Source organism: Leptinotarsa decemlineata, unplaced genomic scaffold, assembly GCF_025532065.1.
Source record: "Leptinotarsa decemlineata unplaced genomic scaffold, Ldec_3_MD MMD2_tig00026361_RagTag_RagTag, whole genome shotgun sequence".
In the NCBI taxonomy this organism is placed as follows: Eukaryota; Metazoa; Arthropoda; class Insecta; order Coleoptera; family Chrysomelidae; genus Leptinotarsa; species Leptinotarsa decemlineata.
The window spans coordinates 7,494,003-7,566,091 of NW_027412704.1; the positions used below are offsets into that span (position 1 = coordinate 7,494,003).

The 72,089-nt window shown below is 33.9% G+C and overlaps 1 protein-coding gene across 1 annotated transcript; it reads right to left on the reverse strand.

Annotated features, from left to right (window-relative positions):
• Nucleotides 1-14,641: 14,641 nt before the first annotated feature.
• Ftz (fushi tarazu) lies at nucleotides 14,642-21,215 on the reverse strand. Its single transcript, XM_023162691.2, has 2 exons — nucleotides 20,612-21,215; nucleotides 14,642-15,876 (listed from the first exon to the last, which is right to left on the reverse strand). The coding sequence occupies exons 1-2, from the start codon at nucleotides 21,084-21,086 to the stop codon at nucleotides 15,440-15,442; spliced, it is 912 nt and encodes a 303-aa protein (XP_023018459.2). The 5' UTR covers nucleotides 21,087-21,215; the 3' UTR covers nucleotides 14,642-15,439.
• Nucleotides 21,216-72,089: the final 50,874 nt, after the last annotated feature.

Consider the following 72,089-nt stretch of genomic DNA (forward strand, 5'->3'; position numbering starts at 1 on the left):
GCCGTTGAGTATGTCGGTGTACCATGTAAGTGAAATTTCACCTGTTTCATATATTATATTGTGTAACAATCCTGTGAATGATATCTGATTCAATTTCATAATTAATGTTTTGTAGTACAATCTGAACACGAAAAACTGTTTTTGTATAATATAATGTTCAAATCAAAGTTTCCGAAAGTAATTTTTGTTTCATGTTTTTCAATGTTTATATGAAAGTAGTTTTTTATGAAGATGGAGGAGTAGAAAGCTCAAAATTGTCTTCCCCAAAAATGATCAATTTTCACCAAGGAAGAAGTAATAATTTGTTTGGATTCCATGAGGTTTTATCAGAAAATATATCAATGAATTTCCTTCTGACCGAATCGAATATCGAAAGCAAGAAAATCATAAATTCAGTTCAAGTGTAATTGAACCTGAACTAAAATGCAATTGATTCACCATTTCTATATTAGAAGAATATGCTATTCTTGAGTTCATTTCTGAAGTCAAATTGATATAACACTTTTTCTTTCAGAGTTTCTCCAATCTCGATGTATTTCCATATATTTTGTCAAATCAATGATAAATCAAAATATGCAGTTACACAATTGGCCAATAAAATGTTCCAGTGTCGAAAATAAAGTTATTATAGCCCAATGAGCCTCGGCCTTCATGGGGATTCCACGAAAATAATTTATTTCGAGGAGCATTCCAAAAACTGATTTCTAATCACCCATCTGCTCAATGAAATCATAAACTGGAAACCGAAAGTGAGATAAATATTCCGCAAAATCCATTAGGAAGCTCCCATGATAAATTGACCAGTGGACATTACAAACCATTACGATAGCTCGATGATGATGATTGAACTATGGATTCACCTCACCCTCGGAATACTAACATCATCAGGCTATTGGAGATCTGGTTCTTATCTGCGGAGGGTACTTGACGTCCTGTAACAAAAAACAGAAAACGCTTCATACATAATGATTATGTTTTGCTGTGGGTAATATTTGGAAGTTAATTTTGTGAAGCTGCAAGACATATGATTTGATTAATTTTGTACATCGGTGAATATTCCGGTTGACAACGAAAGCGAAATGAGGCTGAATTTTCATGGTTGCTGTTGACAAAAAAATCGCTCAGACCATCGATTTTCATGTTGAAAGAGAAACTTTTTGAGCATTTTTCAACCGTAGCTTTAGAAGAATTGAGTTTTTCCACGCTACCTGTCCAGTTAAGATTTATATCGATAAGAAACCACAGTTATTGAAAAATATATACTGAGGGTTACATGAGTACGTTAAAATATTCAAGTGACGTATTCGTGAGACAATTTCAAGAAAAAAAGTCTATATGAACTTGTGTCTGAAAATACTTTGTTTCGGAGATACGAGGTGTTGAAATTGAAATTTTTTGTTCGCTCTTTGAAAATAACTCTTGCAAAAAATAAGTTATTTGCTCGAAATTTGGTACCCGGGATTTTTTTGACGTGGGAAATCATAATTTCGTATTCATTTTCTTGTAACATCTAGAAGGCATTATTTATTTCAAATTGCTCTAGCTTTTTTGACAGTAAACTTTGATACTTTTCATGAAAAAACCTAATTTTCACACCTTTTCCAAGTAAAAAACTTACACCTCCTCAACAACGCTGGAGAGGATCCTTTTCGAAATATTTACAATTTTCTATATCGATGCATATTACTTTATAGCCAAATTTGATTTCAATAATTTTTGTCGCTCTCCGCTTGCAAATTAAGTTAATTGAATCGCGTAGGCTATGAAAGTTTGTTTATAAAAATAGAAGTTCGCTGTCACATTTTTAACTATTTATTTATTTATTTGTATCCAAACAGACCAAAGGTCTAATTACATGGATAATTAATATAAAATAATCTTCACATTTCAATAATTATAAATCATGAGAGTCAGTTGTGTATCTACACAAAAACTTTGAGGTTGAATAGCAATGAACTATATATACTCTGTTATTGAATATAGTTGGGCAATAAAATCGATAATGGTAATATATGTAAATTACCTTATCAATAGAAAATCATATTCGTGCACAGATGAAAATACTAAATATAATAAATTTGTATGCGTATCAAACAGATGTTGTCAAGAAAAAATCTAATATTGCTCTACGAAATACTCCCTGAGGTAGAGTCCAATCTAAATCTACTAGCACACTACATGTATTGGCCAGTCGTAGCATGGTCACGAGAGGAGATCTGTACGTTGTAACTACCAACGGAATATTGAATGGATAAGTTCTCCGAGTTCTACGGGAAAGGACATTGAATCTCAGTAATGATAGGATTTCTGGTGCATTTATCCTGTTGTTTATCACATTATACAAAAAATACATCATGGTGAGGGATCTCCTAGTTTCCAAAGAGAGAGCTTTGAAGTCATGTCTAAGTTGATTGGATCTGATAATTTCATAGTCAGCTCTAATACGGTACTGTTTATAATATAGATACCTGAGCAATTTATTTTGTATTTTCTCCACTGCATTGATTGTGGACCGATATTCACCTGACCATATTATACTTGCAAATTCCAATTTAGGTCTTACAAGTGAGTAGTATAATAATTTTATAGTATTGTTATTCGTAAAGTTCCGAGTTTGTCTAATAATGAATCCCAACAGTCGATTTGACGATTTAACAATATTTTGAATATGTTTGGCAAACGATAAAGTACTGTTGTAAGTTACCCCAAGATCTCTAACCTCAGAACATCTGTGGAGGACTTCCTCATCCATCATATAATCAAAATTAACAGGATCCTTCTAACGAGTTATTGTGATGGTGCTACATTTGTTAATATTAAATTTCAATTTATTTGCGATGCTCCACTCATAAATACTGTCGATGTCCCTTTGCAGATTAACACAATCCCTAAATGTTTGAATCTGTTTATATATTTTCAGATCATCGGCAAAAAGCAAACATTCAGAAAATTTCAAAATGGAAGGGAGATCATTTATGAATAGAACAAATAATAGTGGTCCAAGGTTAGATCCTTGAGGAACACCAGAGCTAGCATGAAATTTACCTGATGTGTTACCGTTGTGTTTAACACAGAAGTATCTATTTTGTAAATAACTTTTTAATAATTTCAATAAATTCTCAGAAAATCCAATTTTATTTAATTTATATAACAAAACATCATGGTCAACTTTATCAAACGCTTTTCTGAAATCCGTGAATACAGTATCGAGTTGACTCTTTAATTGACAAATTCACAGTTCGGAGTTTATAAAATGATTTTTGGTACCATGCCCGACTTTACGAATGCTGAAATGGCTGATATGATTTTTGCATAGGGCTTGGCTGACGGAAATTCAAGCGAGGCCAGACGTATCTATCAGGAAAGGTGTCCCTAACGCGTGAATCCTTGTGCAGCGACATTTGCGAATCTTTTCCGGCGACTTTCCGAATCTGGAAGCTTTGAAACAAATTCTACAGTAGGACGGCCATGGACTATAAAAACTGTAGAATTGGAGGAGGTGGTTCTCGAAGAAATTAGTGAACATCCAGAGACAAGTACAAGAACAATTAGTCAAACTTTAAATATGAGTCACATGACAGTTTACAAAATTTAAAAGGAACAGCAATTATATCCTTATCATATCCAGCGTGTCCAGGCACTTACGCTACGTAATTTCCAACCAAGTATCGAATTTGCTCAATGGCTTCAAAGAAAAGTCGAACAACATCCGCAAATTTTATCGAAAATCTTCTTCACAGATGAGGCTAATTTTTCAAGAAATTGTATCATGAACTTCCATAACAACCACATCTGGGCGGAAGATAACCCACATGCGATAACGCAAACTCATTTCCAAGACAGATTCTCTTTTAATGTAGGGGTAGGCATAATTGTGGATTATTTAATTGGGCCCTATTTTCTCCCCTTACGTTTGAATGGAGATGCTTACCTACAATTTTTGAAACACGAGCTTCCCCAACTTATGGAAGATATTCCCATTGGGCTCCGAAATCACTCTTGGTTTATGTACGATGGAGCTCCTGCTCATTTTAGTGTGATAGTAAGAAATTTTTTAGACGTAGCATATCCCCAACGATGGATAGGAAGAGGAGGCACTGAGCATGGGCCCCCGAGGTCACCGGTCCTCAATTTCGTTGATTTTTTCTTTTGACGACACCTAAAATCACTAGTTTATGCTAGCCCCATCGAAAACAAGCAAATGTTGAGGGATCGCATCATAGCTTGCTGTGAAACGATAAGAAACACTCCGGGCATTTTTCAACAGGTGCGGAATTCTTTGATGAGGAGAGCAGAAGCTTGTATTACTGTTGGGGGTTGTTACTTTGAACAGTTGTCGTGATAGTTGTTTCGTTCAATTTTTATATGTTTATTTTCCTAATAAAAACATACTACTCCTCCGAATTGTTTTTTGTACAAAATCCAAAATGTAGCATTTTCTAATTGAATAATAAAACCTGACATTTTTTTTTTAATTTGGATTGAATAAGCAATTCGATAATGCTCCGTTTAGAAGAAGTCTGTACGGGTATACTGCATACGGGTATATTGCAAAAAACTTATGACAAAAATCAAATGTTTTGAAAAATTTCAACAATCTGTATTTCTAAAACGAATCATTCTTCGTTAAACATTTTATAGAAAAAAGTTGTTTATTTTGACGAGATCCACCACATACTTAGTTTTTGAAATATTCTCAGCAACTTTACTTAGCGCCCTAGGAGCTAAGTAATATGGATCGATATAGAAAATTGTAAGTATTTCGAAAACGATCACCTTCAGCGTTGTTGAGGAAGTGTACCTTTTTTACTTGGAAAAGGTGTGGGAATTAGATTTTTTCATGAAAAATACCAAAAGTTCACTGTCAAAAAAGTAAGGGCAATTTGAAATGAATAATGACAGCGTACGCAGCGCCCTCTAGATGTTACATGAAAATCAATACAAAATTATGATTTCTCACGTCAAAAAAACCCCGGGTACCGAATTTCGTGCTAATAACTTATTTTTTGCAAGAGTTATTTTCAAAAAGCCAACGAAAAAGTTCAATTTGAACACCCCGTATCTCCGAAACGAAGCATTCTCGGACACACGTTCATATAGACTTTTTTTATCAAATTGTCTCAGGAATACGTCACCTGAAAAATTTTAACGTACTTATGTTACACCCTGTATACAAAAGGAGTTAGTATGTTGAATATACATGGTGGCATTATCTTTTTACATTTCCCTCACATCTTTCATGTCACACTATTTTGTTATCACTGAGATTTAGGTACCTTTAATACTATCATAAAAATTCAATTTCAATATTAAAGAATTCATTGATCACATAACAAACTTTTGTTTTTGATTAACAATAGTTCACTCTATAAGGAGCTCTAATATAGTCTTTGCCCTATTCTAGGTTCAGTTACATACTTCTCTCTGTTTCTCTGAAGTGATGATAGATTGGGTTAGGTCCAAAGTGAGTGGGTTTTTTCGCCCCTCCCTTTGTGTACCACCGCAACCCGCAAGAGTTTATTGTGGCTCACACCTATTCACACTCGACCAAATGAACCTGTTCGTCTGAAAGTTTTGGGAATTTGAAAGTTATGTTATGCTTGAAGAAGCTATTGTATAGCGAAACACGTGTCGCAGTTTTTGTAAAACCCTTATAGTGAAAATCATAAAATAAAGTCTATAAACTCTAGTTTATTAAATTAAGTGTTGGAAATGGCCTCCTTCGGCTTCAATACAACCGTCTAGCCGCCGCATCATTGAATTTCGCACTCTTCTGAAAATAATAATCAAAAGTTGCCTTGAAAAACGATTGCAGCATTTCATAAACAACTTGACAGTTGTTGTCAACTTTATAAGCTTTCAATTCATAATTGTTATAAAAAGTGTGTTTAGTGGTTATTTTTCGAACCATTTTTGTAAAACATTAATTAACACCCTGTATATCCTGAGAATCTAAACTGATTTATACCCCTGAATCATTTTATATGAGGCATATTTGTCATATTTTATGAAGAAGTAGATTTCATTCATTTCAAATTATTATTATATAATTTCTTAAGGCTAAAATTCATAAGAATTAAGTGTAGAAGCAGATTCCTACATTCTTTAAATAATCATTCAATTAATCATATTTTTGTACATTCCTTTCTATTATTCCGGTAGATGTTATGATTTAATCAGATGTCTGAAGAGACTAAAATTGAAACAGCTCATCTTTGATTTATAGAGCGCAGAAGCCTTGGCGATAAATGGAGCTATATAAAGTACAAATGAACTGAATTGAATATATTCCAGACATATAAGCTCATAAATTGTTTTGTTGAGCCTCAAACAATGAAGAAATTATATGTAATATCCTATTTTGTGTTATTACACCTAAAAACTGTTAATTATGAATGGGTCGACCAGTTACCCAATGAAAATGAATAACACTATTCATGAAAATATTTATAGAAGTTTCATAAAAATCATAAAAATTTGTGAAACTACCGAAAAACATATCTAGTATATGATATGTTTTTAATAGAATATATCCTTGAAACACTGAAACACTATTTGTTCTCACAATGGAAATATAACGATTTTCGAAAATGTATTCAAACGAATCATAACATTGAAGTCAATTCCGCTATTTATGTTCCAAATATAATAAATAAATCTTAGTATCTTACCTTAATCCATCTCCAAAAACAAGTCAGCACGCTTCACAACAGTTTAGAATGATAATATAATATTCTTCCATTCGAAATAACTCACAAAATCTAACAACATATTCTCCGTGATCATGTTACATCGGCCATCTTAAACACGCATATTGCGCATGCTCGAGCTTTCAAAGCTTTCTAACAGCTGCAGTCATAGATGCTGACCCAAGCCAACTCTCACTTTGTGGAGGGTTGGAGGAATAAAAGAGATAGCGGCCATGTAGATCTATTCACAAAGTTGGCAGTTTTTTGATGGCAGGGTAACTACTAAATGTTGTGGCGGTTTGTGTGGAATCTACTGTACTATGACGTTTTTAAAGAATAATTTTACGTAGAAAATGTTCATGGTAATATCAATATCAATAGGAAATGAAAAATTTATGAAATAATTAATTGCAAAGATAATAATAATCATCATTTTCTCTGAGGCCTAAAGATTCATTCGTTTAGGCTGATTTCAATATTAGCTCACTTCAATTATTTTTTCTTCCATGCCATGCTATTTTCTCTACTTGAATAAAGGTGGCTTGGAAAGATGGAATATTTATTATATTAGTATCTGAAATATAGATTAATTCTGTGGAATATTTTGAATAACTTTTATATTTTGAAAAGAAATCGTTCAGGATATTTATTCATGGCATGAAATTTTCTGGAATGAGTTCATTATTCATTTTAATTCATTGTTAATAATTCAATATACTGGGTGAACATCCTTCAAATTATGATGCCGTCACCGGTCTAGAAGTTATACTTTACTGTAAATGTTACAGAATAATACATGATGAATCGTCGTGATGAAAATGTTCTACCTAAATGAAGTTTATCGTCGTTATTTAACTATTGGATACACTACCAAAACCGATGGATAGAAAATTCACAGTGGATGTATTGATAATTACCCTTCCCGAGTACTTTTCTTCCATTTAGTGGCATAGCGGGCATTATGTTCTACATTTCGTTGTCTGATTCGGTCTTTTAGGTCACATATATTGCCAGCTATATTGGTATAAACTTGATATTTGGCTAACGGGTTAAAATCAGGTGATCCAGCGGGATATATTATTCTTTCATTCCTATCAATCGGTTTGTTATTCGATTCATATAGCTTTTCAAAATTGTTCAAAATATATCAACATTTCTCATTTTTGCAACCAGTTATTCAAAGCGTTTCTATTTATTACTACTTACGAAAAAATCATTCATTTTGTTACAAATTTCGAACAACCAGAACAACTGAACATATACATCAACTAAAAATATAGGCAGTATCATTCGTTTTTCAGATTTTTGAGTATCACTACATAGTATAAAATAAAACCGCTTCCCGCTGTCTTTCCGTATGTATACGTAGATCTTTAAAATTACGCAACTAATATTGGTGCGAATTTTTTAGTAGATATAGTGATTCAAGAGAAAGGATATATGTGCATAATATTGTAGAGAAACAACTACAATTTTGGAAGTTTCTAATTTGAAGTTGTAAATAAACTCCTACAAACAAAAAATATACTACAGTATTGTATACCTTAAAAAGGTCTACAAAAAGTTCGCGATGGTATATGTTCATCTCGTAGGGATAACACACAATAACCATTTTAATCCTTGAGAAATAATGCCTTAATTACGAAGCGATTTCAAGCAATGCAGCATCGATACTTATCCAATTAAACACCCTTAATACATCGTGCCTTTTACAGCATTTAATTCAAATGGATAATTCCGAAGATATTACAGATTTGAAATGCAGGGACATAGTGGTTGCGGCGGTACCGGTTGGGGGGCAAGCGTTGCATGTCTAAAAATAGCGCGTCAAAGACCGCTCTTTGCCCAATAGCACTTTGGCAGGGATCGCACGCGTTTATGTATATTTAGTATTAGCATTGCACCCATGCGTAGCCGAGGCGAGTCGCTAGTGAAATTATATAATTTATTTTCTGATACCTCATCTATGGAAGACGGCAAAGTGACCATCGGTATAATGAAGATAGTTTACAACGAAAAACATTCACAAATTCCATAATTTCGTCAAAAAAAAATATTGAAAAATATTGCCCTACAAATTTTGAAAAAGTATTATACAAAACACCTCACTTTCCGAATTTTCTCTTCGCTCTTTTTCAAACGGTCACGCATCATTAACTGTCATTCACTATTTACAAAATCGACAGTTTTTCAGAAAAAATAAAAAATTGCATTTTTGACCAAATTTCGAAAAAAGACATTTTCATCGAGTTTTCTGGAAATTTAAACCTTTCACAATCTGAAAAAATTAAAGTTGTAATGGAACTTTTAAAAAAAGACAGCCCGATGAGTTACAGTCTAAATTCAAAGTATTTTTTTCAAAGGAAATCCGATATTCATCAGTAGCATGTCGTATTTGACAATTTCCCATTTGAAAAAATATATACGTAATCTAAAATTGCCCCGTCTTCAGTACTGAAAAAATTGAATATAAATTGTAGTTTCTCTTCCTTCGATTCCTTTTATTCTCAAACTTTCTTATCATGACAAACAACATCCATATTATGTTCATCTTGAATTTTTATTCTGTTAAAATTTAATTATTTGTACCTCCTATCATTTAAAGTAAGTAATATAGTAGAAAATATAAATCGTTCCTATATGTTGCAAAAAATTTCAGTTTTTTGTTTTTTTATTACTGTGACAAAAACAATAGCGAAGTTGAAGTAAAATAGTTTCGTGAAAATTTGTTAAAAAAAATCCCACGTTCCTATTAAGTAAAATCGAGATATACCGTGTTTTTAGCCTCAGTTTGAATTTTGTAAAGTTTGACAAATCAGTCTATGTAACATATGTGGATAGATGAAGCCACGTTTCCTTCAAATGCAACTGAGTTACCAAAATCATTGATCGGTATTCAAAGAAAATATTGGTTTTGTAACTGAATGTTCAATGTTCAAACTTAAAATGTTTTTCGCGACTAGTGAACTAATTGAGTCAATCTGTTTTTCAAATAAAAGTATTACCTTTTCGAATAGAGCACAAAAACTAGGTCAAGAAAAAGAGAGTGTTCATTTGCCATCCTATATGTTGCCGATTTTAATGGTGTCACTGAATATTATAGAAATTTATTATAAAAATGTATTCTCATGTTCTTTTTAGATAAAAGCTGAAAGCAAAAACCAAAATGTATTGATTAGAGACAAGAGTCTCTAGATATAATGCAATAAAAAAAGAGTATCAGAGAATATGAAATGCTATCCACAAGACTAACATTTCATTAATGCATTGAAACGGATTCGGCTGAATACATTTCAAAATTATGAAATATAGAAAAAACACTTATTTTCCTATATATATGTAACTCTCCTCGATACAGTTGTTATTATTCCAATCATATGAAATTATAAATAATACAGAAATAATTGTAAACGACGGATGTACGACTATTGTGTATAATAGTAATAATATAATTTCTGCAATGATAATCATTAATTATGTTTCTCCATGTAGGAGAAACAGTAGAAAAAATAATTCTGGAAAACAATTGTGATTAAACAGTTAGTTTTATAATTTGAAAACCTGCCTTGAAATCTGAAATTTGGATATTTTTGTAGTAACAGAATCCTCACATTCACAAACTTTCCCTCCTGATACATATGGAAAAAAATTCTTCAATACCCAGGGAATCGTCACATTGCTCAACCAGAGCTGATGGAATAGTCTTCAATTAAAGTATTGAAAAGCAAGAAATAGAGCCATGTAACAATACATATGAAATTTACAACCATTATCCTTCTCCAACAAAAGTACTTTCGAAAATAAAAAATTGTAACACTGGCACACCCATGACAGTTCTTGAAATTTTACTAAAAATATTAGCACCTACAGTATGTACAGGGTGGGTCAACAAGATTCCCTCAGTCCATTGCTATCAGAGAAAACAATTTTTCGAATTTCTCAATTTTTTTTCGCAGTCATATCGATAAATACCATCTTCCAAAATTATTTTCTTCCATACTGGGTCATTCAGTTTTATTGTTTTTAATGGAACATCCAGTATATAAATATGTCATTCGATTCCATGTTGCATTGCCAAGTTAATCCAGAAAAACCTATTTTGAAAAGAAAATATTTTTTTATTTCACCACCCGCATGTCTACAGCAATTGACTGGATTTTTTTAGGAGTAGTTAATCAACATCACTTTGATAATTTCAGGAATCTCAACTTTCGGAAACAATATATAGGGCGCTCGGTAAAACCGGTCATGTTTCATTCAATTTCAAACAGACATAATTCAAGTTTTTCAAATAGAACACCCTGTATTTTTTCATTTGTATGAATTCAACATTTTACTACATTTTTTATCAGGAGTATACTATACGAAAAACAGATACTTTACGAATTATACCCAGTTTCCCATTTCCTGCAACACATAATGTCAGTCTTTTTTTGAACGAATTCTCTACACGTTCCAGCATATCCTTTGGGATTTCCCTGAAAGCTCTAGTGATTCATCGTTTCATGTCTTCTATAGATGTGGGAAAAGTTTGGTAGACAATCCATTTGATATACCCCCACAAAAAATCCATTTTGGTCAGGTCAGGTGATTTGGGTGGCCACACCATTGGCCCACTCCTACCTATCAATTTTTATCGAAATGATCGTTGAGGTATTCCCGTACCTCAGTTTTAAAATGTGGTGGTGCACCGTTTTGTTGCAGCCACATTCCAAGTCTTGTTCCATATGGAACTCCGTCCAATAAATTCGAAAAGTCATGCCGAAAAAATCTCACATATTTTATTCCAGTGAGATCCCCATCCAAAAAATACGGACCGCAAACTCTTTTTCCGAGAATTCCACCCCAAACATTCAGTGACCAACGCTGTTGATGGTTCAGACAACGAATAAAATGGGGGTTTTCCGTTGCATAATAATGCATTTTATGCCGACTCACAGTTCCATTTTTATAAAAAGTCGCTTCATGAGAAATTAACACGAAATCAAAAAAAATCTTTTTCATGATTAACTTTTTCTGAACCCCATCGGAAAAATTGAACACGTTTTTTAAAATCTATTCCTCTTAACTCTTGCACCAATTGCATGTGGTAAAGATGAAATTTGCTTGCTCGTATCATTCGAGACACGGTGGTTTGAGAAAATTCTAATTCCCTGCTCAGGTCTCAGGTGCTGACATGGGGATTTTCACAAAGGTGAAGAGCAATTTGAAATGTATTTTCTTCATTTCTCACAGGGCACAGGACAGATTTATTACGTCATGATTCTAATAATTAATATCTATATTCTAATTCACACTACGAATATTGAACAAATCGATCAAATATTCGTAGGGGAAAGTAGTTATTACAAATAGAAAAAACCTAGAGATATTTTCGTAGAGTTTTGTGAGATTTTATGAGCTGAAAAAGAAACCTTAACCGCATGATCTGTCTTTCAAAATATCAAAAATTATTCATCTGCAAAATCCAATTATCTTTCTCAAGTACGGCTTTTTTCTGAATTCAAGATAATGGCGAGCAAAGGAGCTTTATACTTACCTGTATCTTTGAACATCTATTAACTTTTGTATTTACGTGTTATCGGAAGGTACAAAGTATCAACAATAGATACAATTCATAAGCTCTGAAGAAAATTTGTCAGGATTATCCATCATAAACTTGTTCGGCTGCAATGTTGACTGTCAAAATATTTCACAAATTTGCCCTCCCTCTTTGAAGCTCAGCGGGGTACGGAAGGGTTGAGGGAATTCGTTTACATAAACGGATTTTCAGATATTTACAATTTATTTCTGGAATATACACAAATATATTTCTCTAGGCTATAGTAATAAATATATAAATAAATCTAGTGACTTTCCTTAATTAATTTCTTATAATACCTAGGTCTCAGATTCGTATCACTGACAAAGAAAAAATTTATATCGATTTTTGTGACTTCCGAGTTGATCTATTGTTTTATTTGAACAATGAGTTCAGTAAAATTATTACTGGAACTTGTTGTGCTAGATGAATTATTTCTGTTATCGTCAAGTTCAAAATTTTTGAAACTAATTCTCATGTGAAAGAATCACTTTTGTGGAGTGTCGAAGAAATATGATTTTTGAAATATATTTAATAATCACAGCAGTAAGCTGTGAGTTGGTTTGCTGAATTGTGAATTTTTGTTAATCAGGTGCAAATATATTTCATCGTTCACCTATATTTTTGGAAAAATTCAGGACCCCGCACTATTTTTATAACGATTTTTTTTGAGTCACTCCTTCTTGTCTCATGAATGGCAGGTGGCAAGAAATACGTTAAAATAAGTTCTCTGCCGAAAAAATCTTTGTTATCATAATTTTTATGAAATAGTAGAATATGCGCACGAATATAAGAGTATCGAATCTTTTTTATGTTTATTATTTCAATATCGTTATGACATTCATCGATTTCTTTCCATTCGTTCTAGTTTATAACGTAATCATACAAATTGGTTACATGAATTCAATAAATCTGTTTCTTGGTGTTGGGTGTATTTATGGGTTTGCCCGTGCTGGATAAAAAATTGAATTTCACATGCCTAATATTGAAAACATGATAATGTTTCACTTTTGAACTTGTTTAAGATGACATGAGAGAAATTGATCCTTATAAACTAGTTCCAATGTTTTTAGCTTGAATTCTCTCAAAATTGATATTTATTCATTTAACATTACAGAATATCAATTTGAACACAATTCAAGACTACCTACTCTTCAAATAAACTCTCATGTCTGCCCAAATAAACTCAATCATTTTTTGAACAATGATTTTCGGAAATGAACCAACTTTTATTCCTTCTGAAAAAACCTCAATGGGTGAAGTGACCAGATTATTATGTATGAAATATTTTTGAGGCCAATGTGAAATCCGGATACCTACGTATACGTATACTATACTGTATAGCATTTTGATGCCCGTAACATATGTCGCAGTTTTTTAAACTTTTAAGTGTGTTTTTTGGATACGTTACTATCAGGATGTTACATTGATCTCACAAATATTTTACATATAGTAATCTGGCGTCACAATACTGTACAGTATGATGACGCTCGAATATGCTATCGTATAGCGAAACACGTGTCGTAGTTTTGTGAACTTTTAAGTAGAAATCTCACATTACAGTGTGTTTTATGGATACGTTCGTATCAGGATTTCATATTAGCCTCAAAAATATCTCATACATAGTAATCCGTCGTCACAATACAGTACAGTATATGCTATTGTATAGCGAAACACGTGTCGTGGTTTTGTAAACTTTTAAGTATAAATCTTATATTACAGTGTGTTTTTTGGACACGTTTGTATCAGCATTTTACATTGACCTTAAAAATATTTTACATATAGTGATCAAGCGTCACAACACTGTACAGTATTGTGACACCCGAATTTGCTATCGTATAGCGATGAATCTGATTTTTGAATACGTCAGTTTCAGAATTTGATATTGACCTCAAAAGTATTTTACACAAAGTAACCTGGCGTCACAATACTGTACAGTAATGTGACGTCCGAATGTGCTATCGTATAGCGAAACACGTGTCGTGATTTTGTAAACTTTCAAGTGGAAATCTCACATCAAAGTGTGTTTTCTGAATACGTTAGTAACATGATTCGACATTGACTTCAAAAATATTTTACACATAGTAATCTGGCGTCACAATACTGTACAGTATTGCTAACGTACAGCGATGAGTCTGTTTTTTGAATACGTCAGTATTAGGATTTGACATTGACATTGAAAATATTCTCAACACATAGTAGTCTGGCGTCACAATACTGTACAGTATTGTGACGCCAGAATGTGCTATCGTATAGCGAAACACGTATCGTGATTTTGTGAACTTTTAATTGAAAATCTCACATCAAAGTGTGTTTTCTGAATACGTTAGTACCATGATTCGACATTGACTTCAAAAATATTTTACACATAGTAATCCGAACATGCTATCGTATAGCGATGAGTCTGCTTTTTGAATATATAGTAGTCTGGCATCACAATACTGTACAGTATTGTGACGTCCGAATATACTTTCGTATAGCGAAACACGTGTCGTAGTGAAAATCTCAACAGAACAACATTTCAACGTCTCGTTTAGTCTAACCATCTTCAAACCATCAACAGTGTCAATAGATTCAAACCGTTAACCATAAAAATAGTGCGAGGCCCAGTTCAAGTTCCAGATTTTCTGCTCACAAGCTTTTTTGGAAAGCCAATCAGCAAACTCAAATAAATCACACCGGTGAACTAATCATACAAGTATTCTGTAAAATACTATCACTGACTCAACTACCAAAATAATTTTTAATATCTTTCTTGCGAGTGGGACGAAAAACCATAATGAATTTTGTATTCAGAAATACGCTGATATGAATTAGACTTCCACTGTATGAAAAATATCAACAGACTCGAAATTTGAGGGAAAAATAGATCCATTCCCATTTTGAGTCCGAATAAATTGCTTTCTTTACAAACTGACGTTCTCGTAATTTCACATTTCATATGTATGGATCATTTCTATTAGTTTTTCCCTCATATTATAGATCTGTTAACACTTTTTCATACAGTGAAAGCCTGAAACTTCAACATTACCCAATAAATACCTTTAACCAAATTCAAACAAACATAGAACCATAATTTACACTTTTACCTCAGTCTTCTCTCCATACTTCTTAACTAAGGATTATTCACAATTTTGATATATGCTCTAGAAGACCAGAAACTCTCTTCTTACGGCGATAATGGAGGCCCTGGAAGATTTTTCAAGGCCGTCAAAGGCATGGCCAATTCGTTTTCATAACAGTTCCTGTCGTTATCCACTGTTGAAGTCTCCGGGCGTTTTTCCGCATTTCCCTGTCCTCCATTGGGATAGAAGGCTTTGGAAAATCTAGAAGACGCACAGAACAAGTTCTGGTTCATGTTAATGTCCTCGATTGGTTGAAATTCCGTCGAGTGTAGACCGAATTTGCCGTCCTTTTTGGCTTTCATTCGGCGGTTCTGAAACCAAATCTTAATTTGCCGCTCTGACAAGCACAATGTATGAGCTATTTCTATTCTTCTCTTCCGTGTTAGGTATTTGTTGTAATGGAATTCCTTTTCCAGTTCCAAAGTTTGGAAACGGGTGTACGTTTGACGGGTGCGTTTGCTTCCTTTTGATCCAGATTCGGCTGAAAAAAAGATTGGGCTTCAGAAAAATGGAAATATAATGGACATCAGTAAAACAATATACTTTCACGGCAGAAGATTAAGTCAAATCGAATAAAATCCTTCGTTCTGACAATTTTATAAGTAACTAGTTGTTGTCCGCGGCTTCGCCAGCGTAGAATTTGGTTTGTCCCATTAGGTTTAGTGACAGACCATTTTAAACAAATAGTTACAATTTTTTTTCATTAACTTCAGGTTTGCAACTTCAAAACTCGAAATTCAATACAATGTTTGTACTCTTATTGTTCCCCCTTTGGGGTGTAAATCCCTGATTTCCTTTCTGGATAATTATTTACGCCATACAAAGAACCTACCTGCATATTTCAAGGTTCTAGGTTCAGTAGCTTCGGCTGTACGTTAATATTAGAGCGGGCAACACCTAGTCATTTATATTTCCACTTTGAAAATACCGTAAATAGAGAAATATGCTAACTGCACTAAGTACTGAATAACTTTCGGAATCGAATTATGTTACCTATAAAGAAATTCGCAAAACTAAAACAACCGTCAACGACATCTGCCATCACGTGTCTGTCCGCGTTTGGGTCGCGTTTTCGGCGATGACGCTTCATTACTTACCGCGCCCCTCTACCCCTGCGCATCGACTACCGTCGTCTTACAGTAGATGCGACACGTAATGGATAACTGCGTTGTGTTAAGTTAATCTAATCGTGATAACTGTCAAACAATTCGCACGAATTACCTAGTGAAAAAAGGCAAAATTTATCTATACCAAATAGTTAAAACGATAATAATATCAATTTTATAAGAATTCGACAAATATTCTGAAATGTGCATTATGAAAAAAGTTTACAATTTAATTGTATTTATGACTGTCAGGCTTAACAACCTGCAGACCACGGTCAAAAATTCTTCAAAACGGTTTTGACATAATTACTCGATCTCGAAAATATGATGACCGTTTGGTTTGCTACGAACGGAATTGGTTTCATTCATAAACCAACCAGAATTTGAATTTCGTCACATTAGTTGCCAATTCGGTTGCTTCAAACCAAACTGTAGACGGTCCTAAAACACATTAATTTGACTCGATTTCAAAATTACTTCACTTCGAAAAAACCCCCAGCGGGGCAGGCACAAAGTATGTGCTCTGCTGTTTCATAATTTTTCGAACAGAGGCGACACACACTGTCTTTCGGCAGTCCGAGTCTCTGCATATGATTCAAATGACGTGACCTGTAAGAAGGCCTGTTAGCCATCGTAGTTCATCCCTACTGTAGTCCAACAACTGTTTGGTATCAAAGATTCGAAGGGTGAATAAATGCCTTGGAGCGAGCCAATCCTAGAAGATTCTGAAAGAAGTACATAAATCTGTTTGGCAAAGCCTGAAGCAATGACAGGTTCTGGTCCTACACAGGTTAATATCTCTGTCCTGGGTCTGCAACTGAAAGCACCGGCCCCAGAACCGAAGTGTTTTGATCCATCTGTGAACCAACAACTATCTGCCCTTAATTTCCCGGAGGATCCAGTTCTCTCTACTCGGAAACAGTACTTTATAAGGCAGTTTGTAGTTGACAGTTGGAGGCATAACGTCAGAGGTCCTTGTCAGAATGCTGGTACTTCTAGTGTTAACCAACAGACTGTTGCATTCTGCATTAAATTGATTTGTGCAATTGGCAATGTGCACAAGTCTATATGCAGCCTCTGTCTCCAGAAAAATGTGGATAGGAGGTAGATCTAGAAGGAAACATACTGTTATGCAAATTTAAAATTTTCTGTTATCGGAAATTATAACTGATAACAATAATATAAGAGGCTTTCCATCAAGTTATATATTTTAGGGGGTTTTGAAATGAAACTGTTTGTACACTCAGAGTTCTGAGTGTTATTCAAAATACACTCCATTGTGAGATTTTCCCTGAACAGTTTTACACGTATTTCAAATGTTATTTGGGATTGTATTTGCTAACAGCACTATTGCCTTAATATAACATCTGGAGATAAGAAACAAATGTCGTTGAAGATTAATTATGAATATTTCTACTTTTATTAGTTCACATTATGAATTACCATCATGAATATCTTGAGTTGTTTTTCGAAAAAATATGTCACTATTCTGCTAACCAATTAATTTCTTCAATAATAATCATAAACAGAATTTTATTCTTCCAGATTTTTATTTTTTTATGTCGGTACCATCGTCTCCAATATATGTAACAGTTTCAGTTGATGTTCAGGTTGTTGGTGAGAGGCGATTTTCTGCTATCGAAAAAATGAAACAATGAATTTGCATAAAATTTTGTGTGAAAAATTCAAATGAAGGCTTAAAAATACTTGAAATGTTGACATTGGCATACGGTAATTGTACTCTGAAGCATATCAAAAACCGATGAAAATATCGGCATATCGGTTGGCTCATGCCATGCAAATTTTTCAGAAATTTTGCGTTTGAAAAGTTCAGTAGCAAAGGTGGTTTCAAAACTGCTGAATTTTGACCAAGATTCCTTCGCATGAGCATCGCTCATGACGTTAACAGCGATCCAGCGATCTGCCCAAAAACAACACTGTAATAATGCATCAGCCTCCGTATTCACCAGATTTGGTTCCCTGTTACTTTTTCCTGTTTCCAAGATTGAAGAAACCCATGAAAAGACGGATTATTGCTACGATTGAAGAGAAAAAAAACGTATCGCTGAAAAAGCTCAAGGACATACCAAAAACTGCATATCAAAACTGCTTCGAGGATTGGAAGAAACGCTGGCGCGAAGTAGGAGAACTACTTCGGAGGGGACAAAATAGAAATCGATGAACAGATAAATATTTTTTGAATGAAATAAAATTCACTTTTGAGGATACCTCGTATAGTGTGGAATGTAATAAGTTCATTGCAACGTCTGAATTTGAATGACGCAAGAAGTACATATTCAATAACTTTATTGAAGGTGCTCGAGTTAAGAATTATTACATTCGTTCAATAATAAAGTACCTAGATTTGGAAGATATAATAATAATAATGCATTATTACTCAAAGGTGCTGTCAAAATGCTAAGCAATATTTTTTCTAGATAATGTGTGGCTCTCTCTCCTATGCCTTCGTAGGCCGTAAGTCTGTGGAAGTCAAATCAGGCAATCTTGCAGGCAACTTGATAGATAGATAGACATTTATTGATCATACACCAATTTACATTGTATTGATAAGTCAAAACAGAACAATGTTAAAATAATAAAACACTTTAAAAACATCTTCAATTCTGAATTGGTTTCTTTGACGGGTTGGATAGTGGTGGACACCCGCATTTTGAATAAAATGGTTTTTATGAATGTAGGCAAATATTAATAATTTATACAAATAGATACTCGTGGATGTCAATATTCTCTTTTCTTTGAAAACATCTCTGCAAGATTCTCGAAAACTCAGGTGGAATATCAATCGTCTGATGTTTTTCTGTGCTATGAAGACTCTGCTTCTACCAGTAGCGGGATCATAAACTATAATATTATGACTAATGGAAGAATATACCAATGCATAGTAAACGCTCATGAAACCTTCTTCATTTGAACAGCTCTTTAAATTTTTCAACGCAAAGTAGTGCTTATTCAAGGTAGAACATAGTGACTCTATGCATTTGTCCCATTTGAGGTTTTCGTCGACGATTGTACCCAAAAACTTGGAGCTACTTCGAAATGTGGTTGATGAACTGTTTATATGAAAGTTTTCACCGAAATACACCCCTACGTAAGTTTCGAGTTTTGGTTTGAAATATATTTCAATGCTAGCCTATTATGAGTTGAGTCCTGTAGGAAATACATTCTTTCAATCAACCTATATCAATGATCAAAACAGGAGGAATACTAACCAGTTTAAATTGCAAAATATTTTACACTTTGTATTCAATGAAGCGGGTAATAATGTCGAAAGAATATATTTCCTTCATTATTGGGCCTCATCTCATAGCACAGTAAAAGAATAATATTTTCAAATCAAAACTTATGGAATCATTGAATAGGCAGGGGTTGATCTCACATCTGGCCTACAAGATCGCCCGAGTTCAATACAGTTGACTACCATATTTGGGGATATTTATAAACCATATTCTACAGACGTTATCATAACTTCGTCACTCAAACATGGGGTTTAGGTGTTAGCATTAGCATTTTTTATAAATTATGTTTCACTTCAAGATTATCACCCACAAATTGATAGATCAATATAAAAAAAAATATCGGTTTCAATTAGACAATTTATCAGTCACGATAAAAACAATTGTTTTTTGAATATTGTACCCATTTCAACGAAATATTTACATTTGGTAATAAAATTGTATGCGAAAATTCTGGAGTCACTTGAAATAACTCAATTTTTCCTGCTCTTTTAGGAAAATCACAGAACGTTGAAATATTCTGATGCACAGGGAGTTGTTTGGAATTGAATCATTTGTTATTTATTCCAAGTCCGATCCTGGATTTTAGTTTTTACTTATAGTTCGGCACTAGATTGAATGAAGAATATATGTGGTGGGTATGAATAAAATATATTGTGGTTCGTAGGATTAAAATAGATGTGAAAATTGAGCAAAAAATAATAAATCACACTATATCCTGGATTGAAAAAATCTGAAACCCATCACAGAACCTTGTGGCTGACGCTTAACTACCGTTAATGCATGAGCATTTCCCAAGGAAACACTCTGTATAAAAATGTATTATCTGTTAGTTGAAAAACATAATATAACTTACAATTTCCATGGGTACTTTTCATCCAAGGATAAAAATTCCCTTGAACCGCTGCCAAATTATCATCAACGGTCTTCTCTTCCAAACTGTCGTCTTTACCGAAACCAACCAACTCCTTTTCTTCACCATCAAATTCGCTGCTGTCTCTAGACCCTCTGAAGTCTCTCACGTAATTAGCTCCCTTTCGCAATTCTGTATATTCGTATGTGATTTTCTGGTCAACGGGCCTGCTCAGAAGGGCCCTCAGAGCCGGAGAATCATCTTTGACACTGCTGGGAGAATCGTTCAACGTTGAATTCGTGTCATTAGTGGATGATGTAGTTGCTAATGAGTCGGACTGTCTACAGCTGTCGTATTGGTTGAAAGAATTGTAGTTGTGGTTGGCAGGAGGTGGACTCATACTGGAATAGTCTGGATTTGGGTTGAATCTGCAGTTGCTGTACACAGGCTCTTGTTTTAGTTGATGTTGCGAGCCCATGTAGGGATAATTAAACAGTCCTTGATTGGGTTGTGTTTGGGCCGCAGCAGCATATCCCGGAACCCTTTGGTTTTCGTATGAAAATCCCCGGTTCTGTAACCATATTGATTCCAGTAATCACATGAAAAGTCTGTGGACGCACTCATTTCACTGTACTCACTCAATACCGCGTGCAATTGAAACTAAATCTGGCCTTCGGTCCAGAATGGATGTTAGACATTGTCAACTATGCCCTGGGAGGGGTGTCGACCCCCTGACGTTCGTCGCCTGCTCTTTTATTTCGCCAGCTGCCCTGTGAAATTCACCCACCCCCGACCATTCATGTCTTTTTCATATTTATTGGGGTATCGGTCGTATATTGCAGAATGTGAAAGTTTGGAATTTCGTTCGGCGATTGGTTTAGTGATTTTACCTTATGTCTCTATTTGCAGATTAATAAAAATAACTGTGTTTTTGGCTGGGGTGTTGTTATTACTTAAGATTAGTCGGATTTGGGTAATTGACTTTGGTATTGAATGAGTTTTTTTGTAGATTTGACACGAGGCACGCTTTCTATTCAATAATGTGAATGGGAGACTAATAAACTGTAATAAAGTTGAGATTGGTTCCTTCCATTAATAAATATCAATCAATACGATTATATCAAACATGCAATTATGAAAATTAAATTTTCATAATTGCATGCATAATTGCAACATATACTGTTGACATATAAAGACAATAATAACAGCATATAAAGAAAAACTATCACCGCTTTTTAAAGTTATGAAAGCAGAAGATGATCTTCGAAAAATTACATACCCAAAATATTATCATATTATTATACATACAAGTAATAATCAAAGCTTCTCCCAAACTAAACAATTTCAATATTGAATAGTTCAAGTCAGATTAGTTCCAGTTATCACTTCTGTCAGGCGTCCCGAGACGCATACGTTTTTTTAAATAATGTCACAAAATAATACTCAAAGTATAATAGTAAAATGTATAATTGTAATTTGATTCAAAGAAAAAATCCATAACTCAATAAAATAACACAATAAGAAGCGAAAGATTGGCAAAAAAACAGTTTTGATTTTTGACTGAGAGACCCTGTTGATTCATTTTCTTATTTATATATAGAAATTTGATACTGGTAATAAATGTAGATTTCAAATAAATTACAACTATACTAACATTATGTGTACATATGATAAAAATCAACAATCAAAAAACTCAAAATATTCTAATAGAAAACTTCACATATGTGGTATACAAACAATTCAAATAGTTTGAACAAACGTAAAGGAGCTTGAAAACAGAATTTTAATCATTGTATGAATAGTTCAAATGCAAAAAACAACAAAAATTTTTTTTTGGTTACTGTTACAATACAGGGTGTTTAATTGAGGCGAAGTTGCGCATCTACCTGACTAACAAAGTTCTGAAATTCCGAGTATATCCGGAGATATCCAGAAAAAAACAGAAATTTCAGAAAATTGTTATATTTTTCTGGCTTTATTTTTCGAAGGATTCGAAAATAAATTGCACTTCCACATTTTCACTTTTCCCCTGCTACATAGTGGTGTTGTCAGATTTGCTATCCGACGTTTCGTCTTCCAGCCATCATCATCAACTTTATTTTTTCTTATGAACGCTACATTGGATTCTTTCTGTTTTGAATACAACCAGATTTTGCCTTTTTCAAAAAATAATAATTCTTAACATATTCTTGCAAATGTGGAGTTTGTCTTCAAATTAAAGAAACTACTTCTATGATCTTTCATTCTCTGGGTAAAGGTTCACCTCGTTTGTCCAATATCGAGTTTTGGGTAAGAACCATACGTCAATTTATATTCTCATGATCTATCTGACACTCAATTTTTGTCTTCATTGTTTTTAATAAATTTGCTTAAATTATTATCTGTCTGGTAAGCTAAGTCCAAGTTTTTCGTTTCCAAAAATCAAGCGATTTCATTGGCGAGTTCATCAGAGTTTGTCAATGTACTATAACGCACGTTATTGTTTGTTGAAGTAATATAGACCTGGATAATGATTTGTTCTAGCAGTTTTTTGAAAAGAATGGAGTTGTCAGTATTTACTTTGTAACCATTGCTGACCAATGATATTACCTGCATATAACAGAGCATTTTTGGGAAATTTCATTTTGGTGTTCAATCCTCAAAATTTGAAACTTGATCGAGCTGAGATTTGACGGGGTATTATCTGTCAACGTGCGATTCCTCATTACTTTGCGAACAGTATAGTAATTTATTATCATACCATTCAATATACACTTATGGTAATGAAGTTGTGATATGTGTTTCAAAGATATATGGTTATACAGACAGTCTAGAATGCCTGAAATGATAAATACTATCTTTAGTGGAAAATCATTAGGTTTCAATAAATAAGCTTTGCTTTACTTCGGTTAGCTCTTCCATGAGAGCTTGAAACAAAAATTATTTTTGAGGTAAACAGACGTTTTGAATAGTGACAATGAGATTTTTTCGCAATATTTTCATTCCATCGTAGGAACTTTTATACTTTGCATATGTGCAAATGCGTGTCATATTAATGGTAAAGATAAGAGGGCCTAACATGGATCTTTGGGGAACAACCCAAAATACAACAATTAAAGGTTCATCTCTCCCTTGTTATTTCCAATCTATGTACATTTCATAGAAGGTTCTACAGTGAATTAGCGAAAATTTCCACCCTCTCTGCAAAATATGCATGTCGTTCGTATCATTATCAATTTCGTATAATACCTGCTCTGGTGAAACTAATGTAGCGTGAACGTGCTTCCAGTTACGATCGACCTGACCTGACTTTATTGGTAAGGACTTAGTTCGACACGACTCCATCAATAAGTTTTTTCTGCATCATCTGTTACGCTTTTCTGTTCTATTACGGTTACGCAGGTAACAGTGGTACCTTAAAAAATATAGGCCAAATGAAACCTTCCGAGAATGTCAGACAATTCATTATGGACCGACTTGCAGTCTGTAGCTCAGAAAATGAGATCACACTGTAAAGTTCATTGTAGAAGGTCGTGTCGATTTATTGTGTTTGGCAGTTTTACAAGTCGACTTGTGTTGTTGAAAAAGAGCCAATAATTCCAAATCATGCATTTTATAAACATCGAACGTTACAGTTATGAAGCAGGTTCCTCTAAGAAGTTGTAAAACTTTTATATTCGTTCAATATTTCTAAAAACTATGAGAAAAAGTGAAAAAGAAGTGTTTGAACTTCATTATTTAGTCTACTTAGAAACAAATGAAAAACACATGTTGGAATAGGTCCATAATTGAAAATTCACTATAAAATCTATTTGATGAATCTATATCAAAAGTCACTTGAGTTATATAGACAAGTAGGTTCATAGCAAAGCTATCTTCGAACTTCGAATTACATTCAACATATCCTCAGGGCTTGAAAGTAGGTTTTTCTGTGATCCATAATTTGAAATTTACATAGAATTGCGAAAGAATGACAGGTGTATCAATTATATTGTTATACTGAGTAGATTCATCTCAATAAAGAGGATGAAAATAGTTTCATTCAAACACTTTGCTTATGAACACAAACAAATTCACTCAAATACATAGAATTGTTGTAATCTGAAGTAATTTCTAATAGGCACTTCTTCATAAATATTCCACATTCAATATTATGTTAAAATAATATTTTCATACCAATCAAAATAGACACTGAAATTTTTCGAATTACTGTGATAAGTCACCCCAATGGTATACAAATATCGACTAAGAAATTATTCATCCCTGAACTAACATAGGAAGAAAAAATACCTCAAAGCCAAAATGTTTTTCCTAAGCTTTATCTTCATATATAGAGCAATTCTACACGTTGAGATAATCTTACTTACTGCCTTTCAAAGATTCAATAATCCACCAAGTTTACATAACAAATCCAGATAATACTGTTTTTAGGACGAGTAGACACATTTCTTCATTATATTACTTTGTAGAACAAAATTTTGAACATTTCAATTCATATTTGTATTGTATATTGAAATTCGAAAGGAAGGAGGGTAATGACAGAAACATTTCAAGTCCTATTTATATTATAACAACACTGAGGTATATTTTGTACATTCAAGTTCAAGGCAGAACAAGAAGATTGAGTTTCCGTTTCACATTGATTGTTTTCATGTGATAATTTTTGAATCGGCTCGGTTATTTTGATTTTTTGGTAAGTGAATTGTCTATATATCCTTAAGCGACATTGGTAGACTTCCAGCCACCGTGTCTATTTCATCATTATCAGCAAATTACGTCGCCTAAGTTCGACGAATGCTATGACATGTGTAACGTTCGTGGTTAGATGAATTCAAAAATTCAGCAATTATTTATTCGAAATTTCCAACAGGCTGAATAAATATTTTCCTTTTCTGTAATTCTGCAATTTTACAATTACAAGCAACAGGTCTTCCATGTCATTCATTAGATCGATTGACATTTTTGTTATTCCTTCCCTTCTACACATACATGCTAACCCAATACTTGATGCTACCTGAAAATCAAGCCCCCCATGCCCCCTCCCGGGTTAAGTGCCTTGAGTTGAAATCTTCCCCATAAGGTCAATGTGTGCAGAACTTCCCATCTTGTCCATCCACCCCCGATCCTCCGGAGCGGTCCTCAACTTACTGATGGGCACTTCAGCAAGATTGACATTTGACCTCTAGGTGCTTTTACTTCCTGATCTGTTGAATTGTTTTATCATGACTTCCCTAACTGAATTATTGCATGGGGTCCCCAAAAACTAACCGGAGACGAGTATCTTTAGTCGCGAACAAGTGTTGGTTCCCAGTGAATCTGAAAATGAGATCACTTCGAAGTCTGGTTAAAAAGTTTTTATACTTACCGGAGACGCCTGGAGACTTTTGGGGGTGGTCTTTGGTTCTGATGCGTTGACCATCTGTGTTTCGCACTCTCTCGGAAACTGGGGTCATCCCTATTCAGCGCGTTATGTAGATCGCTTCGCGCTGGATTGTCGTGCGCTCGAATTCTGTCAAACGTGTCCTCTGCGTGTTTCCTCATGTATGCGTCTACGCAGTGTATGTTCAGGTCTAGATCCCGGAATATGTATCGTGTTAGGAATCACACGTTAAAAGGTAAGACCTCAGACCTCGTTAGTCCTTAGCTCGCACAAGTTTCTCAACTTCTGAGAGTTGTCGTTCGTATGGGGGCGGCAGCTGATTAACGAAAAAACATATTTTAAACGAGATTTTTTAAACAGATGTATCTATTCGGTACATATCTTGGAGCGTTTACGGCGGCCCTTACGCACTTGAAAATCAAGCCAATCAAGTTGATTCTCTCATATCCTACAATCGTATTATCTTGCTATAATTACTTGTAGCATTAGATATGTTTCATTATTTGCTTTCCTAATCCCCGCTTTCCATTTTTCCGTTTCACTGGATCAGTGGAAGATGACCGTTTGGCGGAAGTTGGCCATTATTCGCTTGATGATGGGTTTCCATATGTTGCGTATCTCTACGCTAACTTAGCTGAATACGTTGTTGGACAGGATGTATGCGGCTTCCTTGAATTTTCTCCTAAGCCAATGTTCCTCTTTGTGTTTGATCTCAGCTTGGGATCACTCGATGTTGTGTTGATGGGTCCAAACATGATCTGCTATTCCTGATTTGCTGGTTTTCCCCCGCTGTGGGTGTTTCTTGTGCTCGGCAATGTGAACATTCAATGGCCTCTTAGTTTCACCAATATAGGATTTTCCGCACTCACAGGGTATCCGGAAAATGCAATTCTTGGAATCGCAGTCCGCGTTTGGTGGCCTGGTTTTCGTGAGGCTGCTACGGATATTGTTACCAGATCTGAAGCAGGTTCTGATGTTGTACTTGGAACCAATTCTTCTTATCCTCTCCGATAATCCTCTGATGTAGGGAAGTGCAAGCGTGACGGCATCTTTTCCTTTCGAGGCTCCTGCTGTCTTTTAGCCAAAGTCTTTTCTACCATCGCTTTGGAGTAGCCATTACAGAGCCCGAAAGCACGGTCTAATAGAGCCTTGATGATTCCTCTTTTAGTCAATTAATGGCTGTTGGATTCGTGGTTCAGATACTGTCCCGTGTGAGTGGGTTTTCGGTATACAGATGTTTCCCACTTAGAGTCGGTCCTCTTCACCAAAACGTCTAAGAAAGGCAATCTGTTATGGATTCCCTTCTCCATTGTGAAAAGTGATGGATATATTAGACAATGGAAGTCCGAACTAGTGAAATTCATCATAAAACATTGTCAATCACCTTCAAACAACAAGAATGTGATTCTTCCCGGCCTAGACCGGAAAGTAAGTATTCCATGAGTTTATTGAAGTTATTTTTTTTAATAGACGGCAGATAATTCATTTTTATTTAAAATCCTCAGAAAACTTTTCACAAAACCTTTCTAACTAACTTGTAAATTTCATTCAATACTGCTAAAGCGAGGGAAATAAAAACGAATGTGAAAAGACCTTAGTCATCTACTGATGACTGGACAAAATAAACGGATGTTAATCTGATTCTTCCCAGGTTATTCTGCGGTAGGCAAAACACCATGTTCGAATTTATTCAGTATTAAACAACAAGCTTGTTAAAACTCGATAAATCATTTGTTCCGGTGGTTAAACCTGCAGATGGAAACAAGTGGAAGTTCATTTTAACGATCAAGGACATCGAAAGTGTTTTTATTGATAAAATGCTGACTGAGCCTTGGTATTTTCATGTCACTTTCTGAAGATATTAGTCGTTGAAGAGATGAAACAATTATTTCATCTAATTTATCTATTATTAGTTTGATTTCAATTTAGCATTATCGTAGTAAGTTCATTACGTATCACCTTTTGCAAACTCATGAAAATTCGGACAGAAAATATCCAGGATTGCATTAACCACCCCTATTAACCAGAATTTCATCGATCCTGGTGGGTAGTAGTATAATGTAAGTTTTTTGTGATTCTTTGTATTTTTCTCGCAACTATTCAATGTTAGTTCATACCTGAGCGTATTTTTCTAATTTTTTTTTAATATTCTATTAATTTTCATAAGAGTTCTTTTCTTCATTTGGATGAAAGAGGGTCAGGTGAAACAGCGAAAAATTATCTCTAAATAAGTAAAGAGAGTACTCTGACTTGTGAAGATATTTCAAATGAAGTGAAATAGTAAAATTCAAATAATCCTGATGAAACGTAGATAATCTCAAATGATACGTCAATTTTTGCAGTTTAAGTTCTATTTTCACTTCAAATAAAGTTTTTGAAATAAAAAATCTGTTTAAAATCAATTTTTACGTTAATCAGCTGTCGCCCCCATACGAATGACAACTCTCAGAAGTTGAGAAACCTAAGCGACCTAAGGACTAACGAGGGCTTATTTTTTAACATGTGATTTCCAACATGGTTGCTCAAAATTTTTGGTAACACTGAAATATTTTGAAGTTAACTTGAAAAGGAGCATGTGGAAGTATGTTATAGTATGATAGTTTGAAACTGAGAATGATTTACTTCATTGGAGATTCAGTATTGGATACCTACTTATTAAAACGGTGTGATTATCCAATCCATTACGATTCGAAAGAAAACAAGTCGCATATATTCCCGGCCTGTCTTTCTGTTCTCGCTTCTACTGCTTTGTGTGTGCACAAACACAATTTTTCATCAAAAGTCAAATGCAAAAAGTTAATAGAAAAACTCAGTATTGTATCCGTACCGATGACGGTAAACCACCCCCTGGCGACCGTCGCACACGAACAAAAGAACATCACGACCGATAGTGATTGGTTCCCGTTCGGTTATCGGCTACTGAATCGCACATACGCATCTCTATTGTTGCAGCGAACTTTAGGGGAGAATTACATGCTGCAACAATGAATGCATGAATGGAGTGGTGCTTAGACTGTGAGGCACTATGTGTGAAATTTTGGATTGCTGTTTAATAGTTATGAAGAACGCGTGAAATTCTCTTCTTTGATTCACTGTTCAGAAACTTCATTGGTGTGAGTTTTCCATAGAAACATATTGTTTAATATACAGTGCATCCCAGTTGAAACGAGCCAGCCTGAAGGAGTCAGTTGAAAATTTTGAATGAACATAATAGTCGAAAGACCACTTATCATTCCGATTTCCTAATATGTATAATATGTTTTTCATCCATTTCCACCAGATGAAAATATACAAACCAACAATAGGAGTCTTTTTTTCTCCCAATTAAAATACATACATACGGTGCGGTCCATATGTATGGAATAAATTCATTTTTAGCGTTATTATGTACTATGTGATAAAAACTGAAACAAGTCGATTTTTATTCTTAAATTGACAATTTACAGTATGAAAATATCATCCTCCTCCAGCACCCCTTCTAAGTTATAAGCACCCCTTCGAAAATGTTAAATAGCAAAGGGGGTCATGTGGCACCTTGTTGGAAAGGGATTTCAGTCCTCTGTTCAGCAATATAAAGTTTTTTAAGATTGGTGCAATCATAACTGCGAAAATTAATTTTCACAATTAAATTAAATGTTCAAAATGACCACCATTATTCACTTCTTGACAATAACCTGATCTATTAAACAGACCATCCCTGTAGCACGCTCCTTACTTACCTTGAATCCTGTAAAAAATATTTGAAGATACTGAAATTAAACAAAAAGCCAAATAAACAATTGCTATGAATCTAGTAGGCTGCTGTCACTTAGGTATTGAAAGTTACTGAAAGACGTCAGTATAATATTTGTGGGCGTATCAAATTTAATTATGGCTCATTTGTCCGAGACTCAAGGAATAGACATTTTAATTATAATTGGTTGTGATAATAAAACAAAAACTCAAAAGGAGGTTTGTGAAATTTTTAATAATGAATACCCTGGTCAACACGTGTCGCAGTCTATAGTTAGCAAAATTGAAGAAAAGTTTCGTGAAACTGGACATGTAAAAAATATTGGAAAACCAATTAGAAATGTTAAATTTACTGATGAAAATAAGTTAGATGTACTTCTAGAGATTTAATTAGAATCCGCATAAGACAACTCGAGAAGTTGCCGCCGACAATGATGTGAGTAAATCATCTATTTTGAGAGATAAAGAAAAATACCACCCTCACAAAGTTCAGTTGGTTCAGGAGTTAAATGAAGATGATCCTGATAGAAGGCAAGAATTCTGTGAATTGATGATGGATAGAATGAACGCAGATTTGCAGTTCATAACAAAATAGTGTTTTCTGATGAAGCGACGTTTCATTCAAACGGAACAGTTAACAGACAGAACTGTAGATATTGGAGCAGAGAAAATCTTCACTGGATGTGTGCGACTCACACTTAATATCCTAAAAAAGTTAACGTTTGGGCTGGTATCATTAACAATACAAATATTGGCCCTTATTTTTTTGAGGGTGAGGTTTTTCTAGATTTTTTGATTAACTTTTTAGTGCCTACATTACAAATACATTTTCCTGATGTTAATCATCCAAATGAGTTAGATCGAACTATTTACTACCAACAAGACGGAGCTCCACCGCATTTTGTACGTACAGTTTGAAATTATTTAAACGTGGATTGGAATACGTGGAACGATCGAATGGCCGGCTAGATCCCCCGATTTGACTCCTCTCGATTACTTCTCATGGGGTTATTTGAAATTTAAAGTATATTTTGATAGACCAAACAATATTTCTGATTTGAAAGTTAGGATAACGGAAGAAATTAACCCCCGAGGTCATACAAAATGTTGTAGGAGAATTCCAAAATCGCCTCGGTTATTGTCAAGAAGTTAATGGTGGTCATTTGGAACATTTAATTTAATTGTACAGTACATTGAAAACTACATTCTGAATATTATGTGGCATTATTATCTTCATTCTACGTAAAGTTTTGTGATACCTAGAGACATTATCAAAATTTTACATCCTAAAAATCAATTTTCTCAGTTATGATTGCACCAAACCTAAAAAACTTTATATTGCTGAACAGAGAACTAAAATCCCATTCCAACAAGGTGCCACACGACCCCCTTTGCTATTTAAAATTTTCAAGTAGGTGCTTATAATAATTCAGAAGGGGTGCTGGAGGGGGATAATATTTTCATACTGTAAATTGTCAATTTAAGAATAAAAATCGACCTGTTACTGAAAGATAACAAAACAAGAGTGAAAATTCCAGAGATAAAACCCAACCTCTAAGAAGTCAGTTCTTTATTGAATTTAATCCTCGATCTATTGGTTTATTATCTACAAAATTAGGTTGATACTTACGTCAAATTGATCTTCACAAAAAATAAAGCTGAGTACTGAGCAATATATCCATTGAATATCGTCTTGCAAATCTGAGCCACTTATATCGTGTTTTTTTTGAAGAGACGAACACAAATAATCTGTTTGAAGTTTTCATTAATGTATTAGTACATTGAGGGACTGCACATCAACAATACACTTTGGAATTTACATTCAATAATAATTATCACCAAATTATTGGGAGATATTCTGGAGTTTGCACGTAGTCTACTTGAACGTGACGTCACAATCGACACCATGACACTTTGAAGTATTTTGTTGAGAATTTCATAGTCATGAATTATAGTGTATTTATTTTACACTAAACTTTCATTTCCAGTATTCCAAAATCTGTCATCATGCCTAATAAATACATTTTCTCGACAATTGCCCAAATTCAGAATGTATTCCGAATTAACAACATCGGAAGAGCAATACAAGGGGCCCGGTGTGACCGTGAGTTATGAATGTGTATTCGTACAGTTGCTGTATATGATTAAAGCAAGATCATTAATAATGGTTCGGTCAAGAAAATTATATATTTTACCCACAAACTGTCATGACGTCATTTTTCATCATTCGATCCGTTCTGCACTACGTTCATTAATACTCGTTGTGCGAAATTATGGTTCTGAGCTTTTTCCAGGATGATTTCAACATTAATCTCAATTGGTGGGTTTTTGTGAATAAGTTCTGCAGAGTCTATGTCTTCGTAGAGTCATGAAATTTCACCCATATCACAGATATTTTCCAAATTGGTACAAAAATATTTCAAACGTAACAAACAGACAGGCTAACAGAGAGAGACCCTCGATGGGTCTGTCTGTCTGCCTGTCTGAACGCGATAAATTGGAATCATCATGTGGTTTTAACCAATGGAAGAAGTGATTTAAAAGGAAGTTTTAAGCGCAGTCTCTTTGAGATATAACATAACAATTCACTTCGACTATAGCTTACCTGTTACTCTCGGAAATTTTACTTTCAAAACCTCTTTATTCCAGTTTTTTTCCATATACATTATCTGTTTAAATCTGTTTATTCGGTTCATTCATTCACCAATAATCATCTATCACATATTGTGTGACATCCTAAACATGAAGTTCCCCGCTGGTGGTCACAAATACTACTGATAGACGAAAAAAACTTGTTGGAATACAGTCCGCTGAAAGTCCAAAAACTACCCTTGGTTAGATGGTTGCAACCCTTACAAGTGGAAGGAAAAATGTAACTGTTAGAGAAAGCAATAATCCCTGTATTACTGTATCCATTATTATTATTACTGTATACTGTATTACTGTATACATAACTGTATCCAGTTGAATGTTTGCAATAATGTTCACATGTAATGTGGTAATTGGAAAGTTTTTAGATGGATACGATATTATTCCTCATCATATACATATATGTTAAATGCCTTAAGCATTGCATGCACAATAAAATTATCTTTACATTCTACATCTCAAATTAATATATCATCGCATGATTGAAACTAACGCGGAAGAATATGAATTCATGCACTTGAAAACGGCATGATGAAGAAAGGTATCAATTGCGCTGGATTTCTTTCATCTATTGAATCATTTTGAGGGTTAAGGTTGCATTTCATTTAGTGTTTGTCTATAGGTAGATAGGTACCTTCATTTCAACATTTTAGGAAATACTGATGATGAAAATACTTTCGTTTGTGTCATTCCTGAACGTTCCAGATTATTCCCGAACATTGTACAACATTCCAGAATAATCCGGGATGTTGTTCCTGCATATTTTCAAAAGCTCACTCTTCAGATAAAAACAGAAACCTTTTTCATGAACAAGCTAATTTGGATGAGAAAACATTGCTAACATTGCAGAGCATGGTTGGTTCCAAAAGCTTGAAGTCGTCTATGACTAAGAAAATATGCAGGTCATCAATACCTGGGAGAAGTCATAGACCACATACAGGGAAAAGTCAGAAAAATCCTCTGAAGACAAATGGTTAGTATGCAGACTTAGTTGCTTGGGGTAGTGTAATGGGGTAGTGTAATGGGGTAGTGTAATGTAGTGTAATGACGAAGGTAGTTCAAATCCAAAACCTGCAAGAAATTGCAATCGCAAGAAAGATGAAATTCGACATCCGATATGTACAACAACCCTATGAGATCTAACTTTACAAGATTGGATCTATGGACCAAAGATGAGATGAAAAAAGTAAAGAAGGAAAATGATGACCTCATGTTGATTCTGAGATGTTTCAACACTGCAGATAGACCTGACAGATAGGCATGGTTCGAATAAAAGGATTACTGGTCTCAATGAAAATCTATATGCCTGCGCGTTGGCCTATAGGGTCAAACTGGAGGGCTAAGATGAGACAACAGTAGTGCATCAATTGGTTCTACTGAAAGAAAACGTTAGAAATGTGCTAGACCAACTTCTTGAATGCCGAGCAGGTGACACTTTAGCAAACAACGGCTCTGGCACGAGTTATAAAAAAATTGCTATAGGAGATTGTAAAGTTAGCAACCTTTCAACTTTGATGAAAGGACCTTAAGGATTTTCCGAGAGAACCAAAGAGCCAGAAAAAGACCTGAAAGACCTTGAGTTCACGAAAAAATACTCATAAATCACGAAATACCGAGTGAAGAAACGGTTGAATAGAAAAGCCATAGACGGATTGTTCAAAATGAAAGAAAGTTATATAATTACATAGGATATGGAAAAGAAATGAATTAATTGGTATCCAATTGACATCAAGAAGTACAGTATTGGCATTTTACGTAGAAAAACTGACTCCCTGTGATGATAATGATCTTCTCGAATAGTAATCTGAAGAAAGAGCTAGCAAATACTCAAAAACCATAAAAGAGAAATAAATTAAAGATATAAGTATTCGGAGTTTTCATTTCCTTTATTGTTAGGTTAGGTTAGGTCTAAAGTGAGTGCGTCTATTCGAGTCTTCACCGCAACCCGCAAGGGTTTATTGTGGCTCACACCCATTCACAATGTGACAAATAAACCCATCTTCTTAACGCAGCCGATTAGTTTGTATGGTGAGTAGTCTTTCAGATGCTCTGTTGTTACATCATTTTCCAAACAGAGGCGACAAACACTGTCTTCCGACAGTCCAAGTCCTGTTAGACATCGTAGTTCGATGTCGAAGGCCTTGGAGTGAGCCAATCCTGGAAGATTCTGCCAGAAGTCTATAAATCTTCTTGTCATCAATGTTGGCTTTTGCAAAGCCTAAAGCGATGACAATGACAGGTTGTGGTCCGATGAAGCTGTTTGCAGCACCCTCTTCTTTAATTGGACTTTTATCAGAAAAGGTGTATTGTGCATCTGATGGAACCAGTTCTGGTCAATTTTGGACAAGAAAATAGTTGCATATGCACTAACTGCTTTATAATATATAACCGGTTATGTGACAAATCGAATACCACTTAAGTACTTGAAAATACGTTTCATATGTTTAAAATATTTTAATAGCCCACGAAATTCCACAGGATGTTTAATTATTTCATAGTGATGTAATATTTCATAAATTATGAAATATCAAGAGGCCGGAAATAATAGAACAGCTTCTATCGCTCAACATTGACATGTCACCCCCACAATGAATTCCAGCCAGAGCTGTAATGAAGTCATTCAATATATAATAACAGTGAATTCAGTATCTCATTTCCATAGCACGAATCAAAATGGATAGCCATTATTCCTTTTTCACAATAGACTTTATTATCCAGATAAGTGATGTGTAAATCGTCCTCATATAGATACGTGTATAGTATAGTGTATGGGGGATTTCATTTTATTGAGGTACTATTCATAGGCGTGAAAATAGTTGGAATTATTGTTTTGGAAAACATCGTATTCTTGTTGAGAATACAATATATTGAGAAATAGCATATGAGTATTCACATCTCTCAACTAAACTTAATAATAGTTATAGGAAATACGAGGTTTGTTAAGAAAATAACGGAAATTTTAGTTTTTTGAAAATAATATATTTATTTATTCGCAAATCACTGTTATAATCTTTTTGCAGTCATTGTTCACTGTGGTTCTGGCATTAAATTTGGTCATTATTACGCCTTGGTCAAAGACGAAACGGACTGGTTTAAGTTTGACGATAGTCGTGTTACGAAGTGTTCTGGCAATGTATTGAATTTATTGAAGCCTCTGAGGAAACCCTGGAGACACCCTACATTTTGTTTTATGAGAGAGAAAACATTGGCAGATCAAGATCTTCAGATGATGTACTGCTGCAGGTTTTTCCGGGATTTCCTGCGGATGAAAAAGCAAATGCACCACTGAAATCAATGAAGTCGCTCTTGAGCGCCAATTAATTTTTGTTGTTGTTTTATAATTCCATGATTTGTATTTTGTAAGTGTTATCATTATATGAATTGTTTTTTATTCGCCTATATTGATGAGGTCGTGTTCAAAATAGTCAATCAATCAATCAATATATGTTTTATTGTAGGAAGATTAGTATCTTATTGACAAAGTCTTGTAAAAAAATAAAATGAATGTCATAAAATATAAAAAATACAAAATACAATACATGACATAAAATATAAAAAACACAAACATAGCAATTTCACAAATAAAATATTAAGAAGACAGATGAGTTTAGGTGAACATTACAGGTTATCACGGTAGAATTCATGGATCGAATAATAAGTTTTGTTCATTAAAAAATCTTTAACTGTACTTCGGAACTTTTTGATATCTGTGCTATTTTTTAGAATGGTAGGAAGGTGATTATATACTTCAATACTTTATTATTATATACTGTAAATATAAATATACTTTAAATCAGAGGATGCTGAGTCAAGGTAAATTTTGGAATAGGTAAGTAAAGTATATTGTTCTGTCTGGTGTTGTGACAATTTGTTCCGGGAGTGTACATACTAGTTTTATTTTTATGAATTAAGCACACTGTTTCCATTATGTATAAACAGGTGACAGCTAACATTTTGTGACTAATGAATAAAGGCTTGCAGTGATCTCTCGGCTTAGACTTTGTAAGGCATTTCAAAGACCTCTTCTGTAGCTTAAATATCGTATTCTGTAACTGTAAATTACAATGGCCTCAGAAAGTTATTCCATAGCGAATATGAGATTCGATCAGTGCAAAGTAAGCCATTCTAGTTGTAGTATACCCCAGTTCATTTGGTATCACTCTAATAGCATAACATCCACTAGATACTTTATTACTCAGATGGGATACATGTTCTTTAAAATTTAATTTATTATTTACTTGAATGCCTAGGAATTTAGTGTGATATTTGTTTTCTATATAGTGGTTATCCAAATCTAAATCGTCTAGTATACATTTGAAAGTAACTAGATTTGTTTTGTTTAGCTTGTAGCACAAGGAGTTTGCGTTACACCAGGCTTTAATTTGTTGAGTATTTTTATCGTATTTGATAGCTGATTAATTTCTTTATTACTCCATATAATAGTGGTATCGTCGGTAAATTTTCCTGCGATGTTAATGTTTATTAGATCATTTAAGTATATTAAGAACAACATTGGTCCTAAAACAGACCCCTCCATTAGATATCACGCACATGTGTCAGCGCTTCTTCCAATCCTCAAAACACTTGCAAAACCCGATTTTTGGGATAGCCTTCAAGGTGTTTCAGCGATGCGCTTTCAGTGCCATTCATGCTTTTGAACTAACGGCCTTTCAAGGTTCTCTTTGTTTTTGGAAATAGGAGTAGATCACACGGAGCCATGCCTGGCCCATATGGAGGCTGGAGCATCGTTCCAGTATTCTATTTGGCCAATAATTCACGAATAAAGTGTTTGCAATTTTATTATCACGATGCAATTTTTTTTCCACAAAACTGTACGTTTTTTGCTTCACGCACACGTCGTTGATTTGAAAATTTTCATATATTTGATTCATATCAACAATTTCCTGAAAATTCATTACTCATTCAAGAAGTTCGATGAATTTTGTTATAAAGTGTCAATTAGCTTTTTTCTATTATCATAATCATGGAAACAGTTGTGGAAATGGCCGCGGTGATAGTGCGCCCGACTCACGATCGGAAGGCCCAGATTCACGCCTCGACCAAATATTTTTCTCAAGAGAATTCATCTGGTTGAAGCTGGGATGATTCTGCAACCGTGTTAGGAATCACACGTTAAAAGGTAAGATCCCGTTAGTCCTCAGCTCTCACAAATTTCTCAAATTCTGAGAGTTGTCTTTCGTATGGGGGCGACAGTTGATTAACGGAAAAACAGAGTTTAAACAGATTTTTATCGAATGTTCAGCGATGACTAATCAATATGTAGAAAATTGTCGATATACCATTTTTCGATTCGATTTTCCGAATAACCCAATGGTTTCGAAAAAACCAGAAAGTATTTCATGAAAGCAGATTTTTTCAAAATTCAAAAAGGGGTTTTTTTGGTGAAAAGATGAGTTTCTTGCACGATATATATATTTTGGTAAATAGTTATTTAGAACTCAAATTCCTTTCTCTCTTTCTTTGATAGTTTCCCACAACCTTGTATACGTAACTCACCGAATACAAGAACAACTTCGGTCATCAACAATCCCAAGAACTGCCCTTCATCCGGCTACGTGCAAAGTCTAAGCAACACGGTAAATGGCGTGACGGAACAACAAAAGTTCAAAAGAGCGCACTTTGTAATGCACAGGCTTGGTTTGTGAATGCAAAGAAATCGTTCATAATGCCTCGTCCCACGCAATTTTGTTGCAATGCGCGTTGACTATTCCATCCCCATGACGTCCACTGCGGAGAAAAATGACTCCCCCACGCGAGGTTCTTTAGATGGTTGAAACGACTTTGAGAATACCGCTATTCTTTGCATATTGACCCAAGTCTATAAAGATGGGAGTGGGGTAATGAGATAATCAAAGCGGGATATGGAAATTCCTTTCCAGTCTGGTCGCCCCCTTCTTATATATTCTCATTTTGTTAATAACAAGGGCTTCACGTGTTCCATAATTAAAATTCATCATGTCTGGAATTGCTAATTTCAATTAATAATTTCGACAGTATTGCTTTCACAAGAATCATTTGACCTAATTGAGTCAAATCAATTTCATTTTCCGAATTCACACAAATGATGACGATAACGAAAGAATCACAAGTTACTTGTGATTCAATCCCTCGGGCGCCAGTTGTTCCTTGGTTTGCTACATTTTCCGTACAGCGATCAATTCTACAAATGTATTTTTTACCCAGGCATGAACCGTACATAATATCAAAATATGCAAAATGACTCAACAAAAGGCATTTGTTAATTTTATTTTCAAACTTATTGATTATAAATGACGATGAGGATAAAGCATTTTCAAACTCATGTAACTTCCCTGAACACATTTTGTGGCATGTTTTGTAAACCTTAAATTCACGTCCATTTCAATACCTACATTTTTTGCCACGTTCCTGAGGCATATTACTGTTTCACCAATAACAATATTCACATATCTTTCCACCAAGCTACGATTAGTACCAAAAACAGGTATATTAGTTTTGTTTGAATTAATTTTTGGGGTTATGAACTTCAGATACTGAAATAAGACGAGCTAGATCTTCATTAAATTTTCGATTAGCAGTAGCAACGTCATTAGGGTTGAATGACAGATATAGTTGTTTGTCATCCGCATACATATGTGAATTACAATGTCTTAAAACAGAAACTGGATCACAAGTATATACGCAAAATAATAAGGGTCTAAGTATAGATCCCTGAGACACTCCAAATTTAATTAATTCACTGCTTGATTTTCCCTTCGAAGTTTCTACAAACTGTGAACGATATTTAAAATAGCGTTGAATTAAATGGGATAATTAATAGTATCAAAAGCCCTGGAGAAGTCTATAAGTATTAAAGCAGTCGTGTTACTTTTGTCAGCAGCTTCGAAAATATCATCAGTTATTTTCAAGATAGCAGTTGTCCAGCTATGTTCCTTACGAAATCCTGACTGGTTGATTGGCAAAATATTGAAGGAATTTAAATAGCATTTGATTTGAAAACTCAATACTTTTTCCAATACCGTTGAACAAGTAGAGAGCAGGCTTATGGGGCGCAGATCGTTGAGAGTATTTGGATTAGATATTTTAGGAAGAGCCAGTATAATATATTACCAGCCAGCAGATATATTATTTTGCAAACATGAATTAATTTTATTAGTGAGATAAAGTAGTATCATAGGACAGCAAATTAGTAGTATATCTATATTGATTCCATCTGAACCTATGGCTCTTGTTTTTATTTCTGAAATGCATTTGCAAACAATATTTTCTGTTACCTGCTCAAAGCGAAATTTGTCTATAGATATAGTATTTTTCGAATTATAATAATTCAATAACTCATCACCAGGTACAAAATGTTGGTTAGAATTACTCAAAAATATTTATTGATTTTAATAGGATCATTAAGTATTTCTGGCAAGTTCATTTTTTACGAGAATATACAGTGTGATCCATTTTTAATGGAAACACCCTCCTAAAATTTGAAGTTGTAAATCGATTTCAATATTTTTTTTTAAATGTCAAGTACTAAAAGGTCTACATTGGGACAAAATTGGAAATGTTTATTAAAGTTTCAGGCCATACTACGATATTTTTTCTTAGTCGAAAATCGGGATTTTTAATTAGCGATTTTTTTATTGAAAAAATCACTACGCCACTGGATTCAGAGTGCCTCTAAATAGGTGTGACCAAAATTTCATGAAAAAATATTCATTATTAACAAAGTTATAACAACTCAAAAATTCTCTCAGCTAACTCACACAGGTAACAGTCACAATATATCATTTTTTTCATGATTTCAACAATAAAGTGCCGCCAGATGAAAAAAAAAAACAAATAGCGTAAATATTTTTAATGAAAATAACGGAATTACATTCACACAATTCAACTAACAATGAAGCAAAACATTTTAATGTTTCGATTCAGTGCCACAATTAATTCTAACTCATATTCTAGTAGACTACGAATCCACCACGTATTTCGATAAATCTGTCGTAGCGCTTACGAATGTTTCTGATTACGTTCCTTAGTTCTTGAGGGCCAATATCTGCACATACCTGTCGAATTATTGCACAAAGTTCATTTCTATCTCTTGAGCGGTTTTTGTAAACCTTTTGTGTGAGTCCCCAGAGAAAAAAGTCCAAAACTGTGAGGTCTGGAGACCTGGGTGGCCACTCTATAAACGGACTACCACGGCCTATCCATCGGTTTGGAAAATGTTCGTTAAGCCATTGCCTCACAGCTCTGGCATAATGAACTGAACACTCATCTAACTGGACAATTAAATTTGATCGTTCTTTGATTGGCAGCTCGTGAATAGCATCTCAAAACTCTGTACAGTTTAATACCCAGTTAGGATTATCCGCTGCCCAATAGCGACAATTATGTGATGACACTACTCCATTTGTAGTGAAAGTGGCTTCGTCGGTATATAAAATATTTTTTAGGAAATTTCTATTGTTCAAATATTCCCCTTGAGCCCATAAACAATATTCCTGGCGTCTTGCTTCGTCGCCTTCTTGAAGTGTGTGTAAAAATTTTGGCTTGAAAGGTTTAATATTCTTCGCCGTGAGACATCTCCGAATAGTTTCTCGTGGAATATTCATCTGGCGGCACTTTATTGTTGAAATCATAAAAAAAATATTTTCATGGCTATATCTGTTGATAGGGTGTTTTTTGTGACTGTTAGCTATGTGAGTTTTCGAATTTTTGAGTTGTCATAACTTTGTTAATAATGAACGTTTTCTCATGAAATTTTGGTCACACCTATTTAGAGGCACTCTGAATCCAGTGGCGTAGTGATTTTTTCAATAAAAAAATCGCTAATTAAAAATCCCGATTTTCGACTAAGAAAAAATATCGTAGTATGCCCTGAAACTTTAATAAACATTTCCAATTTTGTCCCAATGTAGACCTTTTAGTACTTGACATTTCAAAAAAAAAATTAAAATCGGTTGTCAACTTCAAATTTCAGGGGGGTGTTTCCATTAAAAATGGGTCACACTGTATATTGAGATCTTCAAGTTTATTCAATAATAATTTACCGTGAGGTTATGCTTTTTCTCATTCCTTATCATGATATCAGTTTGGTTTCTTAGTAATTTATAATAGTTCTAATCAGTAACGTCCTTAGTTGTTTTGAATTTTCTAAGAGCTTTATCCTGAAAACCTATTATCAGTTTCACATCATCAGAGAGCCATGGTTGTTGAACCTTCCTTACTTTCACTTTTTTCACTGGCGCAACAGTATCAAATATGAGTAGCATCAAAACAGTAAAATAGTTAACCTTGTCATTAACATCCTGAAAAAACAAAATATCATCAAAGGGTGATAATAACTTCAGCTGCAGCAAACGATCTCTGTCGATTCGCTTAAAATTTCTATATGTAAAAAAACTGTTTCTCATTTCTATAATTTTCATGTTGAATTGCACAGTACACTAAATTATGATGAGAAATGTGAGATGTGTCTTGAGTGCCGTAGTGATTAACTACTGCTTCATTGGATACTATATATAATATGGTTGGACCACCCTATATCATTTAATGTTCACGAGTACTAGCATCACAACCCCGACTTCTTGCGAATAATATCGTTATATTCCAACCAATTAACACAAAACGTACACCAGTCATACACATCAACCTTCTTGAATCAGTCCGTGCGTTAACTTTATCGCTTCTAAAAAGACAAACAGAAGAACAGACAGACACGACGGGGGACTTTTAGTTTGTATTATGTAAAAACATCGTCCAGTATCTGAAACTGAAACAACCACACCGATGATATCATCTACTAGTCCCTGTTAATTGTAACAAATCGTTTTCAGAACCCCTAGAAAAGAAATTCTAAAACCGATTAATAATTAAGTCATCCAATCATTTGCTACAGCTTATAATTAAAAACGGTCATTATCTCCTATCTATCAAAAATAACGCAGTTTCAACTGCATGTTTACAACGATCTCCGAGTTTTCTCTAGGAAAAACACACCATCTTTCGAATACATGACAAACAAATAAAAATTTTCAAGGAAAACTAGACTTTACAGTTATGGCCGAAGGAACTAAAATCCTATAATTCATTCTCCAGGCAGTGGGAATATTTCTTGGTTTCTTCGACCACCAGCGAGGGAGGAAAGTTCAGTTCAGAAACCGTCATTTTGTGAAAGATCTCGTTAATCATCTAGCCAGCCCTTGCCTGTCAATCATGGTATGTTATGTCGACTGAATTTTGGTTCGCAACATTTAACAATCATTATTTCGGGTGCTAATAGCTTACGGATAATGGATATTTTTCCTGGATTCCGGAAGGATTTTCTATTGTGTAAAAAATACGTGCTTTTTATTGGTTCATGGTTTATATTAATGATGGCAAGAATGTTGAGATTATTAAATATGAAAGATTGAGACTTTCATTTATTGAATTCTTCAGTGGCTGGTTTGAAAATAACAAATTTTCTATAGAGTTCAAGGTTGTAGTTGGCCAAGTTTAGAAATATAATCGAGAGATTCGTTGATAGACTATATAAGTATCTCATCTTTGCGGGACTGAAAAGTTTGGTCAAAACATCTCTGAGAGAAACATTCTGAATGAAGACTACAATTTGTCAATCTAACCAAAAGCCTTTCAAAAAGTGGTTTTCTTAGCCAAAAGCTATAATTGGCGCAGTCGGTAGGATAGTGAAGTAAGATCGTTCCGAAAGTTCTCCAGTTTTTATTGGTAATCCGCTTTAAACAACATTTTTTCCATATTCAATTTACAAAAATGACTTAATCATTGTACCCCGCCACTGCTGACCCCTGGCAGAAATGTTGACACATTATAGCAATACATCAAATTTTTCTAACTGTGTCCGACCATTTTCTTGAAATTTTAACGTGAATACCTTGTGAAGAACTCGGAAAAGTGATTATCGTTATCAAAAAAACAAACAATTAATTTCTTTGATCGTATTTGAAATTGGTTTATGGTGACCTGATTAGGGAACGAATCACAACCAAACAAACGGATATCCCGCTCTACTCATATTCCGTAATTATCAAACCGTTCATTTGCTTTCATTTAACCCTGAACTTGAATTTTAACAAAATTGTTTCTAACTTTGAATAACAAAAACAACAGAATTTGAAGCTCTTGAAGCTGGAATATTTTTTGGTAATTCTTTCCCGATAAATTTTGTTAATTATACATGACTGACTCCGAAATGGATTACTTGATACATTCGCTTGTTTCTTCATCTGTTTTAAATTCAAAAATGTCTAACAAGAATAATTATACCTTACTCAAAATTCACTCTGACCTATGCTAATATATTATATGACGGATCTCCAGATACCCCTGGAGAAGAAAAAATCTGGCGCTACTAATGGAACATCAAATTTTGTATTAGATGCATCTCAAGCATTGTAATTGGCAAATTTTTAAATAACGCTCAACTATTGATTGGGGCAAGAACTCAGGTAAACACCTGAGAATTATTAAAAATAGTATCAATAAGTACTTTAGGTGATAGACAAAACCTTGATACCCTCGAATATTAAATTTTAACACGAGTTTCTAATTTTTCTATAGAGTTCAAGGTTGTAGTTGGCCAAGTATAAAGATATAAAATCGAAAGATTTATTGATAGACAACTCACAAAAAGAACTGGATCATTGATTCCAGCCACTGCAGACTCCTGGCAGATGATCCAACTAATTATTGCAGAACATCGAAACTTTCTACCCGTTTCCAACAATTTTCTTGAAATTTCAACGTAAATACCTTGTGGAGAACTCATAAAAGTGATTATCGTTATGAAACAAACGGACAATCATTTACTTTGAACGTATTTGAAATTGGTTTTTGGTGACCTGATTATAGAAGTCAACGAATCATAAATAAAAACACGGAAATTCAACATTCTTCATATTCCATAAATACCAAATTGTGCATTTTGCTTCCATTGAACCCTCAACTTGAATTTGACGCTTTTAAATTCAGTTTGATAATTAGTAAAAAAAATTTAAGAAGTCGTTAGGGGATAGACGAATTCATGTATTTTTCAATGTCTCTATATGAGATATTTCGACAAAATATTGTCACCGAAATTGAAGCACCCCTGTTGACGAGCTTCAAAAGTTAATGACACCAATTTACTTTTACTCTATTTATGATGAGTAGGTACCGAGTAACAGTACAGCAGAAAAGGATCCTGCTATAAATCACTTTCGATGATAATGTTTACTACAGACATTGTTCGAAAGTGAATCCTGTTTCTTTAAATACGCGTGACCGTAATATTGAGAGGCAAAAATAAATTTCCAACCCTGTAACAGCTACAAGAGATGGTACAGAAATAATACAATCTGAAGTGATGCTTTCAGATAGAAAAATCCATATTTTGTTAACGAAATCCAAACAAAATTCGCAACATAGTCTTAATGCTTAATGCTAAAAAAAAAATATAATAATTACGAAGAGTGTAAAGTTTTTCGTCTGTAGATAACTGTGATAAAGCTATTTCCCGGGTTTTTTGACCGTGGTCTGCAGGTTTTTATGCCGGATGTTTCGTCTACTACTGCGGTAGAAGTTCTTGAGTTGTTCTCAACGCAGGAAATACAAAACTAATTTTTTTATATTTCTATATTTTATTTTATCATAGGTAGGTATGGCTTCGTTTTTCTTGGCTGGATTAAATGACCTTGTGTGTGTACAATTGAGGTACAGGTAGCCAGATTTCATTAATATCCATTGCCTCGTTCCATGGTCACTATAAATTCTTGAATAGAAATTTTGATTTTAACTGGGTATTTTAATATCTATCTAGTCACAAAACTCAGTCCAGATCATACGTAACGAAAAAATATAAAGTAAAATCGAGAAAAACCAAAATGTTGAAGTGGGGGTGGTTTTGGGGGTTGATTTTTTTTGTGACATTCGCCTTTGACCTAGGAAAAAATATTTTCTCAAAAGTTGTAGATGAGAAAATTAATGAAATATTGTTTTACGAGATACTTACTTTTGAACAGAACCGTAAATTGTACAATAAAATTGCAAAAAGACAATTTTTTCATAAGTATCTGGTAAATAGGGCATTTTCCAATGTGATTTTTTTTATTTACGCGGTAACTTAATGGGGCCAACAAAAAGTTTGCTTTTTCTACACCTGTATTAAGTCTTCCATTATAATTTTTATTTATGATAAAAATACAAAAATGTCGATAAAGACATTCAACCAGAAGACAAGTAATGCAGAAGAATATATTATGTTTGAAGAATCAGAAACGTAACTTATTGTTGAAAATGACCAGCTCCAAGTTAACGCAGAAGATACTTCATTACAGTAATTTGGAGCTATCTCTACAGACAATTAAATAAGCGAATAAATGAAGTGAAAATGACAGTGTTCCATGTAAGTGAAATTTTACTCCCTTCAATAATTATATTGTGTAGGAATTCTTTGAATGATATCTAATTCGATTCCAAACGAATGTTTGGAAGACGAACAGAATAGAGAAAAGTGTTTTTTGTATAATTCCGCTTTCATATAAAAGTATTTGTTTCGAAAGTAATTCAATGTTTATATGAAAATAGTTATTTCCAGAGGGCTTGTTCTTCCAGTTTGTGTCAGGAAGTTACTTCTTTGCATGATCTACACATTTTTGTATAGCGTTTATTTCTGAAATTGACTGCTTCCTTCCTTTCTTTGAAAAATTCTCACATTTTTTGTATCGAGATGGAGAAGTAGAAGACCAAAAACTAATCTCTCCTAAAAATATAACTTTTTAATTCAAGTCAATTGTACTACATACTTTCATAATTTTTTTTAAACATTATTCATACGGGTTTCGTGATCTGGAAAGTTAATTTCTTAGTTCTCCTCGATTTGATTGATAAATGAAACAGGAAAACTTTTCACAATAATTTTTAATCAATAATATCTCGAAAACTACTCTTTTTGAGTTATGAGTTTCCATAAATTTTGTTGTGATTTTTAAACAAAGAGCACTTTCATTAATCGTCATATGGAGATTCTGTGAAACATGTTCTTCCTTACGAATCAGTAGAAAGTTGTCCTGAAAATGTTAACTGAAGAAAATTGGATTATTATTTTTGAAAACACTTGTTACATGAATAGCATTTTACAAGTGTTTTTCATGATGAAGAATTTCAAGAACAAGGTTTCAATGATCAGGACAACAAGAAGATTGTTCCGAATTCTTGGGGTTCTTGTTGAATACTCTTCGTGAGCGAAACAATAGCAAAATCAATACTCCTGACCGCTCTAGATTGAATGAGTCCGTACAGTCCATCTCGTCTTGTGTTTGTTAATCTTTTGCTGGAAAAATTCTCACTTGTTTACTTTGTAGTAAATGTTCAAGAGTAAATTGTAGTAAATGTTCAAGAGGTAGCAGAAATGTATGTGATTTCCTGGAACTTCAACTAGCGTTTCCTAATATGACTAATAACCAGTCCGTGCAAAGGTTATTGTTAAATCATCTGAAAGTGGAATTTTTAACAGGTGATGATCGACTATATTGCCAAACATGCGCCAAACTAACTAACTGTTATGAGGAAACAAGTATAGCTGAGGCACCAGTCAATCTAAAAATAACACTGATGATCTTCAAACAAGACTCAACCTCTGACGGAAGGTTGGAAATAGATGAACATTCCAATCTAGCAGTTCACTATTATAATATTCATGCAGTTATTGCTCAATTTGGTTCTCGCGTTGAATTTGGTCATTATTAGGCTTTGGTCAAAGACGAAACGGACTGGTTCAAGTTTAACGATAGTCGTGTCACGAAGTGTTCTGGCGATGTATTGAATCTATTGGAGACTCAGAAGACACCCTACATTTTGTTTTAAGAGAGAGAGGACATTGGCAAATCAAGATCTTCAGATGATGTGGTGCTGCAGGTTTTTCCGGGTTTTCCTACAGCTGAAAAAGCAAATGCGCCACTGGAATCAATGAAGTCGCCCCGGAGCGCCAATTAATTTTTATTGTTGTTTTTATTTTTATCGTTGTTTGAGTTATCTTATTTTTTCAAGAGAAAAAAAAATTAGAATCAAGTTTCTAGCTATTTTTTTCAGAGTTTGAGGTTATGATGAAACGTACCTGGTATCTACAACTTCTTTGTAAAATATTTTGCCCTGAGAGGTCAAACTGAACCGAAATTAGCAAAATTAATTATCTACCACAACCCAAATTTCACCATTTCCATTCACCTCGATTTTAAATTACGATTTTTCTATTACTTATGACCCAAGCTAATTTCAGTAACTGATCTTTGCCTATTTATTTTTTGCAATCAGGTATCTGCAGCAGCCTGCGTGTGCTTTCCGTGGAAAATATCCCGCCACCGTCGCAGCCGATTCGGGAAATCTTATTCAGAATTTGCCGATAATTGATCCAACCCTAGTCGAGCGCGAGTCTACAACTCCACGGCATGCCCTCCAACGTTCATCTACTCTTCTTTTCACAATTTGGCATTTGTAGGGAATTCAATCCATCAATGTCAACAGTCGGGTTGTTTTCTCTCAGCCGCCCGTCGAAAGCACCGTGCTCCCCGCGCCCCTCGCACCCCTCGACAAGCCGACAATAACCCGCTGGTATGGATGGACGATTTTTGTCATTTATTATTGGCTTGCGTCGATTGATTTTTCTAGCGTGTGAGCGGCTACTATGATGTGTTAATTTCTGACCCAGATTGGTTTGTTTTCTGCTGTTTGTGTTTTTGGCGACAGTCTAATTTGTCAAGCTGTAAGTGAAATCGAAATTAATATCTCGTGGAAGTTCAATCAGACCAAAACTATTCCCTGGATGGATGAAGAATTTTTTTCGGGGTACCTCAAAGAACAGTATTTGACCATTGCCTTCTCTGAATAACGTATTCTAAAAACATTTCATTGTGAGATTTTCACTTGACAGTTTTACAAAAACGCAACACGTGTTTCGCCATACAATGGCTTCTTCGCCATATATATATATCGCTATATATATATATATATATATATATATATATATATATATATATATATATATATATATATATATATATATATATATATATATATATATATATATATATATATACCGGGTGTCCCACATTTTATGTGACAGGCAATATCTGGTTTGTTGAAGGAGATACACAAAAATGTTTCATACAAAAGTTTTAGGAGTTCATGAGAGCTATATTTTGATATAATTTTTAAATATACAGGGTGTCTGGTGTAGGTGCTACAGACCAAAATTTCATTTTTTAAAATAGAACGCCCTGTATATCATTACACATTCAGATGCTACGTTAAATTCTAATATCATTTCATGTTTGGTTTTTGAAATTCGGTTACGGCGTTGTTGAGTTATTGCACTTTGCATTAAATATAAAGTTTCAAAAAAACTTATTTACTCGTACACGAATCCAGTCTATATCTTTTATTAAATTGACCTAGACTACTACTGAATACAAACCATTATTCTCACCTCTACGATACGATATCGATATCAGTTGAATATAATATTGAAATTCTTGAGAATGTGACTAACTTGAGGGTGAATTGCTTTATATTGCACAATTTCATCAAGTAGCTTATGCTTGTTGATGCCATAGTAACAAATGTTGTTGAATTGTATCTACTTGTCAGTTCGATTCAGTGATTCTTTGCAAAACAGTAACTGTGTTCTTTGTGCGAAAACTCCAGTATGCCTTTCGCGTTTAGTCCAAGTGATTGCATTGATATGTTATTAATTTTTGGGGAATGTCAGAAAAACTGCCGTCAAGCACAACGTCTATACCAAGAACGTTTTCCAGACAGACCCATTCCGTCACGAATGACTTTTTCGAGAGTTGTAGAAAAATTGCGAACTGGGTCATTTCCTTCTACTATAAAGCATCGTCATCATACGAGATCTGTTAGAACTGAAGATTTAGAGATCAATGTGTTGGCTTATATTATTATTCATCCACATGTTTCTATCCGTACTCTTGCAGAAGAAGTCGGTGTGAGTAAATCTAATGTATAGAGAATTCTGAAAGAAAATAAATACCACCCATTCAAAATTCAGTTGGTACAAGGTTTGAAACCCACGGACTTTGAACGACGACTTGAATTCATTGCTTGTATTCAGGTAATATTACATGAAAGTCCTAACATATTCAGTCAAATTTTGTGGAGCGATGAATCGCGATTCCACAATAATGGAGTTGTGAATCGACATAACAGTCACTATTGGTCTCAAAAAAATACCCACTGGGTCCGCGAAAGTAATTTTCAAACTACTTGGGGTATTAATGTATGGTGTGGATTGTTCAATGGCCGCATCATAGGACCTTACTTTTTCAATGAAAATCTCAATGGGTTGCGATATTTACATTTTCTAGAAAATGATTTGATCCAGTTGATGGAAGATATTCCCATAGCAGAACGACAAGGAATTTGGTGGCAACAAGATGGTGCTCCTCCTCACAATTCACAGGTTATTACTGAATATCTGGATAGAACGTACCCAAATAGATGGATTGATAATAAGGGTCCAATTCAGTGGCCGGCTCGTTCCCCAGATTTATCACCGCTTGATTTTTTCCTATGGGATTATTTAAAAGATATTGTTTTCACTACTCCCCCTTTGAATGTGGATGATCTGAAAATGAAAATTCGACTAGCGTGCAGTGATATTACGCCTGATATTATAAGAGCGACTTGTACGAGAGAAGTGATTCGACGTTTCGAAGCCTGTATAATATCTAATGGGCATCACTTTGAACAATTTTTATGACTTATTTCTAGGTACGTACCATTCTTATGAAATGATTTATCAAGTTATATTATTTACATTGTTATTAATTAAAGATTTGTTTTCGAATACACCTCTTTCAATTTCGCAATTGTTTCATATTCAAAATGATTCCTGACTGAATTCCACAACTCAAAATTGAAACCATTACTTCGAACACCCAAAATTTTGGTAATTTTCATGTGATCTGAAGCAGAGAGAATAATTGTATGAGATATTTTTAAAAATAATAGTCGTTCTCAAGACTCAAGACAAGCCAAGTGTTAAGATGGGAACGCTTGTTTGCCGAAAGCAGGAAACAACACGGAGCCAATAACAGGAGCCAACCACACATTTGTGGTTCCAGTTAGAAGACCTAGAATTCCCAGGCTACATCTATCATGACCACGTAGGCAGCTATAGCTATCTGCGTGACATCCGTGTCCAGGATATAAATACATAGAGAGATTTTATCGAATGTGTGTGATACATCTTATCACTTGGCTGCACCGCGCTGATGAGGCCAATAGCCAGAAACATGTGTCCGCGGTTTGCCCTCCTTTTTGGAGTGTTGTGTCTACTGGTTGTCTCATTTTTGATTTGTATTATTGATTGATTCATTTGATCATTCAGTAAATTCCCCGAATTCCTGAATCTATAGATTTCTAAACATTCTAGAAGAATGAGTTTCAAACTCTCCTCTTCTAAATAGTATTCATGATTAAACTCATGTCCTTCTGATAAAAGGTGATTTGCAAATGTGGAATTGCTCTTTCTATTTACAAAACTACTTCTATTCTCTTCAATTCTTTGGTGAAATGTTCTTCCTGTTTGGCCAATATACAGTTTTGGACAAGAGCCACAAGTCAGCTTATATACTCCTGATCTATCTGACACCGAAGTTTTGTCTTTATTATTTTTAATAAATTTACTTCGATTATTATTCGTTCTGTAACCTACATTTACGCCAAAATTTCACAATTATTGCTTCACCCTGTATAATTATTATTTATACCATTGGATAGCATTTTTTATAGTCTTTTCAATGATGTATCACAAGTAGGGGTTTGCAATTCAAACTTTTTGAGTTTAGGTGCGTGGGGTCAAGGTGGTTGATGGGGGTGAGTTCTCTTTCATGTCACTTTAGTTTTTCCTCACTATCCTAGAAATGTTTTCAAGCATGTTTCGATATCAGCTTTCGTTCGTGAGATATAGCCCATTGTAAGTTTTAAAATTGACACACTGTATAGTGGCTAGCACATAAGAGGTAGATTTATGCTATCACAGACTTTTGAACTATCTTAGATAAACAATCTTACGGTACATGTTCATGCAACTCCAACGGTATAGGTAGCGCACGCCAAGATAAGTTCTCAGGGAGCAAGAATTTTTCCGACTAACTCAATACTTATCGTTATTCTATGACCAGAACTATACATAAACTTTGTATATTGTAGCTCATTTGTTATTTCGATATACATATAAGCTGTACTTATGTAAAGTTTAATCTAACCTCTTCAGACCCGGCATACATCACCATGTACACAAACATTGTGATTTTTTCCAATGCCTATCAATGCATTTATTTCATTCTGTGCAGTATGTACACACTCCTGCACATATTCTTAGGTAAAAATTGGAATAGCTATTGCCATCTATTAGATTTCCCGAGAGTTATTGAAAGTGTTCGTTAATGTGAACATAACCTGCAAAGTGTAGTCCTGGTAAGTCCCATTTTATTCGCATATTCTCATTATTTCATCTGAGATAAACAAAAAGTAATGAATGTTTTATGTTACCAATATGTAGAGACATAGTCCTGAATGAAAAAATGCATGAATTTACTAATGAGTTATAATAGAATTTGAAAATAAACATGACTTACATCTGTATGTACAATCGGCCTCAACTATTGCTAATGCTTATTCGCACATGTGATATCTGGCCTGGTGTTATATTTTGTGTGTTTTTCTTATAGATATTTGCAAACGGCCCAAATATGGAGAAAATGAAAAAAAATTACAATTTAGAAAATCCCAAAGATATAAAAGAACTAATAGATTTAGTTGAGAATGGTGATTTATCCGATATTGGGGAAATAGAAGTAAGTGAAAATGAGGAAGATAATGTTCAAGAGAATGTGTTGCCAGAACTATATTATCAACCTAATATTAGACTTGGAGCTGATGATTCAAGACAAAATCATTTAGATCCGGATATAATACAAGACCAAGATGATGAATCCAGTTCCGACGAAGAATCATTGGCATCATTAGCAGCACGGCTCCGGAAGAAGAAAAAGCTCAACATACGCTGGAACAAATCATAATTCCAGACTATTGACATGGAATGGGATCCAGAAGCAAATTATACAAGTTCTACAGGTCCTCTTACTCCACTTGAATATTTTTTGAAATATATACCAGAAACCATATTTGATGAAATGGCAACTTACACAAATATTTATGCTATGCAAAACAACATCAATTTTCGATCTACAACCACATCAGAAATGCAAGTTTTCATTGCCCTTCACATTATAATTGGCTGCCTAAACAAGTTTCCGCGAATTCGTATGTATTGGGACAAATCATTGCGTATCAATGCATTCATAGACAATATGTCTAGAGATAGATTTTTCCAAATAAGATCATGCCTTCATTTTGTAAATAATTTAGATAAACCTCTCGAGACGACAGATAAATTGTATAAAGTTAGACCACTCATAGATTCAGTAAGAAAAAGATTTCTGGAACTTACTGTTGAACGTCAAGTGTGTATTGATGAGCAAATCATTCCCTTTACAGGTACTATTGGCATAAAACAGTATATCAAGGGTAAACCATGCCCGTGGGGCATAAAAGTTTTTGTTTTATGTGGAAAGAGTGGACAGACTTATGACTTTATTTTTTATCCAGGCACATCAACAGAGATATGTAAAGAAAATTTACAAAAGTATGGTCAAGGATCTAGTGTGGTTCTGCATTTGATACAGAGACTTTCAAGAACTGGCCATGAATTATTTTTTGATAATTATTTTTCTTCCTACTTGTTGCTTACTCTTCTGAAAGAAAAAATGATTTTAGCTGCGGGAACCATACGCATCAACAGATTTTTTCATCCACCAGTCACCTGTGACAAAGAAATGAGGAAGTTGTGAGTCAAGATGGCATTGTACTTGTCAAGTGGTTGGATAACAGAACTGTTTGCCTTGCATCAAACTATGTTGGGAAAGGGATAGAAGATAAAGCTCGAAGATGAGATAAAAAGAAATCAGAGTATATAGAAATAAACAGACCAGAAATTGTTAAAAGATATAATCACAATATGGGAGGGGTGGATTTACTAGATCAACTGATAAGCTTATATCGAATATTTATCAGGTCTAAAAAATGGACCCTACGAGTTACTATGCATATGATCGATTTTGCTTTGGTAAATAGTTGGATTGAATACAAGAAAGACTGTCAAAGAAACAATATTTTTGGAAAAAATGTTATGGACTTACTCGAATTCAGAATGCGAGTTGCTGAAACCCTAATAAAATTCGGAAAAACGGTTGTTCCTAATAAAAGAGGTAGACCTTCACCATCCTCTTCTCCATCTACTTCTGTCGTACCTTTCCGAAGACAATTGGAGAACCGTCCTCTTCGTGAAATACAAGGTGATAGGGTGGATCATATGCCAAAGTTTGACGATAAAAAAGAGGCCACCAGATGTAAAAAAATGGGATGCTCGGGAAGAACGCATGCATATTGCCATAAATGTAATGTACATTTGTGTCTTTTGAAAATTCGAAATTGTTTTTTCGAATTTCATAGATAGAGTGACCGCAATTTTGATTTTGTGTTATGAATCTATTCCACATATTTTGTTTCATTGTAAATGCTAAATACATTTTCTGTCTAATCCGATATTTTTTTTCTATTCATTTGGTACCATTTGTACATCTGAATGTACAAGCCATAAAAAAAAACTGGTACACCAAAAAATTTCAAAACTTGCATGAATTCACTTCATTGATGCCTCTGAACCATAAATGAATGAAATATTTTTTTTATGCAGGACAAAAAATCAGGTCTGAAGGGGCTAAATCCATTCAGTCGCTTAGGCGTGAAAGAGCTACAAACATAAATACATCCAACCTCACAAACTTTCACATTCATATTAGTATAGATAGATATAGATAGATTAAAATAATTTCCAGAGCAGCGCATAAAAAATTGAAGTGGATTAGTTTTGGGTACTTATGCCCTCAATTCTAGACTATCTATAGGGAGCTGTTCTATTTTCTATAATTTTTTATGACAAAATTTTCTCACACGAAAATTTGGTATTTCATATTGGAAATAATCAGTTTGGCTGATCCAAAAAATCATGACTAATTGCTAAGTAAAAACAAATTAAAAACAAAGTGAAAACAACGTAGAAAAATTCTTGAAATCATTGCTTTCTATCTCTCTACTAATTGTAAGCGGTATTCTTTACTTCATTACTAATATTCGCACATTCATCTGCCTATGGGGCCAACTGGCTATCAATGACAAGGCTAGTTAGGCGGGTGACACGTGAATGACAGCTGGAATGGCCGCCGGTGTTGATTCAGTGTAGGATTACTTGCACTTTTGAGATACTCCATGTTTGAAAGTTCCTAGACCCCACAGGCTCTGACACTAACCAGAAGCCGGTATTTAAAATGGTTGTTTTTGAAGGAATGCTGGAAAAAGTTTTATTTTTGTATGCAAATACAATTTTTTTGAAAGGAATGTTTCATTGATATTTTTTGTCTATAATACATTGACATACCTGGTGTGAGAAATAATAATTTTAATAATGATTATGATATAGTAAGAACATAATATCTTTGAAAATATAAATAAATATAATAATAATTGTTTTAATCACACCGGATATATCGAAATGAAATATTTATGATACTGCCTTATGAAAGAGAATACATGTTTTTTCTTATTCGATACAGTTTTTATGAGTCCACAAAAAGTGAGACTGATGCGTCATCTCAGTTCTGTAATATCGATACCCTCTTTTTATCAGACTGAAATAGAGCAGGTCCACAAACTGTTAAGGTGCGTATTCACCAAAAACGCGAGTACGAGCAAACAAGAATGAACGAGCATTCTGCATCAATAATCGTCTGGTGAGATTATTGTTTAGATGACAAAAAAACTAGATCAGTAAACCATGTAATGAATAAAAAGGATTTTCACTTCAACAATAAAAGGAAACAATTATTATTGTTGATTATTGATGCAGTATGCTCGTTCGCACGTGCTCGCTTTTTTGGTGAATACGCACCTTAAAACTAATGCGTCATCTTGGAATGTTAGCTTGAAATATGTTTGTTTTATTATATCAATTTCAGATCGAAGTACTTACGTTCGAAGATGTGGGAGAAAGGAAAAAAACTGATCTAAAACCGAACCCTGGTTCTTGGATTTTTTTGTCTGCGACAAATTTTGTATACCAAGCTGAATAATAATATTATTTTCGAACCTTTTCCTCATATTTGCTCGATTAAAAAGCATTACAACTGTTTTTGAAGGATTGACAGTAAGGCAATATATTTCTTCAAGTTTGTAAAAAAAAGCTCAAACTTGGGTGATTTGTTGACACGATACTGTAGATTTGGATATCCAAGGCGTAGCCTGTATATGCTAGTGTGATGTGTGCAATGAGGAAACTAAGATGCGCAAACAAGTGGTATAAGATTGATCTCTGAGGTAACCCGGCAACAATTCCTATAGAATCTGTTGTATAAGCTATAGCTGATATGAATCCAGATTTTTGTGATATGTATAGGCCTTCGTCAACGTATCTGAATCATTCTTCTTTTTCATCGTGAGCTTTGATTATTGTTAACATTTTCTTACCTGCGATTTGCAAGTATACCTGCAGGTATACCCCCAGATAGAAAACATCAAACTACTAAAACAAGTCAGTAAAGGAAACCGTATGAACATCTGGGTAAACCTAAACAACCATAAATTCAAAAGTCATAATTCATCTAGGAAATTTATCTAGGAACAAATGCAAATCAAAACACAACAGGACTTAACATTAAATATACTCCACAAAACAATACACATTCCTAGAAACAATGAACCTAGAGAAAAATGATGTAATCCAAGCACAGGCAAAGTTAAATAGGGATCCGGATGAAAGGAGAGGACAAATACCTACACTAAGGCGTTTTAATCGTATAAAAAAACAAATAAGAAGATAAAACGTTTTTTTTGAGTAGAGCCCACTGAATCAACTGCAGAAAGAGTTCATCACTAGCTGGAATTATATTTGTTTGGTTGTGACACTCAAACGGTTCACTCAAGAGACTATGCCCGGTACTGATGATGTGTCAAGTACACCGAAACCGGTCTATCTGTTGGTCGTATCTATCAAATGAAATTAATTTCAGCTTTTCATAGTGGGAAATAACTTGCAACGAAACAACTTGTCAAGTTCAGCTACCAAGTAGATCACGTGAATATGGCAAGTGCGATCTTGGCGAAACGTCGTGATTGTATCAAAAGCGAACGGATGACACCCGGGATATTACTCCAGCAAGTAAAGGACCTGAGTATTGTTGCAACTCAGCAGGTGAGATAGTTATGCAAAATACATGGAAAATGGTGTATTTTGATATCAAACTTCTCAAAAAAATACTTATTCCAAAAGTAATCATATATTGGGTTCTGACAAGGGCATATGAGACACCTAAAACGACTCTTCCAACATAATTTCAAATATTCGTTCGATCTTCCCAACAATCTTGACTCATTATTCAGTATCAACCATCACTTTCGACGTACATTCATACTGGTAACTGTTTGGATGAGTAATGGACATGCAGACGCCGAAAAAAGAATGTGTAACAATTTCGCTATTCAATTTGCATAGAACTGCCAGTCCCTGTCTGTCAGTTTCAACTGAATTCTCGTCTGGGGAACTCGGCACGGCGATCAACAGCGTGTTTGGAGTGGAGCAGTACATTTGGGGGGATAAACTGCACTGAAGATGCATTTTACAATCCAGCATACAAACTGACAACTTGACGTGAGGTCAGTCTAACTTAAAAAAGTTAGACTGATTTTTCTAATATTTTTCTTACATTTTTTTCAAGTTTCAAACTAGTTATCGTATCCATTTAGAACTGCAGTATTGTTAGTTATAATTAAAAGTGGTCGAAAAACATGGACAGTTTCATTTCTCTTTTTTTCTGATGTTCTATCACGTAGTAACAACGGCTACATCTGTCAATTTATATGACTAGTCCCCGATCGTATTAAAGCAACAACGGGCTGATGGACAAATGCACAAAAATATTGTTCCAAAGACAGATTTACTGTTCTCAATTTGGAATCTGAACTTTCCATTCATTTTGTCACAACTGACGACAACGTTATCTAAGAAATCGAGTTGAATCTTGGTCCAATCTATTGACGATAGTGTCAATTGGACTAATTATAACAGATGGAAACAAATTGAGGATGTATCATTCTTCTGGCAATCGCAGTATCAGATGGCATGAATAGTATAAAGCAAGTAAAACTGGGCATAGGTACGGTTGGTAGAAATGTTGGTTTCATGAGCCTATGAGAAGGGCATATCACTGTTCATGAATTCGGAAAGAAGGCTTTTCTGAACGACACAATGTATCGATAAAATAAAAGAGTCAAACGGTGGAATTCACTGAAATTCAACAAGAAAAATCGGTAAATGGACAATTGTAAATAGTACCTCCTTGTACATAATGTAAAAGGTATAAAATGATATGAATATTGCAAGCCATTTAGGAGTGAGATTCCTCATATGAAAGACAAATTGAGTGTGATCAATAAAATAATTATGGCAGTGACCTTAGCCCTACATGGGAATGAAAGGATCAAACAGAAAACAAACTTAAGCTTGAACAAAGATAAAATATATGAGACATTGATGAGACCTGTCATGAAATGACAGACCTGTCATGGAATGATGTTTGATTCTGGGGTATAGCACTGAAATTATTACACTGGAAACAGAAGAGAACCACTTAAAATAGCAGACAAAAATAATGGGAAGAATGATGGAACCTGGGAGATTACGAGAGAATCAAATCAGAAGCAGACGAAATCAAGGAATATATGACGTCGATATGGATGTAATGAATAATAATAAACACATATTTCTGGAGTGGGTGGAAACTTGAAACGAAAATTAGAAGTATATATGGGGCATTTTTATACATCACATTACACAAGTTTATATTGATTCGTGTTAGGAGTTGACAACAGAAATATAATGAAAAGGTAGGCATTTTAAAATTGAAGTGAAATGATGTTTTTAAAAAACATATTGCAACTAGATTCTACCCATGAAATCAATCACAGAAATTGAAAGAAGAATCGATGAATTACATGACAATTGAAACAAAAACAATTTCATTGAATTATAAATATAGAGAAACAGAAATGAATTGAAAGTCAACACAATAAAATCAAATGAATTTTCAAAAATGTTACTATTATCAAATAGCTCATTATATGAATTCCAAACTTTTTGATACGATAAATGACAAGGAAAATTCAACAAGTCCTGAACTGATGTCAATACTTTTTATTGTGAATTTATAGGTACTCAAGAAAATCTACAAAAGCATTGATTCCAACAAGTAATGACCTGAATGAAACATTCCTGCCAGTATTATCCGGAAGAATCATTCCAATAAGAAATGTCCGATATTTTGTCTCAATATTATTTGCTAAATCATTCACTACTTCAATATTTTGGGCAGTTTTCCCTGCCCATCAGAAACAGGCCATCCATCCGTAACAACATAAATCGACATAAGAAAATTACAAGGCAGAGTGAAGAGTAACTTCATTTTACATAAATGTAAAGTAGGTTTGTCATTTCTTCCAACAGAAAGATATTTTGGAGAGTGAAGTGGTCTGCAATCTTAAGGATCTTTGTATATTGATGATGAAAGAAATAACTTAGTATGTTTGCACTTTGTCGTTATTAGAAAAACAGAGAGAATCATATATATTCTTCTTTTTCTACTTCTTGGCTTTCTGTTTCCCTCTTTTTTGTACGACATTTCTGTGGCACTAGCCAATTTTTTAAAATGTTTTTGATGTGCTTTCTTTTCTATAAATCATGTAGTTATCAATAGTAATAACTTTTTATTTAACATGTTTCATATTGAGGACCATAACAGTATTTTCATTTTTCCTTTACTTTATGAAATATTGGATATAGTAGCCGAACAAAAAGAAGTTGATAGCAACACAAACTGAAAAATAAAAAATAATTCGAAACTAATTAAATTTTGTTGTAAAAAAGCGTGGGGTCCTTAATATCCATTGTAATTGATACTTGGTTTGAAGCTGTTTGCCAGATAGTTTTTTGATCTTTTATTTATTTTCCACTTTTTAGTTCGGGTTCCTATTTGAAGCCCATTTGTTTAATATAGAATATATACCATGCACATACAGCTAATGTAAACGTGTTAAAAAAGAAGGATAACACAGAGGTTTGAATTAAAATGTAAGAGCATACTAAATACCTTAGAATTACAAGTGGAAAGTTTTAGCGTCTGTAATATAAATATGACAAAATAGATTTGCGTCATGCAGACATTTTTTTCCATTCAGTTTTTCTTTTATTTATATCTCTATACCGCAAATCCGCTCTTTCATACCTTGGAATTGTTATCGATAAAAATTAATTTCATATGAAATTTGAATAAAACGAAAATCACTTTTTCCTATTCAGTTTGTACTTCAAAGATTTTTTATGGATTTTAATCAGATATCATTCAAAGGAATGCTACACAATATAATGAAAGAGTTACGATATGAAATTTCACTTACATGGAACACTATCATCCTCAATGGTGTACTTCGAAGATTCAGAATAAGATACTTGTCTTATTACCTCATTAGCATTGTTTTGGATAACAAAAAAAATTAATTTTTTTCACGAATTATTAACAATAATGATGATAAATCAGCTTTATTGATGATACAAAAAACAATAGCAAGATGAATGAGAAAATGAAGTTACAGGAGATTCTGGTACGCACTGGCGAAGTCTAGCTCAGAGCTACTCAACCAACAAGCCCCATTCCAAAATCATCCCAAAAATCAAATTTTAAACACCAATCCTCGTATTTTCGTCCAAAAATTGAACAGTCAATAAAACAGCTTCCGAACAATTTCCTGAGTTTCACAGGTGAGATGAAATCTTGCAAATTGCGTCAATCCTTCACCGTCTCCACTCATAGCTATTGAAATATTCTTCGATATGCAAAACTCGAGTTATCCATCCACGTCGAGCGTTGGAAAAAATTAATGAAATGATCTCATTGATGAAGATAAGCCCGTTTGATATAATAAATACAATTGGAGCCTCGTGTCTCCGAGATTAAGCGACCCACCGGTGAGCTGTCGCATTGTACTATGTGACGTTGATAGTTGGCCATGCTGACTCCAGATTTCATAGGTATCGATTTCAGATGCTGATTATGTAATGAGAGGGGTCTCGACAAGGGAGACTGTAATCAGAATATCGTAGACTGTATATAGCTCGACAGAATAATAATATGATATTTTTTTGATAATGTCAGAGTATAATGGTTTCAATATCTGGAAGCTGGGATGGATCCCAGAGTTTATTATATTTCTATGTGGTTGTAAATACTTCTTAATTAAAAAACTTTTGATATTTCTAAAATACAAAATATGAAAGGATTCATATTTCATTAATACAAAATATGAAATTATAAAACAACAACAAAAATTTATTGGCGCTCCGGGGCGACTTCATTGATTGCAGTGGCGCATTTGCTTTATCAGCTGCAGGAAAACCCGGAAAAACCTGCAGCAATACATCAGAGATCTTGATCTCCCAAAATCCTCTCTCTCATGAAACAAAATGAAGGGTGTCTCCAGAGACTGCACTAAATTGACACGACTATCGTCAAACTTAAACCAGTCCGTTTCGTCGTAATAATGACCAGATTCAACGCCAGAACCACAGTGAACGGTGCTTCCGTCAGAAGTTGAGTCATGTTTGAAGATCATCAGTGTTATTAGATTGACTGTTGCATCAGTTATACTTGTTTTCTTATAACAGTCAGTTAGTTTGGCACATGTTTGGCAATACAGTCGATCATCACCTGTTAAAACATTCATTTTTAGATGATTTTACAATAAGCTTTGCACGGACAGCCATATTTGGAAACACTAGTTGAAGTTCCAGAAATTCACATACGTTTTTGCTACCTCTTGAACATTTACTACAAAGTAAACAAGTGAGGATTTTTCCAGCAAAGGAAAAAATCCCTTTCATGTGAGACAAGTTGAAAAGTCTTCAAAATACTGGTGTGAGTTCATTTGCGCCCTTTTTAAATACGATGTCGAACACTTCTTCAGGGCCAGACGGCTTATTGGTATTGAGCGGTTTCAAAATTCGCTTGACTAAACCTTGTCGAAATTTAATTTCCAGCATTGTGGATTCCAGTGTGGAGTAGTGGGTCCAGCTAGTAGATTTGATTATTCTATGGCTGTTGTTGCAATTGAACCATCCGTTAGTGTTAATGGTGGAATTGTGGATTTTGTAAAGTGCTGATCAACATCATTTCAGTTTATTACTTGTGAACCATCGTTACTCCCTGGTTGTTGTTGTGATTATAAGAAGATGAAATATCAATATCATTGATATATTAGGTAATTGGGAGTGGCCCTATAACAGAACGCAGCGGCACTTCACAATGACTAACTGATAGCACTTGTTGTTTACTGATGAGATGAGATTTGATTTGATTCAAAAAAGTTCATACTGCTCAAGTTATGGGTTAAAAAATTGTGGAAAACTCAATCATGTCAACTCCACTATGTTTCAAACTATGTATGCATGCAATCTAACAATTATGAATTTTAACAACTTTGTCGGAGAAGGAAAAATGACGGTCCTTCAATAAAATTTACAAATATTTGTTTCTGTTGGTTTCCAGATTTTGTCGTAGTCTTCTTTGGTAACAATCTCTAAACGTTTCAACTGCAACTGCGGCTGTCATCTTCAGTAGCCTGGTTGAAGTACTCTTCTTGACGTATTAGTTGAATTACGATTTTTTGGAAGTTACTTCTTTGCATGATCTAGACATTCATGTATAGAGTTACTTCCTTCCTTTCTTTGGAAGATTCCCTCATCCTTCTTTCTTAGTATCTAGATGGAGTAGTAGAAATCTAAAAACTTTCTTCCCCAAAAATTAATCACTCCTGAAATATAAAACCCCTTCAATTCAAATAAGATTCCTCTTGGCTGGGATTAAATCAAATAGGTGAATGAATGTGTCATTACGATGTCATCGATGACATAAGCAGATCAAGCTTATTCCGTGACATTAAAAAATCGTAATTCATGAATGAAGTGTGTGTATTTTCTATAATGTTATCCAATTTGGTACTGAAGAGCCTTAGGGCAAGTGTCTTAAGGCGAAACATCGGTGTATACCAGTGAGGATGGCAGTGTTCCATGTAAGTGCAATTTGTTACCATTCATTTAAAGTAGAACTCATGTGAATGATATCTGAATTTTATTCCTCAACGAATGTTTGAAATACAAACTGAGTAGAGAAAATTATCTCCTGTATAATTCAGTGTTCATATAGAAGTATTTGTTTCGAAAGAATTTTTTCTTTCGTATAATTCAATGTTCATATGAAAGTAGCTGTTTCAAAAGAACTTTCTTTCAGTTTGTGCCTGGAAGTTACTTCCTTGCATGATCTACACATCCATGTATAGAGTTACTTCCTTCCTTTCTTTGGAAGATTCCCTCATTCTTTTTTTTTGTATCAAGATGGAGTAGTAGAAAGCCAAAAACTTTTTTTCCCAAAAATTAATCACTCCTAAAATATATAACCCCTTTAAATCATAATTATGAAACTCGAAATGCGGAACAACTCATACAGCCAAAATTTAGACTTAAAATGTCATTACGAAATTACCTGAACATTAAATTATTTACAAAACTTCCATATAATTTGACTGAATTGAATTTTAATTCAAATCAATTATTCAAATAATAATTTAATTCAGAAGGAACATCAAAGTGTACCTTCTACGAAATTGTTTTTATTCTGTACATGATTTCATGCAAAGTAAATATTCAGACTAAATAGCCTTAATTTTTTATATGACTTTATTTAAGAATCTCTTTCTTTTATATAATTCGATTCTTTATTTGTTAACTATTTTGTAAATCATTTTAAAACTTTATATTTAATGATGCTTTTATATTGTTCTCTCTATTTGCACACTAATTTGTACCAATTGTCTATGACTTGTCACAAATGTATATTCATAACGTGATCAAAAGAAAATCTATCTATCTATCTATCAATCGGTTAAATTCGTGAGGTTGCAGTCAGTAGCTGGGCTGTTACAAAGAAAACTCTTTGTTATATGTCAAGCTTTCGGTATATTTCACACCTTCGTCAGGACAACTACAATAATAAGATTATATATCTTGTAATAAATATATAAATATGGAGAACTTTCTAACGTGAGAATAAAATATAAAATGGTTCAAAAACAGATAGAAAAACATTAAATAATGACAGTTGATAAAAATTTTTGGCTGACAATGTCAAGTGGGAAAATTCTGAATGATACTCAAATTACTAGATCTTTTATTTTCTTTATCATATTTCAGTAGTTACGTGTAAATTTTGCTAAGACTATCAATATCAGTTCGTTTATTCATTGAATGTTCTTCGTTATTAATATGTATCATTTCCAAAAATATTCTTTTAGTTGTATTGGTTTCTCTATCTAAAATATTTGGATTTTCAAAATTTATTTTATGATCCTCCGAATTAACATTTTCTGTTAATGCACAAGAATTAACATTTCGTCTACAGTCGCTCTTATGGAAAGTGATGCGACTACTTAGAGGTCTAGATGTTTGTCCTATATATGTTTTAGAACAATCCATACAAGAAATTTTGTATACTAAATTGGATTTTTGTTTATTTGAAATTGGAGCTTTTAGTTTACTGCATAATTTAGATATAGAAGTGACATTTGTTTAAGATATTTTGAGGTTATTATTTCGGAATACATTAATTAATTTTGGTATCAATTCTTGAATATATAGGAGTGTTAGGAATCACACGTTAAAAGGTAAGACCTCGTTAGTCCTTAGCTCGCACAAGTTCTCAACTTTTGAGAGTTGTCGTTCGTATGGGGGCGACAGCTGATTAACGGAAAAACAGATTTTTTTTTTTTCAAACAGATTTATATATGAATGAAGGTATAACGTTGTTATGTTCAACTTCTTCATTATTGTTCTTTCACAAAATAAAATTCTGTTTACTAAAGATTTAGGATAAGAATTTTGGATCAGAATTTTACTGAAATTAGACAAACTTTGGTTTCGTAAATCGGAATGGGTAATTTTGATGATTCTGTTTTTTAATGATTTTATTAAATTGATTTTCATTTTATTTGGATGATAGGAATGGTAATTAATAAATCTATTACTTGATGTTGGTTTTCTGTACTATTCAGTGATGATGATATTTTGTTCTGATCTCAATAACTTCATATCGAGGAAAGGAATAGAGTTGTTTATTTCCAGTTCAATAGTGAATTGGATATTGAGATCATATGAATTAAATACGTTCAAAATTTCTTCTTTTCCATCTGCAGGTATGATCAGAATCAAATCATCTACAAAACGTTTGATGAATGGAATACGGAAAGATAATTTTTGAATACATTCATCAATAAGCTCATCTAAAACAAAACTCGATATAATTGGTGAAATGGTGGAACCCATAGGTGTGCCAAATATTTGTTTATAACATTTGTTCTCAAATATAATATATGTTGAATCAAAAATAAAATCTAAAATATTCATGAATGTAATTTTGTCTAATTCATAATGTTCTTCAATGTTAGACCAATTTTTGTTCAAAGTTTGTTTCACTACTTTTAACGGTAGGTTTGTGAATTAACAGAACATGTTAATTCGGAGGATCATAAAATTAATTTTGAAAATCCAAGAGAAACCAATACAACTAAAAGAATATTTTTGGAAATGATACATATTATTAATGAAGAAAATTCAATGAATAAACGAACTGATATTGATAGTCTTAGCAAAATTTACACGTACCTACTGAAATATGATAAAGAAAATAAAAGATCTAGTAATTCGAGTATCATTCAGAATTTTCCCACTTGACATTGTCAGCCAAAAATTTTTATCAACTGTCATTATTTAATGCTCAACAAAATGTATATAACGTTTTAGTTTTACAGTATAAAAATTATACACTGAGAATTGTATTCTGTACATCTGACATTCATGTTGATTGATTCTAAAAAAGTTAAGTTTTTGGAACCATTTAGAGGTGGGAATGTGGAAAGAATATTCGAAGAACATTTTCGGTTTCGAATGCGATAGATGTATGATTTGAAAATCTCGACTTTTACAAGTACAGCAGTCATTAATAAATAACAAAACGATTAACCATTTCCTATTCGTCGGGTACCATGTTTCAGATGTCAATTCAGAAAAACCGGTCCTGAATTCCACCCCACAACAATGCTGGGGGTTCGAGAAAGGAATGTTCCGTCGTAAGACACAGCATAGGAACGAAACTTCTTCGGCCAAAAGATTTATTACCCGGTAGAACAGAAAGGTTGCGGATGAAAATATCGAGGTAACTATATAGCGCATAAATTCTACTTTATTAGAAGGCTGAAGTGTTATGGTAAATAAACACGTGTTTAGCTAATTCTCTGAGAACAGATACGGTTTTGGAATTTAATTTATTGCTTGCATGAAATCGTTTGTAACAGATATTGGCATGGATTCAAGTATGGAAAACTCCTAGGGTGATTTTTATCGATATGCAGGGTGTAACTCTGGGATAACTTCAATTTTTTTAGGTGATTTTTCAAAATATTTCACAGAAAAGTTTTATATGATAATAATAATAAACTAAACCTTACAATTTGGTCTCCACTTCATCAGTTTTAGCGGGAGATGACCGTTTGGCGGGAGATGACCGTTTGGGGGGAGTTGGGCGTTTTTCGCTTGATTAGGGATTTCCATATGTTACGTATCTCTACGCTAGCTTGACTAAATGTGGAGAGGGGAAGAGGGGATAGGTGAAAGCACTCAAATGACCTATAAATAGTCAGATCTCGGAGGAATAAGTCCAGTTATCACCCGAAGACGATTGTGGATACTAACAATCGAAATGTCGTGATATAACTTGGTTTGGAATCTTTTCATTTTTGTTTGAATATTTTATAGAATTATAAATTTTGGTAGTTAGGTAGTCATAGTCATTATGATTCAAGTCATGAAAATCATAATGTAGCGAATAAATTAGTTAGTATTGAACACGCCTGAAGTATTATGTTCGAATCAAATCCAATCAAAATATACCTACTTTATTTTCAGAAGATTTTGCATCCCGTTGAAAAAGATTTGTAAGTAGTAATTCAAACATAACTAATGGTGTATAGATAAAAACTGGTAATTTACAACATTTTGAATAAAACAGAAACAAATATAATACAAATAAAAAATAATACATCAAATTACCTGAACCTCTACAACTTTTATATACCTGACGCACCTCTTCAATTACGATTACCTGAGGCATATTACCTCACTTCTAGATAGATAATGATACTTCTTCGGTTCAATAATGGTGATCCAATCAAAACCAGTTGGTCATTCATTAGAATAGATCATTGAATAGAATAGATTCGTTGAATAAATCACCATGAACGAGGTAATATGCCAAATACAAAAAATGAAAATTGGTCTATCTTTTTGCATTGTTGGAAAAAACATTGACTATTTTAATAAATTCGTTGCATTACGGCCTTCTGTTATCAATCACCGTTGTCTTCTGAAATACTCAAAATATAATTGCAGTGACAATCCTGTTGGTATAAACACGTTTTGGAAAATGCCCTCTACCATTACTGAGTTTCTGAACTTCTCGGAACCAAAGGAATATACTCTTTTAGAAGGTCTTCTGATACTTTGCTAGCAGAATCAGGAGCAAATATAACGTATATCAAGAAGCATCGAGGATGGAAGTCTTTCACAGTAGCTGAGGGTTACGTCGATCAATTTATTTCTTATAAGAAGGCTATTACTGAAAGAATAATCACAACAGCTGACTCCAGCGTGACAGCATTGTCCCCTTCACTGCAAGAATTTGTTAATGTCCATGAAATTGTCAACTCAGATAGTTCAAATATATCACGAGGCTCTTTAACATCGCTAGGTATTATTATCACCATTCTCCCAATTGTAATTTTAATCCAGTCATTCAAGCTTAAATTAGGTAAGAATCTCGGAATTCGAGATACCCAGCTGTAAGTCTGTAAATACTTATATATTGACACCCTAAAAGTTGTCTCAAAACCTACATATGGTAGGAAGTAAGCAACTATTAAATTTCAAGGTCAAAGGTCACAAAACTCGGTTTTTTGCGCTTTTTTTTGGAAATATCTCATTTTCTATGGGTTTTTTGCTATTTGTATTTATTATCAATATTGTAGAATACAAAATCCTCTACAAATTTTGTCTGAAAAAATTTTTTATACGGTGAACCGTTTTCGAGATAGAGGGCGGAGAGCGCGCGGTCACAGCATCACTTCACGCAACCGGTGCCTCCGGTCGAAAACGCGCCGTATATAGTTGATGAACTATCGATAAATCAATGATTATAAATATTTGTCAATTTTTATTAACTATTATAATATATTTTATCATTTTCTTCATGCATTAAATCTATATCTATTCATATTGTATGGAGCAGAGAAGATACTTTTTCTATTATTTTTGATAAATACATGAATTATTTACAGAGGCATTACAGTTCCAAAATCATTGTTGTATTTGACGGATATTCAGACTACAGTAAGAACGTAAAAGCTATGGAACAGCAGAGAAGACCTGCTGCACTTTCAAAAACGTATGAGTGTTTCCATGAAACAATGGTTGTACCAGTTACTCAAGAAAAATTCTTATCAAATCGAAATAACAAAGATAAGTTCATCAATATGTTAGTTGAAAAATTACAAGCTGCAAATATTACTACTAAACAAGCCAGAGATGATGCGGATGTTCTTATTGCTGAAACTGCAATTGAAGAATCAAAGTCTAAAAAAACTGTAGTTATAATAGGATAAGATATTGATTTACTTGTCATTTTATTTGGGCGTACACTGTCTTACGAACAAGAAATTTTCTTTAAAAAAGTTAGGAAAGGTAATGTAAAAACGGAGATATACTCGACTAAAAGTTTTGATAATTATCCTCATTCTAAAAAACATATTTTATTTCTGCACGCATTAAGTGGCTGTGTCACAACTTCTGCGCTTTTTAAAAACGGAAAAAAATCATTTTTAAAAGTTTTTGAGAAACTGACAAATTTGGATGAACTAGCTGCAGCATTTGAGGAAGAAAATTGTTCGGCCCAGAGATTATTAGAGAGTGGAACTCAAACCATATGGGCAGTCTATAATGCTCCGAAATCTGTGAAAAGTCTCGATCATTTTCGTTATATGCATTACGTCAAGTCTACAAAACTTAATAAGCCTGTGCAGCTTTCAAATATTCCACCAACAAGTGCAGCTGCTCATCAACATTTCAACCGTGTATATTATCAAGTTCAAACTTGGTTAGGACATGATTTGGAACCCCAGGTATGGGGTTGGGCAATGCGAAACGATTTTCTGGAGCCTATGATGACAATTTTATCACCTGCTCCAGAAAATTTGCTAAATACAATTTTCTGCAACTGCAAGAGTGGTTGTGGTTCGCAATGCGGATGCAGGAAAGCGGGCTTGCAATGCTCTTTAGCTTGTGGCCAATGTAATGGGCAAGCTTGTCTCAATGCTCTACCATATCAGAGCGACATTAACGAAGATGGAACCTTTGACCCTGAAATCATGGAAGAACTTGAGACAAATGTCGTTGAAGACGATAATGAAGACAAGTTTGAAATTTACGAGAGGAAGAAGATGATTAAAATTATAAATTGTAGTTTTTGTACCCTTCATTCCATTTCTTTACTTTCATTAAAGATAAATGTATTCAATGATATTTTTTAATAAAAAGACTAATTCATAATTTATTTATTTTTTTTTTCATCATGTAAGAAGTTATAAATATTAATAAGGAGAAAATTCAAATATAATTCCTATATTTTTATTAACAATTCTGCAATTACATGGGCAGGTAAGTGTTGTTAAATAAATTAATACTGAATAAAAAGTGGATAAGTTAGGAAAAAAATGATAAAATATAATATAATAGTTAATAAAAATTGACAAATATTTATAATCATTGATTTATCGATAGTTCATCAACTATATATGGCGCGTTTTCGACCGGAGGCACCGGTTGACTTGAAGTGATGCTGTGACCGCGTGCTCTCCGCCCTCTATCTCGAAAACGGTTCACCGTATAAAAAATTTTTTCAAACAAAATTTGTAGAGAATTTTGTATTCTACAATATTGATGATGAATACAAATAGCAAAAAACCCATTGGAAATGAGATATTTCCAAAAAAAGCGCAAAAAACCAATTTTTGTGACCTTTCACCTTGAAATTTAATAGTTGCTTACACCCTACCATATGTAGGTTTTGAGACAACTTTGAGGGTGTCAATATACAAGTATTTACAGACTTACAGCTGGGTATCTCGAATTCCGAGGTGATCTTACTATAATGACTGGACTATTTTCATATCAGTGATCATAAACAATAATAGTAATAATGTAATTAATGTATAATGCATTTGTAACAGAATTTAATTGTATCTGTATCTATTGTTCATGATAAAACTCTTTTGAAAATTGAATAATTATGTTTTGTTTATTGCTGTTAGGCCAAAAAAAATCGTATTAAAAATGCTTTCAACACAAGTGTTGAAAATATTTTTGTTACGCTACTTTGTAAACATCATCTTTTAATACTCTTGACAACCATTAGGAATATCACTTTCAATGACAGTTGTGCACACAGTTATGCAAGACCAGCATTCAGGCCAAAAATCAACACTCTCATGTGCCATTGAAACACATTCATTTTACGAACTTAATACAAAAATAAGTATTCTTCAATGCATTTCTTATACTTTTTCAAAACATATTTTTCTGGAATCCAAAAATTGTTATTTATGGAGCTTAAATGGAGCTTATATGGAGCAAGGAAACGTTTGTATGTGTTTCACAAAAAAAGAATTCCACTAGCCGTTATGCAGGTCACTAATTAAATTCAATTTCGCCACTGCTAATATTTTCACTCTCCACTCCACCTCAATTCAATTTGATCAAAGTGACATTGACAAATAGAATGAAGCATTCATGTCCACACATTTGAATCAAAAAACAATTAATCTTTTTCTAACCCACGAATATCAGCGGCCCTTCAGGAAAATGAACCATACCGTTTCTTTCTGGAATATTCAAATTAATTAGTTTTCACTTATCTTATCACGGATCTAAAACAATGTAACTCCGAACCCATTAATTACGAATATTCACCTGCATGTACACGAAACTCTTCGATAGAAACAGTTTATAATTAAACATTTAATAAGCGGTAATTCCACGGCAAATTCGCAATTTGTACAAAGAAGCAACAAAAACAGACAATGAAAGTAAATGCACGTATATTAATCACGGAGGCATACATAAGATGCAAGATTATGATATCTGTGTTGTAATTAATCATTTCAAATTAGATATTACTATCGCTATTCAGTACACCTTTAATAATTATGATTTGAACAATATCGTGGGTTTTTGTGCTGGATGAATTTTTGATGATGTGATGGATGCATCTGCGTGGAATATGGTGATTAAACTGTTTGTAATTCGAGGGATTGTTCATTTTGAGCTGAGAAGCTGTGTGAGACGTTGACTTGGAATGCTTTTGTTCATATACAGGAGAGCTGGGTATTTTGGTAGCATTATGAATTCGTTGTAATAACTCGTTTATTCAGGATTTGTGTCAGGTTTTCAATACCGTCTCATCTGCTTCGGAATCATCAAATATCTATCATTCATTGTCATCACAAACATATGTACAGGGAAAAATTCGGCTTTGAAGCAACGAACAACTGAATATGCACTAACAAAAAAAGCTGTTGTAACTACAACGAACCTTGCTTTTGTAGTACAGTTTACAAGTTGAAATTGGAGAAAATAGAGATAATGGTTGGAAAAATACGTGAGATGACTCATTCGATCCAGAATGATATTTCGAAAAATGTGCTAAAACAGTTTTTCAGCAAATTGGAAATTGCAAAGGTTATAAACAAATCAGGACGTATAAAAAGGGTATAAAGGTTTTTGCAAAGATTTCAAAAACAACAAAGAGTTAATAGTTTTGTTATTAGTCAGTGGGCTATGCTTGAATACTGGCAGTAAACAAGTCTAAAGAAATTAATTTTTTTAAACGTTCAAGCCAGTCTTGAATATACCTAAACAGTAGGTTGAATGGACTGACGCCTACCAGAAAACAACTACTCCTCTGGCTTATACCACGAACCTACTATGTAGGTATATTCGAAACTGGCTTGAACGTTTAAAGTTCATTTCTTTAGATTTGTTTACTGCCAGTCTTCAAGCATAGCCCACTGACTAATAAGAAAGTTTTTCTTCCTCATTCAGAGGAATCGGGCAAATTACGGATATGCAGTTGGTTAGTACCTCGTCCACTAGATGGAGTTACATTTTGTTATTCGCTCCAACTCAGGAAGAGGAATGAAATACTCTGAAAGAATTCCGATTTTCAATTATGGAATATCATTGACTTTAGGTTGATGATGACCACTATCTTGCACTGATGAGTGGCCAATGAGCCCGAAACCGGTTTGCAAGTTTGCCCCTTCCAAAATTGAAGGTCGACTCTTTCAGTTGTATTG

Bases quoted from the DNA above. Each gene is read 5' to 3' on its own strand.
- Ftz (XM_023162691.2), bottom strand. From the start codon at position 21,086: ATGGGCTCGCAACATCAACTAAAACAAGAGCCTGTGTACAGCAACTGC. The intron at 15,877-20,611 runs GTAAGTTATATT...TCTTTTTTTCAG, and splicing joins GAAAAGTACCCATGGAAATT to CCGAATCTGGATCAAAAGGA.